Here is a 72,089-nt window from a genome sequence, read left to right as displayed (position 1 = left end):
CTGCTGCTGACAGCCTCCAGAGCCGACTGTCTCCTGGACCCTGGCCCAATCCTGTCGGCATGGGTGCACGGCACAGCAAACTGTGGTGCTCTAGGCGCTCTGCAAGGCTGATCAGCTTCTGACAGCCTCCAGAGCCCACTGTTTACCCGGACCCTCGTCGATTTCTGTTGGCATGGTTACACGGCATGGTTAAGCATGGAGGTGCAGGCTAACAGCCAGGTTGATCAGGCTCGATGAAAACTTCGGAAATCCTTCAGTGTAATAGACATCTTATCACATCAGTGACTTCCATAAGTCTCAGAATGAGTGTTTGAAATATAGGAGCCAAATAGGACAATGATTGAATTTAGACAATTCTGCAATATGAAGTCATGTTTTCTTAAATTGTTCAAAAACTTCAAAACTTCAATTGGCAGTGAGGATGATGAGAAAAATCAGGTTGGGGTTTGTTTAGTCCCTTCAGGGAGTCTGGAGGATATGAGTTTGTTTCTGGATTAGAATTTATTTAATCCTTTATTGCCAAACATATCATATTTGATACAAATGGCCTTTCAGGATTTTGAGACTTCTACTTCAGAAACTTGATTTTTTTTCTTTTCCGAAAAAGCTGATAGATACAAGGCAACAAATGCCTCTGCATTTTCCATGAATAAAATCAGGATTTTGCAAAAGTTACATAAATTAGAGCACTTATATAAATATATATATATATGTAAAAAAAAAAATGTTGGTCAAATTTGTCAGAAGGTTCCATTAATATCTTATTTTCCAAAAATTAGAGTGGTCTGACAATTGCTTCATGGTACGGGCTTTAAAGGGTTAATTAAAGGGGCTGCTGGCCCTGGCACATACATATGTGTTGAGACATACAAAAACTCATCACATAGATATCTGTTCTTCTTGCATCTTGCTAGACATTCATACGGACCACAGCTACAATGGCCCCATCCATCTCAGCGAACTCGAGTCATTTCGTCAGGTTTTATGTGAGATGTGTGGAAACTTTCTTTACATTTCTCTTTCATGTAATAGCAACACTTAGGTTAAAGTCCAACTGGGCTTTCATACCAAACATTGTGGCTTCAAAAGAAGTTCCTGTATTGAATGAGCTATAGCTCACCATCTTATTCGAGGTCGTCTGAGCCCACAGTCAAGCTGACTCCTGATGTGCGGAGAGATCTTTGGGGGTTAATAATTCGAACTTTGGACACTGAGGTAGACATAGAGTCATGAAAGTCTCCCGATACAGAGAAATAAAGTAAATGTAGACTCGCCTTCAGATGCATTGAGACACCTGCCTCGCTCGCACCTTGCCTATTTCATGTAACTACTACTACTAGTAATAATACATGTGTTGACATGAACTAGCAGATGAAGACTGTTCTTTCTTTCCTTTACAGTTTTAGCCGACTCCCTTACAACAGTCTTAAAAATTCCAAAATCCGAATGAAGGTGATTCCGTTTCCTGATCTTCCTCTTGGAGTCAAATTGCCATTCGCTCTCCTCCTCCTGTTTCCTTCTGTCTCCATCCATTTTGCTTTCGGAAGTTGTGTCCTCCCACCTTCTCATCGCTGCCTCCTCGGCGGGTGTTTGTCGTGCCCCGCTGAGCCAAACAGACGTGTGTTTACCAGTTTACTGTAGCTGGCCGGGGAGGCTTGTCGGTGTGCAGGCCAGCGCTTTGTCTCTCACACTGTGAAACACAACAGCAGTTAGACTTCTCCCTGACAGCATGCTAATCGTCTGATTTAACTCTCCCATGTTTAATCATGAGCAGAAACGAAGGGAGAGAGAGAGATTATGATAATTAGTTCAAACTTCTTTTGTGTTCGATCCCATCTGTACACTTTTAGAATGAGGTGTCAATCTAAACATGTCTGTTTCTTTTCAATGTAAACTAGCAAACATACAAATAACTGCTGCACTCACCCTTCCATGGGGCTTGAGGTTCTCTTAATTCCAAAGCTGCACATAAGGAGGGAGAAGTCTTTTAAGGTTACGGTTAAAGCAGATAACGGTGGAGTGGATTGATGTGGAAGAGCCGAGCAGGGTGTCGTCAGCAAAGCATAAAACAACGATTCTTTTGTTCACATAACATCCTATTCCCTTACAATGACTAAAGTCGGTGATCGCTATCATGCTCAGCTTGTGCTGGTGTCCTCCTGCTGGCCTTGGATGTAGCAGTTGACTGAACAAGTCAAACCTCTTGCATTATATTAGACCCCTTTTAAGTAAAGACAAACTGTATCGGGGGTTGTAACCGGCCAATGATGGTGTTTACTTTAATTGGAAGTTTAATAAAATGTGAAATTCAAAATAAAGACCAGGAAGGGAGCAAGGTGGATTCCAGAATTAAACCAGGGACTTTGCAGCCATGCAAGTCTGACAATAAAATCTGATCAGATAATTGATCTGGCTTGAATCCGGCAGAGGGTCAGGGAGCCCATGTTGTAATTACCTCGTCGGGGAGGTTATGTTTTTGCAGGCATTTATCTGTCTGCCTGTCTGCCTGTCTGTCTGTCTTTTTTTTCCCACTTAGATTTTATTTCAATTTTTTAACAGCAACAGAGCATTTAACATCAGTATTCTTATCCACATGATACATAATATAACATAGTAAGACAGCATATCCACATTAAGATTTTTAGGTTAAATTCCTATATAATGAAAAAAGAAATCTTAATTACAGTGGCGGCACACCCAGGTATACATGACCCCTTATCCTTTTGGTTAGTTTTTACATTAAGAAGCCTTCTGCTGGTCGCCATCGTTTTACGAAGATGTGTAATTGCAGTCGTAGTGAGTAAGTTATTTTTTCCATTTCGTAAAGTTCTTTCAGTTTTACTTTCCAAATGTTAAGCGACGGTGGCTCTGTCTTCATCCATGAAATTGTAATGCATTTCAGGGCTGCTGTAAAAAGGATGGATAAAAGGTAGGTTGCAGATCGTCCTAGCAGCCCTGGTGGAGTAATACCCAGAACAGCCACCGTCACATCCCTCGGTATTTCAAACTGAAGGATCCGGTTTATGGCAGTATACACCTCGTCCCAAAAATGTTGTATTTTAGGACATGACCAGAATATGTGTGTATGATTAGGCACATCCGTGCCGCAGTTTCTCCAGCATAGACTTGGTATATTCGGTGTCATTTTAGCTACAATGTCTGGAGTCCTAAAATATCTGCTGAGTATTTTCCATTTGAATTCTCTCCATGTATTTGAATTTGTAGTCTGGTGTGCCGCTATACATGCCTCTTTCCATAATTCGTCAGATATATTTTGTGACACCTCCGCCTCCCATCTCTGCCTCGCCAAAATGGGCTTGTTTTGAGTCATTGACTTAAATATTTTATATAGCTTTGTAATTACTTTTTGATCTCCTTCTCGTTTTTGAATTAGTATAAGGAATTTTTCAATGGCCGATGGTTCCAGCACTTTTTTCCAATCTGTATGAGACACTAAGAAAGATCGTATTTGCAGGTATCTAAAGAAGTCGTTTTTGTCAAGTTGGTATTTTCTGCTCAGCTGATCGAATGACAATAAACAATCCTTATCAATTAACTGGTGTATGTAAATAAGACCATGGTCAGCCCATTTTAGGAAGCCTGTGTCCATCTTGCCTGGTGTAAAGGATTTAATATAACCAATGCTAGACAGTATAGAGATGTTGGTTGGTAACTTAAAAGTAATCCTGATTCTCTTCCAAATGTCAAGAGTGAATTTAGTCCACTCTGCTAACCCCTTAGATGGAATGTCAGCAAATGGCAATGCCTGTAGTGGGTCAGTGCACATCTTCTGTTCAATGCTTAACCATCTTGTATCAGCATCATTTTTTATATATGAAATCAGTGATTTTAGTTGTGTGGCCCAGAAATAATATTTAAAGCTAGGAAGATTAAGGCCTCCCTCTTCCTTAAATCCTTGGAGAGTTTTATATTTTATTCGAGGGCGCTTTCCTTGCCATATGAATTTTGAAATTATTTTATCTAATCCTTCAAATGTTGACTTGGGTATTTCGATTGGTAGCATTTGAAATAAATATAGGAGCCTGGGTAGGACATTCATGCGGACTGATTCTATACGGCCTAAGAGGGACAGGGGTAACGCAGACCAGCGATCCAAATCACTTTTTATTATATTAATTAGTCTACCATAATTTGTGTCAAACAGATTGTCTAATGAAAGAGGAATATTAATGCCCAAGTACTTTATGCCTTTTTTAGGCCAATGAAAGCCGCTTTGCCGTTTTAAATCCGGTGGGATGTTCCCCAAAACATCCATGGCCTCAGTCTTATCGACATTGATTTTATACCCTGAGTAATATGCATACGATGTTAACTTTTCAAGTAAACATGGGACAGTCGTGGGTAGATCTGTCAGATATAAAAGGACGTCATCAGCATATAAGGATATTTTATGCAATTCATTGCCGATTAATACGCCTTTAATATTATCTTCATTTCTAATAAGTTGAGCTAACGGCTCAATACTTAGAGCAAAGAGCAAGGGTGACATTGGACAGCCTTGTCTGCAACCACGCTCTAATGTGAACCTTTCCGATCCTGTTTTTTGGGAAATACCAAGAACAGATGATCCAGAAGAGATCCTGGGTTCTGGATCACTGAAATATTATTTCAGTGATGGAGCTTCAAAATTTGTTACTCAATATCTTGTTGATTATTGACAGATCTTTGTGGAATTTGACTCAATTGTGTAGGGTGGAGTCCTCTATCTCACCACCAAATTTCATCCGGATCGGCTCAGGTTTGCGGATATTATCAGAGATTTTTCCAAAAATGGGGTTGTGTTTCGGTCTACTGTGCATTTCATATTAGGGATATAGATTTCTAAAAAGCGTCTCATAGCTGAGTCAATTCTGCATCAGAGCATGTCAACGGATTTGTTTTTAATGCCGTTTATTTGTTTGTCTGTTTGTTAGCAGCATTACAGAAAAACTGCTGGATGGATCTTGATGTAAAAAAATCTCAAGATTGGTCTCGGTCTATGTCGATACCCGTCTGGATACAAAACAAATCTGGTTTTTAGCATTTACTTATAATTGAGGCTTTTTCAAAAAAATCATATCATATAAAATATACAGTACATTCAATTCACTCACCAAAAATCACAGTCATAAAGGGGTCTATGATGTAAAATGTCTTCTGAATCTGATCCAGAATGATGTCAGACAAAAATATAAAATGCTATCATTAAAACTCCATTTGTGAGGGTTGCTATGGTGACTGTTGCTGCAGGTTGAGTTCTGCCCCTGCACAGCTGCGGAGGCATCGTTGAACTGAACGAGACGCACCTGTTACACATCTCACCTGATCAGCTCCTGCCTCTCTGGACGGTTCTCTGCCAGAACATTCTCTGTTTCCTCAGTGTTTTCAGGCTCTCCCGTTCTATGTGTCGTCTGTATTCCCTATAGTTCCATTAAATACCCGAAGAGACAGAACCAGTTGAACTCGAGGTAAAATATCACAATAAAACATAAAACAATTTTGTTTTTGGACACTTTCAATAATGTCTCTCTGATTGCCTCCACAAAGGATGTTTTGTTTCTCCTCGTCTTTACCAAGACGCTGTGGAATTAGTGGTGGACAAACTGATTTGTTGCATCTTCAAAAGCTACGGATCCAGATCCAGGAGAATACGGCATTACTGAAAGTGTTCTTTTTGTGAATAACTTCAAAACGAATAATTATATCAATGTGAATCCAATTGCTACAGGTTTGTTTTCATGGTTAAGGAATCTAAAAATATAGATAAAATAAATGTAAGAACATTATTTTTGGTGTAAAACACAATATAGGGAGACTGAGGTGCTTGGCGGAGGTTTGTGCTCTCCCAGTGCTTTTCTAGTTATTGTTTGAATTCTGTTGATTATAATCATATTAACTTCTGGTCGATGATTAATGTCAAAAATATGACCAAGTTTAAATTGAGTTCCTGTTTGCAGTTGATCTGATTCAGCAGGTAGCAGCATCATGGGAGTCAGAAGAAGGCTTGCGTCTCAGGACATGAGGCTACAGACACTACAGAGCGACGGGCCGCCACAACAATCCACTCTCTCTGTGACTCAGACAATGGTGGGACTGTTCCACCACAGACATACAAGTGTCCTGGCCATCTGTCTGCATACCCCCACAGTACAAACATTGTCTTACACACCACCCCCCAAACACACAACAATCTCACTGGCATACGTGTGTGTGCCAGCTCACACAGAACAGTCCATCCAACTGAATGATATAGATATTACAAATGTCAACACTGTAAAAGCGGTCTCCTTTTCACATTTTCAAGTTGTTGTAATCGAATTAATCACAAACACATTGTTAACCTTTTGCATTTTTGTAACACTTACTTACTTGCTGAATAAGAATGGCATTGATTGAATAGCTGTCATTGAATTCTCAGCTGTCTAAGCTGCAGACTGTTTGTTTCCATTTCTCATCTTTGTTATTGTTGTAATTTAAAATAATGACTTGGACTGTTTTTCAGACAAAGCAAGTAATTTTAATTGTATTCTTGGAATCAATTATCTTGTAAGAGCAAAAATGTTGTAAACCTGCATAATTGTAGCAAAGACTTTGATAGCTGTTTTCAATGTTTCATTAAACATCCTGGGAATAAATACTCTGAATGAATCAAATGACGCTAATACTTATCTCACACACAAAAATCAGCATTCGATTACCAAAGACGTGGCAAGAAAGAGAGTTTAAATACAAACACGTAAGGAACAAAGGGTGTGTGTTTGTGTGTGCATGCATGTATACAGTATTCCAGCAGAATTGGATCGAGTCACCATAGAGTCTCAGGAACAGCTGAGTATTGAAAAACTGCTGCAGAATAGAGACTCTGTGTCAGCTGTGTGTGTGTGTGTGTGTGTTGAGAGGTCGTTATTCAGTGTTAAACAAAGACTATGAGAGATGAAAAACACACCTGCATTTAAATTTATCTCTGTCTCTCACTCACTCACTCACTCACACACACACAGACTCACTACTATAATCCCGGAACCATCAGATACAGAGCCGTCCTTGTGTCCAGTTGGAGGTAACAGTGCAAATCACAGTGAAAGACGCAGAGACACATCGCTGTCTACCAGATGGCTCATACATGCTGCAGAGCCTGTAAACCTTCCATTATCACACCCGGACATGTGGAGGAGCAACCACTGATTCAATGCTTGTTTGTGCTATAAACAACTGGCAGAAAACATTTTCATTCAAAAGCAGAATCTTCTCTTTGCCAGCATCAAATGGAAAATAGATATTTGAAAACCAGAATAGTATTTAACTTAAAAATCAGATGTGCATTTCTGCATCTATGAATTGGCAGCTGGACTGTAGGTTATTATTATAAGATTATTACTTAGTAGTAATCATGGAGACTAATAAACATTATTTGGGACCAACATACTAGCAAGTTATTTATTCTGCAGTCAAATCATGTAGGATCTAAGATTAGAATAGAATAGAATAAAAAGCCTTTATTGTCATGGCATAGTTGCTACACAATGAGATTAGGAGTGCAGATTGTGATCTGATTCAGATTACTGGCTTCAATTTACTCATTTATCTAGGGAGGAATTGATCGACAGTGTCCCTGTGCTTCACATTTTTAAGTTTTTACGTTTTCTTTGCTGGAGGAGTGTTTTGCTGTTGTTCTGCAGAGTCTTGTCTGCTGAGAAAAAAAATATCTTAGCAGCCTTTTAGACAGAAAGGGAAACACCTGAGCAAAGTTCACAGTGTGAACGGAGTGCTGTGAAGAGTGACATGCTGCTCTGTCTGAGCGCTCATGATGATGCCGGTCAAGGAGAAAAGCGGTTTAATTCATGTTTAATGAAAATAAAAAAAGAAACCCTGACACATTGTCTTGCGTTTTAATATCACAGGGCTACTGGAAAACAAGAAGCAACTGCAGCTTTGGTTTTGTGTGGGATGGAGGTAGAGTCTACATCTGTGAAATGTTCACCTCCTACAAAATCTGCTCAGACTGAACAGTGTCACATGGACACTTGCTTCTTTTTTAGTATGTTTTTGCTTATATTGAGAAAGTCTTTGCACTGTATGCTGGGGTGCGGACCTGAACATGAGCGCGTCGTCTCCTGACATGAGATTGGTTTTACAGAAATGTTTTAGTCTGAAGTGACAGCAAGATGGGGAAGATAACAGTAAGATAACAAACAAACTTGGACTTTGATTTCAAAAGCATTTTAAGCTTAATGTGATCATCTCTGCCCTGGACACATCAGCACCTGTTCTCTAAGAGAAAGCATAAAACCACAGAGGCACTTGTCTGGATACAGTAGTTTGCAATTAGCTAGAATGGCTATCATTTCTAGAGACGGTGGGCAATATCTGAAACAACAGCCAGTGTATTCAGCAATTAGCTGCAGTTTGGCCCAATGGGAGTGGGAGTATTCTGGCAGAGAGAGAAAACATCAGGGACGGTCCTGGAGACGGGGCAGAGTAGAGTCGACTAATTTCCCTCAGGAGGACACCGAAACACACACAAGCACAAATGCATGAATTTAAAATGCAGACACAAATACAGCCATATGCACGCAGACATGCATTCAGCTGCAAACACACACATACCACATCTTTTCATTTTTGATAAATTCCCAGGGGAGTTCAGGGTGGGAGCTAGTAGCTGCTAAGTGTTGACCGGTGTGTCGTGTTCTCAGTGTGTCACGTATCTCTTGTCTAATGAGGAGGTGCCAGTCCCAACAGTTAATTTACGAGAAGACAATAGCACCAGGCTCACACTGACATTTATAGGTAATTAGGACCTGCCTGAGAAAAGTGTGTGTGTGTGTGTGTGTGTGTGTGTCTGTGCATGTTTGTGTAAGCATGTGTGGTAAGTCAACATTTTTATCAGTTCAAAACTGACACAACAATCATGAAGCTAATTGTGTTTGCATGCGTACAGTATAATGGGGAGACATTATTTTAATTGCATTCTGACTTGTAGACATTGAATTTTACAGGGATACTTATTATCTATGAATTTCACCAATGCTGACATGACCTTATTATGATGAAGTTGGCTTGTTTTTGATAAATATGAATAATATTTTATAAATACATATTCTCTTTACTAAGTTTGTATTTTATTATTTTAGTTGTATACAGTGTGTTCATTTACAAGATGATTTCATCTTTGGATATCAGAACTTTATTTTACGTTACTATGAATAATTATGAAATCAAGTGTTTTTATTGACAAACATCTCTGAAAGACCTTTAGAGACAACTTAGTGCAACACCTCCTGCCCTCAGAACAGGAGGAACAACAGAGTTCCATCTTCCAGGATGAACGGTAAAAGGTGAGTGACTAACAGAAGGAAGAGAGCGGAATTACAGTCAATCATATTTGTGTGTGATTTTTTTTTTTTCTGATAATGTGTGTGAATTACTTGTACGTGTCAGACTGTATTTAAACTGTTTGTACATAGATAATATACTGGTCTTAATGAGACTACCGGTTTAAATAAAGGATTAAACTGAAAAAAAGGACACCGCCATCCATTTTTTTTGTATGAATAAAAATGCTTGATTTTATATAGCGCTTTTCTAGGCACCCAAAGATGCTTCACATTGTGCATTATTCATTCACACCATACTTGGTGGTGGTGAAGCTACTAGCCACAGCTGCCCTGGGGCAGACTGACAGGAATGCGACACAAATCAGATTTGGATCACTTTCATTTGTGTTCTTAGAAAATATGCATGTCTGATTCATGGCCATGCAACATAAATAAATACATAAAACAGTCAGATGCCTTTTTGCATGTACTGCCGTCATCATCATGTGAACCATCAGGATAACCAATGATGAACATATCTGTGTAGATTCTCAGTCATCCTGAGTGACGGGTCAGACAAAGAGCAGTTTGAAAACCGATATGAGAGAATCAAAAACAAGGACAGTGACGTTGCCCGGCATGGCACAACTGGGCCTGGGGTCGGAGCTCATATGCGAGTGCCTGGTGGTCGGATCGCTGCCCATGGGGCTCGGCCAGGTTCAGCCCAAAAGGTTGACGCAGGCCCGACCTCCGATGGACTCAACATCCGCCGAGAGAACCATAGGGGATGGGTGCATTGTGGATAGCGTGATAGCGTCGACGACAGGGGGCTTGACAACCTGATCCCCAGACACAGAGACTAGTTCTCAGGACATGAAATGTCACCTCGTTGGGGGGGCGGAAACCGGAGCTTGTGATGGAGGTTGAGAAGTACCTCATGGAGAAGTATGGGTTCACCTTTACCCATAGCTTGGGCTCTCAAACCAAACCACTCGAAAGGGGCTGGACTCTACATTTCTCTGGCGTTGCCCACGGAGAGAGGTGGCAGGCTGGTGTGGGCTTGCTTATAGTTCCACAACTCAGCTGCTATGGGTTGGAGTTTACTCCGGTGAACGAGAGGATCGCTTCCCTGTACCTTCAGGTCAGGGTCAGGTGTCTCACTGTTGTTTTGGCCTATGGGCCGAATGGCAGTGCAGAGTACCCGGCCTTCTTGGAATCTTTGGGAAGGGTACTGGACAATGCTCCGAGCAGAGACTGCATTGTTCTTCTGGGGGATTTCAATGCTTGTGTGGGAAATGACAGTGAGACTTGAAGCAGTGGCTGGGATGAACAGTCTATTTAGGGTGTGATGATGCTGCACCACAAACAGAAGCCCAGCTGCTTCAGATTCTGCCTCAAGGGTTACCATAACCTGATGAATAAGAGTCTACAACAAATGGTTCTTAATTTGAGTCCTCAGATGAACCCATAGACCAGGCATGGGCAAACCAAGGCCCGGGGGCCAAATACGGCCCGTTGGGCCATTTAATCCGGCCCGCCGAACTTGTCCAAATGATATCATTAAATTAAATTGTATTATAATTAAATCTCATTCATTTGACCTTTTCCCTGTAATGCTACTTGTAAAAGGCCAAATCCTTTCATGTGATGGCTTTTGAATGTAATTTATATTAGTTCACACAAACACTCCATTCATCGGTTCCTGGCCCCGCCCCTCTGTCAAATTTTAGAACCCATTGTGGCCCGCAAGTCAAAAAGTTTGCCCACCTCTGCCATAGACTCTCTTACAACCTGTCAAACAGTGCAGATCGGTGTAGAATACATCATCATATATGATGTAATGCTGCTTGCATCACACATCTTCCACAGCTGATGACAGTCAGGCCTGTTTCCCCTGCCAGCACATCCCAGCTGCTATGAGGCAATGTAGTCCGCCAGGCACAATACAGAGCGTCAGCACTGAACAATGATGGGTTTGTGCTCTCTGGATGGTTTCATTGTCACAGTTTTCTTTCTTTTTTTGGAGGGAATGCTTTGTGAGTTGTTGTTGTTTATGTTATTGTTGTTATAGTTACATGCCTCTCTAGGTTAGCCAGTTATTAAGCCTTACATTGTTGACTGGGAAACAATAGATGCACAAACTGGAAGTGGGTCATGGGAAGAAGACAGGGTATGTTCCATCTAAAAATAATCTGTTTGTCTTACAACATATAAATGAAAGAGTGTATTTTTGGTGGAATGTGATTTATGTTTCGGATTTTGTTTCAAATTACATGTAAATGGTCAATATAATCAACCTGATGATGTTTTTATAATAAAGTACCTGTATGATCTTCATTCAAATGAATACTCACTTTACAACATGTTTACTGATCTGATGCCGTGCTCTCTATAACAATGGAGAGAACCCTGGCAGTGTCAGAGTCTAATAGCATATGTCTCAAACCAAGGTCCGTGGGCCTGGAGTGAATGAATAAATAATAATGAATAATGCACATACAATGTAAACCGTCTTTGAGTATCTAGAAAAGCGCTATATAAAATCATTGCATTATTATTATTATTATTATATAAAAGCCTGGTGGCTCGGTGGCGCAGTGGTGAGCACTGTTGCCTCACAACGAGATGGTCGTGGGTTCGTCCCTGACTTGTGGCCATTCTGTGAAGAGTTTGCATGTCCTCCCCGTGTCTCCGTGGGTTCTCTCCGGGTTCTCCGGCTTCCTCCCACCACCAAAAACATGCAGCCTAGGCTGATCGGTGACACTAAATTGCCCGTAGGTGTGAGTGTGAAAAAGAAAGATACACTAGGGTCACTTATTTAGACCAAACATAAGAAACATCTTTTTAGTAGAGCTGTGTTCAAATATAATAGTATTGTAACTGAACATGGGTAAATCATTCTGGCACATCCAGACGTTCCGTCTGTCTGGCCAGTGGCCACATATTTTCATCTACATCACAACGGATATCATCCCTTACAATGCAGCGAGGAAAGAATCTCCTGGAGTCGTGAATCCACCCTCTGCATGACTCTGCTGTGATGTCGCCACATGCTGCATCGAGGGCTGCGAGCAGGGACATTTGATAACTAGTGCAACTATTTTGTATGTAATGACTTGAGCAATGAAATGAAGACTATTAGTTTTTATTGGGAACGACTATTCAGCATCCATAAGTATAGTTCATTTTGACTGACATGACATATGCTGTCATAGGCCAGCACTGGTGGCTTAACCTCCATTGACACACTGAGATCCTCCCTCTTTATCTGATTATTCATATAAATATATGCCAGTAATCTCTCTCTCTCCCCTGTAGTCTTGTGCTCTCTCTCCCTGTTTGTCCCTCTTTCTGTCTCTGTCTGCAGGTCCTTCTGTCCGTGGTGCTGCAGAACCTGGACCTGTGGCCCTCAACACTGATGTCCATATCGCTGGTTGCATTAGAATTAGAATTCAATTGAGACAACCATGATTTTATCATTTTGAGTTTATTACATGTGCTAATTATATGTGCAGCAATGTATTGAGTGTTTCCAGGTTTATGTGTTTATGCACACAAATCTGCAAGGCTGTCTCCATTTATTTCTGTAAAATGCTAGACTCTCACACGTATTCTGAGCAACTCACAATTGTTGGTTGTCCTCTGTTATTCTTCCCCTCTCATCTGTGTCAAAGCATTGAACACGTCATAACGTGTTTATTCACTGAGTTAGCTTGATTGTTGATTGGTGGAGTATTGTGGATTTTTTTTAATCTGACAAACTAAAATAATTTATGTTATAATAAATTCTAATAAAATATTTTGTATCTATACAAATGAATACAAATGTAATTTGAACAAGTAATAAATAAAGAGTTATTTTACATTAAGGAGTAGTTATATTTATGTTACAATGCATTTGGTTACATTGAGAGTTACATTTATCCTGCTTTACATGTGGCCATTTCAGGGCAACCTTTATGCTGATGTGGCCCTCCGTGAAAATGAGTCTGCAACCCCTGGCATTTAGAGGCATATGAGGGTGACCCTTTAACAATGGATGAGCCCTGTTGAAGGTTCTCGTAGAAGGATTTGAATGAAATGCAGCTCAAATTACAAACAGCCTCCACATGAAGAATGCTGTACCTGAACTTTAACTGGGTTTGTAGAATATTAACTAAAAGTGCATAAGAAGAAAACCTACGTGTAATTCACTTCAAATTACAGGACTCCGAATTACATGTTTGTTTCATTTCCCTTACAGCAATAAGGGGAGTTATTTTCTGATGTTATGCCTCTGTGAGCAGGACAGCATAACTTCTATGTTAACTTCTATGCTTGTGCTTAGGTATAAACATGACAAGGTTAGGAGGTGTTTTCTGGACATTTCCTCATTGGACAGAGTTGCTCAGTGACCACCTGATGTCCTCTGCTGCTCCTGGTCAGTCATTGTGTGGCTCGTCATGTTAGTGTTGGTAATTAATGTAATAAGATGTCGTCTACCACTTGAATTTTAGGATTGACACAGACCTGGGACACGCAGCAATATCTTCAACCTCGGGCGCATTGCGTTGAGCATAGCTCAGACCCGGGGCACCTCAGAACCCAGATCAGGCCTCCTGTCATTGTCTCGCTTCTCTTTCAACCTTTTACGTATAGAGTCACAAAGCAGCTCCTGGTCTGCCCCCCCTCATAATCCCTCGTCCCCTCTCTACCTTCCATCCCACCAGGTCCCATGAGCTTCACCCGTCCTCATTAGCGGGTATTTTTCCCATGTTTGTTAATTGAGTTCTGCTTTTTTGAACCACCTGCCCCTCCCTCATCCTTAGCCTCTCTCTCTCTCCACCCCTGCTCATCTGTGCTCTCTTAACAGCCACTAATTGCCATCATAAGGATGCATTCCCTGTCACAACTGGAGAACAGACTGCAGACCGACAGTGAGCATCCTGGCACCTGTGGCCCCTGGAGGCCTCTACAGTGGTGTCTGGGGGCCCAGAGGACCTTTGTGGGTAGAATGCCTCACTCTGTAAGTGTAACTAATAAAGTCAGGAGGAGCATTTTACCTGGCTAAGAATCGGAAGAGGTGGTGTAATGGGAATAAACAGTAATGAATGGAAGCACAGATAACAGTTTGAACCACTTCACCCTCCTTCAGTGTTAACGTCGCTAAATTCTGAAATTATTCTATCAAAGTTATATGACAACAAAACTGTATTTCTAGGTTTAAAGGGTTAATTTGCAAATTAATAATAATTAATAGATCCAGTGATCATATAAACAGAACTGCCTTAGGTTCTGTCCAAGGTTTCTGCCTGTTAAAGGGAAGTTTCTTCTTGCCTCCATTGCCAAACTGCTTGCTCTTTCTCAAGTTGGGTTCTGTCTTTCCCTGCTAATCCTGGAAAGTGCCTTGAGATTACTTTCTGTTGTGATCTGGTGCTATTTACATAAAATGGAATTGAATTGAATTTACTACCTACTTATACTTTTTATTGATTCGTCCTTCGGAGGGCAATTTGGTTTACAGCGGTCACAGAGTAACTGTAGTCTGCTGCTGGTCGCCGCGTGCACAGGCGCCCAGGCAAGTGTCTTGCCTAAGGACACAACGACAGTGCACACATGTGCCTGAGCCGGGAATCAAACCGCCAACCTCTCGATCATAGGACGACCCTCTCAACCACTGCGCCACTTTGATCACAGTTCACGATTTACTGGGTGAAACATTAACACAGATTTTAATGATTCCACCTGTAGCATTACATGTTTTTTATAAACAGGAGCAAATTGTCATCCCCAAATTGTACTACTGGAAAAAAATTACAATGAAAATGAATGAGAAACCCCATTTATGCTGGACACTTCTCCAAATGTCACCCAAGCCACGTGGATCAGGGCCTTAAAGAAATCTCAGAAAAGGATCTTAGTCTTTTCTACTGTTAACGGAAGCATGTCAGAGAATCGATCAGTAACTGGGCAGACTATTTGCTCTCCATTTTCTTCTGTGTTATTCAGAAATCTTTGGCATCGTCAGTCCATTTTGAGGGCTGTCATCCCAGTAATGCGTGCCATTGGGTGACGGGACTGGACATTTAAATACAAGTGAATTCACTTCACTTCACTTTTATCTCAGCTATATTCTGATTGCCCCAGTTTTTGTGCATTTTTCCCGATTTGCAAAGCCCCACAGAATATTCTTTACTCTGACTATGCAAACCCCGAACCGACCGAATGAATGATTAACGACTTTCTAAAAAGTCTAAAAAGAGTGTGTTCCTTCCGACCATTTTCCGTTGAAGAGAGGCAGATTGTTTGGCAGTGAATGTTTGGGTTTAGACGCGAATGGTACACAAAGAGTTAAGTATTCTTTCCTTTATGTGAAGTTGATCTAAGATAACCTCATGTTTAGAATATATTGGACCTATTGTAAACTTCAGGCGATGACTGAATGCACTGCGGGTTTGTGTTTGGATCTGCGAGTTGTGTTTCAGTGTCTCCATATATGCACATCTTAGTGTATGCATTTATGTGCAAGTGGGAATTTGTGTTATGTGGCATGTGTGCCCTCAGCATGGGGCCACGGTGGGCCCTGTGCCGGCCAGCTGGAGGCTCAATCTGTTGAGGGGGTCCACTGCTCAGTGGTGAGAGGTCGGCCGGACCCATAACGACACCCCGACCATTTGCCATGGCCTCCCCTCTCACCAGGATGTGCATCTTGGCAGGCCCAGGAAGGGACTGACAGCTCTGAGGAACAGAGACTACCAGACACTCAGGGTGAGGAGGAGAAGAGGAGGAAGAAGTCCAGCGAGATACAGGAAGGGAGGGGGTGAACAACGCGGAGGTAGCAAACACTGTTCCCAGGAAGGCAGTGAAAACAGCAGCAGAGCAAATCCAGGCACACGGCCAAGACCAGAGAGGCCGATTAAGATGGAGAGAAGAAATGTGTACTCAGACACACGAAGGAGGGAGGAAGGTGAAGAGCAAATAGTGCAGAAGGAGGTGACAAGAGAAGCAGGAGAGAGGAGAGACAAACACACACACTCACACCTACAGACAATTTGGAGAGATAAATTCGTCTAAATTACATGTTTTTGGATGTGAGAGAACCACGAGAAAACCCACACAGACGTGGAGAGCATAAAAACTCTGTATAGATAGGAATCAAACCTGGAACCTTCTTGCTATGAGGCACCAGCGCTACTTACTGCGCCACCATGCCACCCTATTATTACTATTACAACCCCCTCAAAGGGCCGTGTTTTGACGCCATTTGTTTGATTGTCTGTTTGTTAGCAGGATTACAGAAAACTGCTGGATGGAACTTGATGAATAAAAATCTGAAGATGTGTCTAATTTAGATCCCATTAAATTGTGAGAGCGATCTGCATATTGTATGATGCATAAAATATGGATTTTCCCATTTACTTATAATGCAGGCTTTTTCAAAAATAATATCTTGTAAAATATGCATTCAATTCACTCACCAAAAATCACAGCCATAAAGAGGTCCGATATTCACTATGATGCAAATGTATTGGTTGGTGTAGAAAGATACCAAAAACAATTTAGAACCTTTTGATGGTGATCCAAATCATCATGTAAATCCAATTAGAAGGGAAAAAATGAGCTGCTTGGCGGAGTTTGTGCTCTCTGAGTACTTCTCTACTTAATAATAATATTATATTTTCAGGTCATGTAATAGATATAGAAGTCCTGTCTATCCCACATGTACACAACTTGTTCCATGAAATACTTTGAGAACTGTGCGTGTGTGTGTGTGTGTGTGTGTGTGTGTGCGTGTGTCACTAGACTGGCCTCCCTGACAGTTTGAAGCAGGGTGCTGGGGTTACATCGGAGGGACTGTTTTAGCGGTCACCAGTTTGCAGAGGGGATGCTGGCTGGAACCATCTGGTCACCGGTCCAACGTTTCGTTGGCACAGTCTTGGCCAATGTCCATACCTGCTTGTTCACACACACACATATGCAAACCACTTACTGCAGGTCAATCTACCCTAAGTGACAGGATGAGAGCAGATGTCCATCAGCCCTCCCAGTCCAGTTAATTAAACAGCAAAATAAACAGCCAGAAAACTCTCTCTCTCACACATACACACACCTACACACACATGCAAAAGCATACAGTACATTTGTCTGAAGGAAAAAGAAAACAAACATGGACTACCACAAGGGCAAATGTGAAACATTCTGCCAGTGAGCTGTGTTAAAGCAAAAGCTGCCCTGAGACAGAGGTGAGACTGTGCCAGAAGGAACAGACGGACGGACTGTTCTGAATGTTCTGAGTAAAACATTTGTGTATTTATATTTGTGCCCTTGTGGATTTATTTTGTTTATCCTTGTTTCTCACACTTAAAAGTTTTAGATTATCAAAATGACTTTAGTTTAGGAAGAGATTCAATGGGTGAACACAACGTGCAGTTTTAAAATGAGTCCATTCAATGGTAAAAGGTTTAAGAAAAATGTAACTGAAACCTGCAGAGGTCGACTTGTCGGTGTGCTTTTGATCACTCTCCTGCTGTCTGAGCTCAGAAACTGTTCTTTCTTTAGATCATGTTGGTTCAAACAGGTTCCATTTAGATGATCTCTTGATCAACAGGTCCAGCATCAGGAATCAGGCCCGGTTGTGGCTTGTTAGGTTTCCAAAAAGGTCAGTCACACTTAATTCAAAACTACATCACATAAGGCCATGTAGGTTTGAATACTTTTTTCCATCCATCCATCCATCTTCCGCTTATCCGGGGCCGGGTTGCGGGGGCAGCAGCCCAAGCAGGGAAGCCCAGACTTCCCTCTCCGCGGCTACTTCTTCCAGCTCTTCCGGGGGGACCCCGAGGCATTCCCAGGCCAGCCGAGAGACGGTCTCTCCAGCGTGTCCTGGGTCTTCCCCGTGCATCGAGATTTGTAGGACAAATGTCATATTGCTAATTAAAATCATAACTCTATTTTGTTTCGTAGAAATGTCCTATATCTAATAAAGAAAGCTGCCAGCATTTAGAAATAGAAATGCTGGCAGTATAGGAAAAAAGACAGAGAAAGAAAAAAAAATGACACCTGTGTTTATATTGTGACTAAAAACAGATTCTAAGAGAGAAAAAAGAAAAACAAGAAATAGAAAGCCTTTATTGTCATTGCATAGTGTTGACACAACGAGATTACAGAAATAATTTAATCCTTTGCTGCTGTTTAGAGTACTGTTAGATACATAATGCTTATTACACTGTAATAATGTCAGAGAGGTGGACTTTCTATTGAAAGTCATAAGTTAATTTACTATATAAATGAATAAATAAAATGGAAGTAGGCAGAGAATAATAGAGACCAATCACAGAGACCAACCGCACAGAAGATTAAGTTCATATAGCAACTATTATGTAAACAACAACATTCAGCACTGGATTCATCATGATCCATGCATTTAATTATATTTCTAGAGTGCATTTCATGGTCAGATTACAAAGTTGCTGAAAATAACTTTACAAACTCTAACATGCAGCTTGTTGTTGCCACATGCATCACATCTGATAACATATATGATGTCACTGATAACATATTACCTGGCATAGTAAAGGTCAGTTAGCAACATGTTATATCACTTTGTTACAAACAAAACTAATTCCCGGTAAAAGCACTTGTCTGGCGTCTGAAATGCCGGATAAAACTGATACACCTGGACACTTTGATGCAATTGCAGATCTGAAGATCTCAATTAACAGCCAAGGACATTACTGACCATACAATTTCCAGGTAAATGTACGTTTTCTCATTGTAGAGTTGTTGCGTTTGTACGAGTGCTCTTGGGTTGGTGACCTGTTGTCTGCAGCATCATACCAGGGCTGGAGAAGGGCCTCAGTGTTTCTGCTTCCATTGTCACCCCAGCAGACAGCAGGGATTGTGTGATCCATTGAAGCATGCTGTTATCAGAGCCGCTGACGTCAGACGATTCCTCGGTGTGGAACTGCATGACGCACAGCAGGTCATTGAGAAGCCTGGATTCTCTGCATCGCCCGTTAATGATGATGATGATGAATATATTTATTAGATAGAATTTAGAGTACAAGTACAGTCACACAGTAGCATGTATTACAGTACAAATAAAGTCAAACATCCTGTCTAAGAGGAGCATTTCAAAAAAGCCCTTGCGGTCTTGTTTCTGTTGAAAGTCCTTAGTACATAAATCATCGACATTTAACAATACCAATAAAAATAAAACCAATATTAAATTACTCAATTGATGCAATGTAACATTAGAAAAATAAAATGATTTTACACCACCGATGCAAACTAACAATAAATCTAAAATAAATCACACCACTGATGCAAAATGACAACGAATGGCAATAAATTACATAAATTACAATAAATTACAATAAATTACAAAGACACTTAATATGTGCAATGTTGGTGGACAAGAGGGGGTGGGGGGGGGGGGGGGGTTGATCCGGAGAGAGTCGTGATGACTATCTCCGTTTCTGTCCCCTCAAAAGATGTATTTTTAGGGCCGTTTTGAAGGAGGCCAAAGAGGTGCATGTTTTGAGGGTGGGAGTCAAACAGTTCCACCCTTGGGTGGCCGTATTATAAAAAGACGATTTGCCCATGTTAGTCCTGTAGGAGGGGGTAATCAGGTTGTTGTTTGAGCTCCCTCTAGTGTTGTGGCTGTGGGTGTCACTAAATCTTTGGAGGTGTTTATTCAGGTAGGCAGGGATTGATGGGACTGAGGGCAGAGCTGCATTGACTATTTTAAATGCAAATCCCATTTTGAGTTGTTTGATCAGTCTTCCTCTGTTGTTCATCAGGCCTAACTTTGCTGAAAAGTATTGTTTGAGTTACCAGCACCTTAAAATGCTTATTTCTTTTACTGTGATTTTCTATTTCGGAGGGCAAAGCTGTAAATCACAAATTGAAGACGCAAAGTCCCAAAAATGATTCAAGGTCAAGATACATTTGCATGAAACTGCACAAAAAACAGTGCCAGACATTCTGAATATGTTGCAATAGTGTGGTTATGAATGATAACGTTTAAATCATTTTTATTTTTAACAGTAAACTGGCTATAATAATAATAGTAACGCTTTGATTTTATATAGCACTTTTCTTGGTACTCAAAGACGCTTTACATTGTATGTGCATTATTCAATCACTCCATACTTGGTAAGGCAACAGGGGCGAGGCTGCCAATCTCAGCCATCAGTCCTCCTGACCACCACCGACATTCAATCACTCACTCATTCACAATGTGCGTGAAGTGCCTAAGGACACAACGACAGTGTACACATGTGCCCGAACCGGGAATCGCACCGCCGACCTCTCGATCACAGTACGACCCGCTCAACCACCTGCGCCACCGTCGCCCCTCATTTACAAAAAAAATGTCCTCCAATTTAAAATGTGAACATCAATAAATGTAGAAAACTTTCAACATACTTGATATGTCATTAGAAGACTTTAAGATAAATCAAGTTGTTTGATTTCAAGCAATGCATAAACCAACCTGCCATACTTGACAGCATGAATATTAGCGACTACTGGGAGTTCACATAAAGAGGAATTCACAAATCAGCCTAAAACTAAAGCTCCCTGGAGTTAAATCAAATCTCAATGTGTGCATCAGAGGAATACAATTATTTCACACCTGCACTGACTTAGTCTGATAAACGCTCTGGAGAGAAACCAAAGAAGGGCAGAGCCGATTGAGGCTTCACTGCAGAGTCAAAGTGGTTCCTGAAGTGCAACTCTTCTACCCTCTACTGGTGAAAATGAGAACAACTTGCTTGCTCTGACGTTTAGAGTGAGAATCATATTTTATATTTGTTCATTGATTGAGTAAATCAAAGTAATTGCTAAATAAGCCAATTTTTTATAATCAATACTCGGTATTCAGCAAAACAACAAATGAAAATATGTTTTCTTGTAAGCAACTCCCAGTAATGCCTCCAATAGCAGCATTTTTTTAAGTGTAATTTTTCAGATATGTATTTATGATCCAGTTTTGTTGTCAAATCTAAAGCAACAGGTTATTTTGCCTGCATGTTTGCAGCAGAAATTCCATGTTGACATCATGAATGATTTGGGAAAGCAGTTGCTATCCAGTGGCCGACGATCTTCAACTCCAGTTCCATTCTTTGTTCTGGTCTCAACGGCTCCTGATGGTAATGTTGACTCTGTCCTTGTCACACGTTCCAGTATGTGCACCAGCCAGTCCCTTTGTCTGTCTGCTGTTTGGTGCAGAGCCGGTAATGTACGGAGCATGTTGTGCTCCCTATTACAGACGTCCCTGTTCATCACAACTGTACAGGCATCAGACTTTTATACAACTCAGTGTTTTCAATTATATTAAAACTCAAGGTTGTGCATATTTTAATGCGTGGCTGCTTTAGTGTCAACCTGTCAGTAGTCTGAGAGCTTCAGCCATGCTGTAGTATCGAGAATAAATATATATATAAATGGGTGCATGTCATGTGGTGCAATATCTGGGTTTCTGAATTTCATATATATTTTTTATGTTGTGGTCTTTTGAGATACCTGCCTTGGGGTGAGTTTTTGTAATATCTGGAGTGCTTGCATCTTTTTATGTTGTTTGCTGTGACTGTGTTCTCTCTGTGCCAGAATAAGACTAAACCAATTCATAAAATTCTGTTTGGGACACTTGTAAAATCATCTTGTCAGTGTCTCCTCTTGCCAGACAAATTAGATTCAGCATTTTCTGCCGCCTCGTTACTTTATTCACAGCAACACTGGAAAAAATGAATCACAGAGTTGTACACACACACACACACACACACACACATGTATTATACCATATCCTCCTGAGACCAAGCCCACCAGTTAGCATGTCCTCTGTAGTGGACATTTGTCCATTACAGAGAACATGCTAACTGGCTGGGTCTCAGGAGGATATAATACTCTGGAGACTGAGCAAAAAGAAAATCCTTCAAAACGATGTATAACAGGTATTGGGATAGTTTAAGGTAACACTGCGGAAATACTGCCTCATTGTTTGACAGGAAGGACAGCTCAGTGGCTCGATGCAGAGGTCCTTTTGCATGATGGTGCTGTGGTGCTCAAAGTGTTACTGTGTTGTATGCGATCTTCTGCACAATTGCAATCTTCATTCAAAAATGCATCTCAATGATCACAGCCAAACATCTCCTCTGCTACTAAGTGCGGCCGAGGAAACGCCCTGGAGGTAAGAAACAGCATGAGGCTTTCGAAGCGATAGAAGTGGTGCCCCACGACCACCGTCACTCCCTCAGCATCGCACATCGACGCATGGATGTTCTTGAAGACAGAAATCGGTAGCTCTTTGCTTGCAACACGGGGGGCGGGGGAGTCCAGATCCACGTCATAGATTTTGTCACCTGGAAAACAGAAGATAGGAAAGGATGTGAAGTGGGACTGCGTAAAGGTGGGATACTCTGCAAGAGTCAGATGTCCATCCGCCAGTTATTTCCCAACACAATTGACTTTGACTCTGAGAAGACAAAATCATCATTATATCAGTTTGCTATTCTCTGTGAAACATCTTGAAATGTTATTTAAATAATGCTGAAATATTAATTATTGAATGATTATAGACATCTAAGCAAAAGCCTGATGCCATTGTACTGCTGGCATAGAGTTGTTTCTAGCTAAATGCTAACTTTATTGTGCTAATATCTTCATGTGCTGTACATTCTAATAATAGCTCGTTAGCGTAGCACACACAGTAGATCTGGGGGCTTGAGCTCATCTCAAATATAATTAATCTTGTGATTTTGGGATAAAACTCAAATATATACTTGTGCAAGGTTATGAAATTATTTTAATGACAAGCTGCTAAATCGGCATCCAGTTAGGGTTTGATTTCGATGGTTGCAGAGAGTTTTTTTGGGTCATGTGTTGGATATATTTCTTGAACAGCAGAAAGGGAGCCTTTGTATGGAATTTTCAGCCTTGGCAGAGGTTTGCGTTATCCAGACGTTTTTGTTCAACCAAGATTTAACAACCATGTTTTTTATTTTTATTAAAGGAATATTAATTTTGCTGAATGTAGGTCCTGGTCAGGTTGTTTTGAACATCCCTTCAGTCAGTAACAGAATTATTCCTACTACATGTAAATCATCATTTTCTTCTGACCTAAGTTTTTGAATCTAAATGCTCAGACTCTTTGATAGCTTTGCTTTTTCCCCCAAGCTGTCTTTACCTTTGATAACATGAACAATGTGATTGTCCTCGCAGACGAATGCAGCATCAATGGGACCATCAAGGCCCAGCTCCTCCTTCACTGTCTTGGGGTAACCTTCCTGCTTGGTGTGGGGCTCAGAAGCATTGTAAGAAAACACTTGGTTACCCTGAAGGGAAGGAATGGTGACAAAAATGTGCATTTTAGTCTTGAGCAAAAACAGAACCAACATGAGGTGTGTGTGTGTGTGTGTGTGTGTGTGTGTGTGTGCGTTACATGGATCATGTGAAGGTGATCCTGATAGGAGAAAACAGCATCCACTTCATCATCCATATCCTTGAAAACATGAGTGATTTGGTCGGCTATCAGAGTATCGTTGCCCTCAGCCTTGTGGAGGAAATAGTGGGCTGCGAGATAAGATAAACATTTAGAATGCTGTAAAAAAAAAAAAAAAAAAACACAAACTGTACACAAATTATTTTGTTTCACTTTCCAAACGTCAACCTGACACAATCAAAAATGTGTCTGAAAGGAGAAAATACTCAAGACTCGAGGTCAGTTTAGCTTAGCTCAGCTTTGGTTCTGTGCACAGTTAATCTGTGTAACAGCATGTCTGAAGCGCAGTAATTAAAGACACGTTATATCTCTTTTTTTAGGATACTTATGCTTCTCAGTGAGAAGTTCTCACCTCTGAAGGCATACATGTGGCCATGGTGGTCAGATGTGATGGCGTCCAGGTGGACATAGCTGCAGCGCTCTCTGTCTTCGTGGGCGCTCTGTTCACCATCTTTACCTGAGCAGCAAAAAAAGCACAACGCTAATGTCAAAAATGCCTGGGAAGCCTGCCCTTGCTCTGACAGTACGCCATGATGCAGCTCTGAAATGAACTTTGATAGTTGATGCATTGAGAGTGCTGTACAATTGCTTCATTCATTCTAAAACAAGCCTCAGTGAGGTTCAAGCTTACATTTTGATGGGGTAGCAGTTTAGCTGTTTCCTCATTGAACACATGATACATATAAATAAAACTTGAAGTGGATTAGTGAGATGCTGAAAATAAATGTATTCCTCACTTACCAAACTCGCATCTCATGAAGTAGCCACGGGCCTCTTTGGGATATGTGCCGGTCACCTCTCCTGTCTTTGGGTCAAACTTGGAGAACTCGTGTCCGTGGAAGCAGTAGTAGTGTTTCATGAAGCGGAAAGCAGACGTGCAGTTTGGCATGGAATGAAACTCTTTTTCATCTACAGACTTGGTTTTGATGTTGAAGTGGAAGATCTTGTGTTCTGTAGAAATAAAACCCATTTACAATTATTGTTGGGGAGCACATTTGTTGAAAATAGCCAAAATGTATTTATTTATTTTTAATCCTATCATCTTAAGATATAAAATGTTCTCGAAATGTCATTAAAATATCCTATTGAAAATGCATAAAACCCAGTCCCAGTGTTTTACAGTGTATTTATGATTCGAGGATTATTGTTTTCTTGAAGTAATGGAGGTAAAAATATTGACCCTTGAAGAAGATGACAGAGTGTTCATCACAGTCTGTCTTGGGACACTCAACAGCAGCATCCAGATGATCAGGGATTCCATGGAATACTTCGGAGATGTCCTTGGGAAAGCCAGCCTCAATCTCGTGGTCATGATAGCTGAAGACCTTGTGGTCCTGTGGAAAAAGATGGCAGCGCATTCAAAGTTAAACGCAATGCACAATCAATAAACAGAATTTTATTTGCATTTAAAATTCATTGTTCCAGAATTTTAGTATTGTTTGCATGTTGTACTAGACTGTAAATTTCTGTTTAGAACCTGCAGTTCTTTCAATGTCCTGCATTTTACAAGCCAGACTGCTCAAGATAACCTCATCATTCCTGTTCACACCCTTTTCAGACCATTATCTGTAATACCTTTGTGTCGTCACTTTTTTCAAATACAGATTAAAATAGGTATTATCTTTCATTATGAGCTGATTAATTTATAAAAAAAATTTAATAGTTGGAAAAACAAATTAGCAAAAAGTAGAATGTGAAATGACTGGAATCACCTGACAGCTGAATGAATGAATGAATAAATGAAATATAATATTTTAGAAAGGGCTGAGAACAATCACAAGGGTCACAAACTGGACTGTACCAAGAAGAAGTAAATGTGGTCATGTTCACTGCCGTCCTCAGAGTGCAAAAGGAACGCAGCATCTACATGGCCGAGGTGGTGATCGTCATCCATCTCAGCGAAGGACTGATTGGAAAACTCTGCTTTACCGTGGAAGCCTTTGAACAGGTGGTCACCTGGCCCACGTACAGAAAACACATTAAGCAACCTTTAGTAACCTTTAGATGTAACAAGGAATATTTTTTTCAACAGCTTGAGAAGTGAAAAGGTTGGACTGTAATCTCAAAGAAGCAACACTTATTGGCTGCAGTCACGCGGCAAGTGACTTTACATTGTATGAACATATTAGAATGAACATGATTGGACAATACATAGAGACTTACCCTTGAAAAAGTATGGGACTCCATCCTTTTCATTGATGGTGATGGCATCCATCTCAATGTTGCAGCGGTCAAAGGGATCTGCAAAATATAATGTTAGTTATGCGTTTTCTAATTAAGTGTTAATCATCATGATTTCTCTCCCTGATGACAAAGATGTCAATCCCTAAATGAGTTTGAAAGCCTTTCATCATATTCGGCTCACCTTCCAAATGGTGATCACATAGAGAGCTGGACAGAGAAGGAAAAACATTCTGATTATTTAGATTTTAAAAATTACTATCCATTTTGAAGAGAAGAAGCTGTTTTACATGTATAGTTTTTAGACACAAGAATACATTTGTCCCTCCAAGATCAGTGCAGGAATACTTACGATGGAACCAATGCCATGGCCAGAGCCAGACAGAGGACGTGGCTAATCATCTTCATGATGATGTGGATGCCTGTGAAGACAGCAGAGCTGGGCCCGAGCTACATTGCTTGCTGCTGCAGACCCCATTTTTATAGTATACTCATGTTTACATGAACTGTGTCACCGGGTAACAAGAGAGGAGGAGCTGATAGTGTGCAGCCAGACAGAGGTTATCAAGAACACACACAAAGGCCACAGAACTGTGTCACAGACCTCGGGCAGTCAACCCAGAACTCGGATCAGCTGCAAGTCTAGCCAGTGGGCGATCAGTGGAATTTAGAATGACATTAATGATAACATTAATCATTAGATGCATATCTGATGGCTCTTAAAAACCAAATATTTGTAGCTGTTTACGCAGTATTGATTTCCACTGTAATCCACTAACATTGACTTCAGTGCGACTGAAATACATATTCCAACACAAATTCATTTTTAAATCATGCAAAGCATTATTCAATTAAATTCAATTAAATTGTATTAATATAGTTCCAGATCACAACAGAAAGTTATCTCAAGGCACTTTACAGGTCTAGCAGGGAAAGACCTGCAGGGAAAGACAGAACCCAACTTGTCCCACAAGAGCAAGCACTTTGGCAACTGAGGCAAGGAAAAACTTCCCTTTAAAAGGCAGAAACCTTGGACAGAACCTAGGCTCATGGTGGACAGACATCTGTCTGGAAGAGAGACAGAGGGAGAGAGGAAGAGAGCGAGAGAGGGCGAGAGAGAGAGGGCAAGAGAGGGCAGGCGAGACAAGGACAGATAGGAGGCGAGTCAAAAACAAGGAGATGGATTGGGAACTGATAGAAAGACAGAGAGCAGGAGCAGACAAAAACAAAATGTAACAGAGGCTGTTGAACAAGATACTGACGAAAGAGCTGCTGTATAAAACTAGAAATGCTAATGCCAGTGATATGGACATCAGTGTTGACAGACACAGGGCCAGGTTCTGCAGCACCACGGAGAGAAGGACCTGCAGACTGAGAAACAGAGAGAGGGACAAACAGAGGGACAGAGATCACAAGACTACAGGGAAGAGAGAGAGAGATTACTGACATAACATAATGCATTGATTTTCTAGACACTCAAAGACGCTTCACATGGTGCATTATTCATTCACTCCACACTTGGTGGTGGTGAAGCTACTAGCCACAGCTGCCCTGGGGCAGACTGACAGGAGCGAGGCTGCCAATTTGCGCCATCGGCCCTCCTGACCACCACCGACATTCACTCGCTCAAAGCATTCACACAGGCGATGTGGGTGAAGTGTCTTGCCCAAGTGCCCAAGAACACATCGCTCAAGCCGTCAACCGCCTTCTACTCTTGAACATAGAGATGGTGTCTGTCTCACAAACTGAATCAGGGAGCTGATTCCACTATAAAGGAGCTTGATAACTGAAAGCTCCACCTGCCTGTCTGCTCTTGGACATTTTTGGAACCAAGACATACATAAGACCAGCATTTCGGGGCCGCAGGGTTCTCGTGGGGCAATATGGGATAATCAGTTCTGTAAGGTAAGGAGGGGCATGGCTGTTGCGGGCTTTAAAAGTGAGTAGAAGGATTTCATATTCAATTCGTGCTCTAACAGGACGCCAATGCAGAGACACCAGACCAGGGGAAATGTGTTCTTTCAGTCTGGTTCCTGTCAGAACACGAGCTGCTGCGTTCTGGATTAGCTGAAGATGTTTAATAGACCTTTTGGGGCAGCCGGACAGTAAGGAATTGCAGTAATGAAGTCTGGAAGTTACAAAAGCATGGACAACTTTTTCTACATCTTTTCGGGTTAATAGGTGCCTGATTTTTGAAATATTGCAACGCCCCGGGTCCTGGAGACATACAGGTCGTGGAGAAATGGCAGCTTACAACCGATCACCTTCTCCGCAGCACGTACAAGCTGCCGCAGGAAGAACATCCTCTCCTGAGCCTTCTTGGTGCTGTTTGGACTTTGGCACACATGGAAGTGGGAGGAAACTGGAGGGAACCCACGCGGTCATGGGGAGAACATACAAACTCTGCATGGGTCTCAAACCCCATACCTTCTTGCTGTGAGGCGACAGTGCTAACCACTATGCCGCCCTCTGCTACTGTCCTCCCTTTATTTTGATTTTGTTTAATTAAATTAGGCTATTTTTTTCTAAACAATCAAAAAGCTAATCTGGTGTCTTAGCTTTGGACGAGGCAGCTTCTCTTTGTTTAGTAGAAAAGATTAATTAAATTAATGTTTGTTTTTCCACGAATTATTTTGGGGTTGTGTTTTTCACATATTGGGAATAACATGTATTTAAAATAATCCCAGGCCAAATTACCATCAGCCTTTTGAGCAGGTTGCCATCAGGAAATTGGAAAATGGATTTAGTCATTGCTAGATTAACCCTTCAGCTTTGTTTTTACTTCTTTAATTTTTGGTGTGCTCGCTACCCTTTGTTTCCTCGTTTATGTTTTCCGAATGGGTGCAGTGGATGGCGTGTTCACCAAACAAGGCATTTCTGGGTTCAAATCCAGACCAGGCACCCATCCTCTCCAACTGAAGGTTAAAATCCCTCAGCAGAGTGATTGTTTTTCTGTGTCAGTCTTGGTGACATCGGTGTATTCTCTCGTCTCATGCCAGCAGCAAGAGGCTCAAGCATACCACCAAATTACTTTGCGCAAAATAAGCAGCTACCAAGTGAAATTGTCACGGACCAAGGCAGAGAACCCAAATGCACGACAGTAGATGGGGAAATCAGGCAGGGGTCACAAATCGGGTAATCCGAATAGACAGGCAGACGGATCCCAAGGGGCAGGCAAAGAGACAGAATGCAGGAATCAGGCAAGGTCGAAACACAGGTGGTCAGTCTGGAATGCTTGAGAGCAGGAATCGTCACTGACAATCTGGCAGGGGTGTGTTGGCTGAGCTGAGTATATTGAGGGACAGGTCTGATGAGTGATTAGCTGCAGGTGATGACAGGAGCACAGGTGACAGGAATGAACTGATTGCAGGAGGTGGATCTGAGAAGACAGGGGAAGTTGGTGTGGAAAGGACAGGCCCACCTCACGCTGCGATGGAGTCTTCATTCACATGCATCATGATTTCAGGTCAAATTTGAAGGTTGTATCTTCAGAAGATACTGAGCTCGATCCTGAAAAAATGCAACACTGGTGGAATTTAATTCCATCCAAATATTTATCAAATCAATAGAGAGATGGCCTCCAGAGAGGAAACAAATCAAACAAGCCTATGTGCACATCACAGCAAATATGCACTTTTGTGTCATTCAACTTGCAATCAATAGTTCCATGATAGTTTGACCCTAGCATGAGCCAGGCTTTATGTACTGCAGGGTCTTGCATCTTTATGTAAAGCTACAGTGTGTACTGTGGATTATTCCAAATAAAGGACAGTGCAATGAAATGTTGCATTTGATTTTAACTTTTTCATTCAATGTAACATTTATTTTAATGAGCTGGTGCCAGCAATTCAGGCATTAACAGGTATTTCAACGCTTAGACACAAAAATCTCAAGATACCCGCTGGATATTTTGATTGAGATTAAACATGTAATTTTGGTAGCCTGGCCCTTTATCATGTTCTTTGTTTGTGTCTGGTCTCTCTCAAGAAGCACAGTCAGCAGCTTCTTCTTTCATTTTCAGTTATCCTTTCTTTCATGCATTGTGATGACCTCCATGAAGGTTGTGCTCAAATGTTTGTAGTAGTAAACGGGTGTACTTTTACAAGTTTAAATTAAAAGCATCTATTGTACAGCTGTAAAAGACTTTCTCTATGCATGCCAGTGTCCTACTGTTGAGCAATAGCAACCCTACATGCTGTGGTAATACTGTGGAAGTAGTACTTTGACTGGTCCGCAGAGTCAACTCTGTCACGCTGTGCACATTTATAGCAAATAGAAATACAGTCTTGTTTGTTTTGTTAATATTGTATAAGTTACAGCAGAACACATGTGGACCTTCAGTATGACTGTTCATTCACTGAGTTATTACCATCGCCAGCAGACAAATCCGGATAGGGGCAGGCAATCAGGCAGAAATCAGGTAGAGTTCATAAACCACGTAACCAGAACAAACAGGCAGACAGATCCAAAAGAGGAGGCAAAAAAACAGAGTCCAAGGGCCAGGCAGGGTCAAAACATGGGGGGGTCAATTCAGAACGCTGGAAGGTCGGAATCATCGCCAACGATCTGGCAAGGGTGTACATTCTGAGCTGAGTATATGTAGAGTCAGGGCTGATGAGAGATGCAGGTGAGCCTGGGAGCACAGGTGACCAGAACGAGCTGATTGCAGGAGGCGGCTCTGGAAGACAGGAGAAGTTAATGCATGGAAAAGCACAGGCCCGCATCAAGCTATGACACTTTATCATTAACCTATTTATGCTGCATCATTTATTACTTAAAGATCCCATATTATACCCTTTTTCCATAAGTTAACGCAGTTCCCATACAATTATATGAAATATATGTGACAGTCTTTGGTCAAAATAACGAACAGATGCTGCAGGACAGCGTCCATCATTTCTGCCTCAAACGGCTCTGTCAGAAAAGTCACTGAAAGCGAAAAGGAAACTGCAATGAATGTGCATGCATGTGCACACACATCTTGTGCACACAATTGTACTGTGACTTCACAGTAAAAGAGATTTCTTCCAGAAGTGTTTCTGTACTTGATTACAGAACAACGCAGGATTGACAGGATGGTTTATTTAGCTGTTTTTGGGTTGATAATGATCCAAACCCTCCATAATAGTGCACCATTAATGAAATGTTATGAGAAAGAACTTTGACTTAATTATTAGTGTTGTTTGAGGATCACAGTTGATTGGTAATGTAGTTCTTGTGTGGTTGTAAATGTTTATGCATTTCTCTTTCAAATAATGACGGCTGTAGAGTACATACAGATAATATACTTTTCTACAAACATGAGTTTTTATACAAATAGAAGAACACGGAGAGAACAAAATACAAAGTTCAAAAGGCTTTAGAAACGATGAAGTCAATGTACAATGCTGGCTTTGAATGCCTAAATTAAATAGTATATCTCCTTTATGCCAAAATCATTGAACATTGTCTCATCTACAGTTGCTTAGCCGGATTAAGGATCAGGGGTCTGCTGGAGCCTATCCCAGCTGACTATGGGTGAGAGGCGGGGTCCACCTCGGATGAGATGCTAGCTACTGTGGGGCCACACAAAAGACAAACAAATGCACACACTCTCACACACACGGACAATTTGGAGCGACCAGTTCACCTATGCTGCATGTTCTTGGAGGTGGGAGGACAGATATGAATCAAACGTGGAAACTTCTTACTGATGCAGCAACAGTGCAATCAACTGCGCCACCGCACTTACCCTGTCAATCAAAATATGAAAATATTTCCGTGACCATTTGAACTCGTCATCCATGTTTTTTTTACCATTGACACTTGACAGTGATGAACGAGCAAAAGTATGTGAATCATCTTTCCCTGTATGTTCAAAATAGAGAGCCTCACGAGATTCCATGTGCTGATCCAGTATCAGTTGAATGATGACCAAAAAGGCATTTCAAACGCTATAGATCATACTGTAAAATGTCAAAAACATATGGATGAAGTATCTATTAAACAAAAAAGAAGAGTGCAACAATGAGGAAGGGAGCACTGTACTTTTTGTGGCTCGAAATGTAAGTCACTTTAGCAGCAGGTAACAGAAAGTCAGAGCAGATTTACAGCTGGCAGGTTCCTAACAGAGCAGAGAAAAGCTCTGCATCTGGCTGCTGTAGGGAGACAGATAGAACATTTAGGTCTGCCAAATACGCAAAAAAATGCTGAAGCTCAAATTTACTTTGACTGAGTTAAGAAAGAAAGAAACTCCCTCATCTGTGCAAATAGTGAAACAAGTTACATGTGTAAGAGGACAGGATCGCATATTTCAAAGCATGACATGTTGATTTTATTTTATTTGCCTGCTTTTGGTAGTTTGCTCTTGATAAGCAAAATTATGTAATCGGAAAAGAGCACTTTGAGAATGTGACCGGCTCCCTTTTTGTCTAAATAGAACTGCTATGACGTCTGAAGGGAGCTGACGAAATACTTACTCACTGTTAAGCGTGCTTTTAAACATCATGAGTCTCTTGTGCTTCGATTTTGGACTGACTTCTCTGCTTTTTTTTTTTTTCCACTTAAATTTTATTTGTTTTTTTTTTACAGCAACAGAGCATTTAATACTAATATTATTTTCCACATGATACAAAATACAACACAGCATAAAGACCTCAGGTCCACTCTTCCTGTACAATGAAAAACAAATCTTAACCACAGTGGCGGTACACCCAGGTATACATGACCCTATTATCCTTTTGATTAGCCTCAAAAAGCCCTCTGCTGGTCGCCATCGCCCCATAAAAATGTGTAACTGCAGTCGTAGTGAGTAAGTTATCTTTTCCATTTCGTAAAGTTCTTTCAGTTTTACTTTCCAAACATTAAGCGAAGGTGGTTCTGTCTTCATCCATGAGATTGTGATGCATTTCAGGGCTGCTGTAAAAAGTATGGATAAAAGGTAGTTTGCAGATCGTCCTTGCAGTCCTGGTGGAGTAATACCCAGAACAGCCACCGTCACATCCCTTGCTATTTCTAACTGAAAGATCCGGTTTATGGCAGTATACACCTCGTCCCAAAAATGTTGTATTTTAGGACATGACCAGAATATGTGTGTATGATTAGGCACATCCGTGCCGCAGTTTCTCCAGCATAGACTTGGTATATTCGGTGTCATTTTAGCTACAATGTCTGGAGTCCTAAAATATCTGTATTTTCCATTTGAATTCTCTCCATGTATTTGAATTTGTAGTCTGGTGTGCCGGTATACATGCCTCTTTCCATAGTTTGTCAGATATATTTTGTGACACCTCCGCCTCCCATCTCTGCCTTGCCAAAATGGGCTTGTTTTGAGTCATTGACTTGAATATTTTATATAGCTTTGTAATTACTTTTTGATCTCCTTCTCGTTTTTGAATTAGTATAAGGAATTTTTCAATGGCCGATGGTTCCAGCACTTTTTTCCAATCTGTATGAGACCCTAAGAAAGATCGTATTTGCAGGTATCTAAAGAAGTCGTTTTTATTAAGTTGGTATTTTCTTCTCAGCTGATCGAATGACAATAAACAATCATTATCAATTAACTGGTGTATGTAAATAAGACCATGGTCAGCCCATTTTAGGAAGCCTGTGTCCATCTTGCCTGGTATAAAGGATTTAATATAACCAATGCTAGACAGTATAGAGATATTGGTTGGTAACTTGAAAGTAATCCTGATTCTCTTCCAAATGTCAAATTAAATTTAGTCCACTCTGCTAACCCCTTAGATGGAATATCAGCAAATGGCAATGCCTGTAGTTGGTCAGTGCACATCTTCTGTTCAATGCTTAACCATCTTGTATCAGCATCATTTTTTATATATGAAATCAATGATTTTAATTGTGCGGCCCAGAAATAATATTTAAAGTTAGGAAGATTAAGGCCTCCCTCTTCCTTAAATCCTTGGAGAGTTTTATATTTTATTCGAGGGCGCTTTCCTTGCCATATGAATTTTGAAATTATTTTATCTAATCCTTCAAATGTTGACTTGGGTATTTCAATATGTAGCATTTGAAATAAATATAGGAGCCTGGGTAGGACATTCATGCGGACTGATTCTATGCGGCCTAAGAGGAAAAGAGGCAGCGCAGACCAGCGATCCAAATCACTTTTTATTATATTAATTAGTCTACCATAATTTGTATCAAACAGATTGTCTAGTGAGAGAGGGATATTAATGCCCAAGTAGTTTATGCCTTTTTTAGGCCAATGAAAACCACTTTGCCGTTTTAAATCCGGTGAGATATTCCCTAAAACATCCATGGCCTCCGTCTTATCGACATTGATTTTATACCCTGCATACGATGTTAACTTTTCAAGTAAGCATGGGACAGTCGTGGGTAGATCTGTCAGATATAAAAGGACGTCATCAGCATATAAGGATATTTTATGCGATTCATTGCCGATTGATACGCCTTTAATATTATCCTCATCTCTGATAAGTTGCGCTAACGGCTCGATACCTAGAGCAAAGAGCAAGGGTGACATTGGACAGCCTTGTCTGCAACCACGCTCCAACGTAAACCTTTCCGATCGGAACCCATTAACTCTAACAGCTGCCTGGGGTGAAACTTCTCTGCTTTTAACAGCATCCAACCTCACATGTTTAGCAGGCAGATTAACGACATTGTTTATTGTAATTTATGTAATTTATTGACATTCATTGTCATTTTGCATCTGTGGGGTGATTTATTTAAAATTTATTGTTAGTCTGCATCTGTGGTGTAAAATTATTTTTAGTTTTCTAATGTTATTCTGCATCAATTGAGTAATTTAATAGCCAGTATAGCCAGCATTAATTGAGTGAGCAAAACAAAAAGTCTCCATATGAAATATGTAACAGTCATTAACTAGATCTGTCGTAGAACATGAAGCACGTTACAAAGTTTTTACTAAAATGCATTATTCTGTGGGAAGTTTTGAAATGTGACGTGGCTGGGAATCATCTTGATGCAACAGGAGCCTGTCATTACCGCAGATCTCCACTAGATGTCGCCCGTGTAAAAACAATAGAAGACAGATTTAGCACATTGAAATAACATCATTGATTAAAAACTAATTTAAGAATATAATATTTACTTAAGAAGAAGTCACAAAGTATGTAAACATTTTCACAGACATTTGACACAACTCATCGTGTAAATTATGTTTTCATGAGAGACTCTTTAAGAGAGGAGATCTGTGGCATTTCTCAACAATCAATCAATCAATCAAATCTTTATTGCAGACACAATGGTCCAATTAAAAAACACACATAACATTTACAACATTTACAACGTTTACACAGTAAACACAGTAATCCTATAATAACATTAGGTACCAATGACACCAAATACCTGAGTTAAACTTCACAGCACTTAGGCTTGGCTGAGTCAGTGTTCTGATGATGTCATTCCCTGAGTCATGCAGCCGACATATAAACCTGTATGACAGGTGCCTCAGCTGAGCATTAAGGCTGTTAACCCCGACACCACAGAACATCTCACTGGCGCTGGACCATCTTGGCTTCCTGAGAATTATCCGCATGCAGTCATTGTATGCCACCCTCAACTTCTGCATGCTGGCCTGTTTGTACTTGATCCACAAGGGGGCAGTATAGAGTGGCGTACAAAAGGCCCTGAAGAGGGTGACTTTGACCGCTTCAGAGCAAAAACTAAATTTCTTCTTCAGCATGTTGGCCTGTGCATACAGCATCCGCCGCTGTCTATACATGTCATCATCATCTCCCAGCTGGTCATTGATGATGTGGCCCAGATATTTAGTTCTGCTGCAGACAGACAGCACTTGCCCTGACAGATAAAAGTTTGGGAAGTCCAAACCCTACGAGAAAGTGTTAGAATGTAGCGAACTGGTCGCTTTTCGCTTCACTGTGAGCTCAGTTGTGTTTCTGACAGTTTGGGGACTGAGTTAGCATCAAGCAAAGTTATTTTGTTTGAACAAAACACATCATGTCTCCATGTCACTGTGGAATAAGAACAAAGGCATCTCGCTCTGGCAATTCAGGAAAAAACTCATGTTCTCTACAGACAAATCACATTTAAATGTTTCTTGGTCAGCAGATGTTTATGATTCTTGAGTGTGGCCTGTATAGAGGCCCACTGGAGCTGGAGACTGACCACAAGTCACCAAAAATAAAAAAATAAATTAAAAGTAAGATATTTTGGTGGTGAGCTTTTGGCGGCCAGAGTCCTTCCAGATCAGCCTCCCAGAAAACCTTCCTCCCGGGGTCGTTCACGCCTCTCGGGCCTCTGATCCAGACCGCGGGGAAAATGGAACTATACATTACTCCATATTAGGTGAGGAACCGGCGCGTTCCAACGTAGGTGGACAAAGGGGGGGGGGGGAATGATCCGGAGAGAGTTGTGATGACTATCTCCGTTTCTGTCCCCCTGAAAGGTGTATTTTTAGGGCCGTTGTGAAGGAGGCCAAAGAGGTGCATGTTTTGAGGGCAGGAGTCAAGCAGTTCCACCCTTGGGTGGCCGTACTGTAAAACCTTGCTGCTTAAATACTTTTTAGTAACTGCAGCAGATGTTTCTGTGTTTTATTATATTAATGCACCAAACGAGAGAATCGTTAAAATGAAAGGAAGGATTTTAGCATCGCATCAAAGTGTTTGTTTGTTGCTCTGATCCCAGATCAGATCAGAGCCGGTTTCAGGCAGAGAGACGGTGCTGCAGCTGGGGGGCACAAGACTTTACAACCCACCAGTGTTGCTCCCCCTTGATCAGGAGTGAGGCCTTAAACACCTCCTGCAGACATGAAACATCTGGCAGGAGGTTGGTGGCAGCTGCATCCTCCGCCGGAGCAACAGCCCGTCCCCGTCCCCGTCCACGTCCCACTGAAACTTCCTCTCTCAGGACTCGGGTTGGAGTTTTAATTTGTGACCTGTTCAGTTTGTAGAACTTTATTTCTAACTTCTTGTCCAGATGAGTCTGGATGTGGAGCCTCCAGAGGTGAGAAGATCTCAGGTGCAGCGGCGGCGTCGAACCGACAACCGTCGCCATTATTCTTTGGGTAGCATTATCCTCCATTTAGCCTGATTCACACCTCCCTGCCAACAAACGACGTCCTTCGGGAAGGTTGCTGAACTGTATTGTGTTATGACGCGCTAGTGCTTCGCCTGTCGCGCTGTTGTTGTTTGTCCCTGTGGAGTTGCCGTAGGGCAGAGTAAATAAAGAAAACAAAACAAAGAAAAATTAAAATGGGTTAATTTAGACAGAAGAATTTCATGATTTACATTTTACAGTGTCAAATGCTTTTCTCAGACCCAGAAATACTGCACCAATGCAGGGATAAGGTGTCCAACATGCGTTTAATATTTTCTATAAACAGACAGTCTGCAAACTCTGTTGAATGATTTTCACGGAAACCAAATTGCATTGGATGCAAAGGAGAGTGGTCTTTATTTAAATGTTCATTTGTAATATTTGCTACCCATCTCTCAGCAACTTTAGATATCACAGGGAGGATACTGATTGGCCGATAGTTGGCTATGTTTGAACTGTTACCCGATTTTAAGATTGGGATGACTGCAGCCATTTTCCAAGATGATGGGACAACTTCTTGTTTAAAGGACGAGTTGACCATGGTAGTCAAAATTTTATTGAAATATATTATATTGTATATATTAAATATAGCTTATTAAATATTTAGTAATCCATCCTATATATAGATGTTTCTTAATTGTGGGTTTTTTTCCATTGTTTTTTTTCATTATTAGTATTCCAACAGATATGAAATATTAGTTGTATTATGGGGGTGTGATTTAATAAGTTTTCTTCTTCTCCTTTTCAAGCATGTATTATTTGCTTTTTTTGTGTACATGACCCTTTGGTGGTTGTTTTGGACATATTTATTGGGTTTTTGTTTCTTTGGTCAAAATATTGTTTATTGTACACGAAAAGGTATTATTTATTTTTATTCTGCTTGAAATAACTTAAACTAAATTAAACTAAACCATATATGTTATTGGTGAGAGTCGGGATTCTTTGCATAATTTGAGAACATTTGTATCCAGCCCGGACATCCTTGGCTTTAGAGTACTTTAGTGAGCCAATGATGTTTGAAACTTCCAGCTCTGTTATCTGTCGTAGAGAAAAAACAGGCTGTGCAGGATTAATTGGTCTGGAAGTAAGAATAGAAGGTGAAAACATTTCTGATCTCCCTGACTGAGTTAAACGTATTAGCTAGGACAGTTGGACTAGTTACCATTGCATTGTTCATTTTAAGATCAATACATTTGTTTGAGTCTTTAATGTCTTTGCTATGTAATTTATTCAGATTTTGCCAGATCATTTTTGCATTCCCCTTTGCTTCCACAATGATATCCATGAAGAATTTTGCTTTAGCCTTTCGCAGACTTTGAGTTACTTTATTTCTTAAAAATGTAACGTTTTGTCTTTCTGCAGTGAGACCAGTTTTAAATGATTTTTTAAGTTGTTCATCTCTGTCCTTCATTATTTTCCTGCATTCATCGTTTAACCAAGGCAACGAATTCCCCTTTATGTTATTGCAGCTCCGGTGCCCCCCCCCCCCCCCCCCCCTTCAAGGGTTTTATGAGTGAACATGTGTTTTCTCCTCCTTCTCCAGGGGACCAAGCCGGAGTCCAATCCAGCAGCGACTCCGGCTCTCCGCTGGTGGTGGCGGCGGCATCGGCGACCGAAAATCCCTCCCATGGTGACCCCAGCTGAGGCCACTGACACCCCGGCTGTAATCTATTTCTCTCCATCTATAAATATAATAATAATAATATCAACAATATTATATTGTAAACAATATTTTCTTTTTTATTTTATATTTTCTCAAAAGCGTCGGCTGTCTGACGACAGCAGCCTTGTATCCATAGCAACATCTCCTGGCTAGCGGATCAAATAGGCTTCAGAAACGTTAAATATCTGTATCACCTACAAAGTAATAGAATGTATGAAATGTTGTTGCATATTACACCCTGACAATTGTTATGTAGTCGTTATACGCGCTTTGTATACTGTATGCTATTCGTTTTGAAATAAAACTTTATTAAAAAAAGAAAACAAATATGTCCTGGCTGGCCTTTATGTGATGTAACAGGTTGAAAATGTCCGGCACCGAGCGACATCGTACGATCGTCTCCTTTCTTCCCACCTTGTTTATTTGATAAGTATTAGACGTAGCTATCTGTCTTACATTTAGAACAATAATATTTTAATGGTTTAATACATTTATTATGAACATACGTTGTTTTCTGTTCGATGCTGCTACTACTGAATACCTCGAAGGCAGTGAAGTACGGAAAGCTCAAGCTAACGGGTACGCAGCCGAACGGCGCCGCAGTTTCAAGCTCGCAGCGGGAATTATTCCGTGCCGTTCCGTGGCGTCTAAACATTCGACCTGCGTGAAATTCCGTCCAAACGCATTTTGCGGTCGTTATGGGTGTCCACGCCCTGTGGTCCATTATCGAACCGGCTCGCGAGTCGGTTCCGCTCTTCGGTTTGAGCGGACAGACGCTGGCGTTGGACCTGAGTCTGTGGGTGTGCGAGGCCCAGCACGTCCAGGCCATGATGGGGAGGGTCACCAAACCCCACCTGAGGTGACATCACGCACGAAGCAACTGCTTGGGACGCGAGCGTCGCTTCTGATGACGCTGCTTCCTGTCCAGGAACTTGTTTTTCAAGGTGTTGTCCATAACGCTGATGGGAGTAAAGCTCGTGTTCGTGATTGAAGGAGACTGAAGGCAGAAACCATGAAGAAGAGGACAACCGCCAGATACGGGGGGTGCACGAAGGGCTCTGCTCCAACGAGCACCAGCAGGGGGCGCTTCAAGGCCGTCCTGAGGGAGGTCCGTGTCCTGTCTGTCCCTTCTGCTAGGCCTCATGGGTTTCTGTCTTATTCTAAAAGTCTTGTCCTAGTTGTCCTCGTTGTCCTCGTCCATGCTGGACTGCCTGGGCGTCCCCTGGGTGACCGCCGCTGGGGAGGCCGAGGCCTTGTGCGCCTACCTGGACGCCCGCGGCCTGGTGGACGGCTGCATCACCAACGGTGGAGACGCCTTTCTGTACGGAGCCCGGACCGTGTACAGGAACTTCAACATGAACAGTAAAGTACGTTAGCGACAGCCCGGCTGAGCCCTCCGACACCCCGTCTCCCATCTCAGAGGTGAGATAATCGATCATTCATTTGTCTTGTGTTGTTACCCTCGCCGAAGGGGAGGCGGGGGTATTGCAATTGGGTCTGTTTGTTTGTTTGTCTGTTTGTCTGTCCACGCGCATAACTCAAAAACTATTAATCCAATCGATTTGAAATTATTACACAAGCAAGGTTCTGTCCGTGGCTCGGTCCAGAATGGCGTTCATCCGGATCCGGATCCAGATTCTAGAATTTTTTAAAGGGTTCTTTAACATTGCGAGATAGGGCACTTTTTGACATTTTTCTTAATTTCTTCAAAACATATGGCGGTATGGATCTAAAAAAAATCATGCATAAGTACTGCCAAACCATCTACCGCCGCGTTGCCCTGCGCACGGCTAGCTGAAAAACTCAGGGCACTTGGCGCTGAGCTTAGCTGCCGATTTGCCGTCTTTGATGTCCAGAAATGCAACCTTGAACTGCTCAGCAATCCCTTTGCAGTTGATGTGGAAAACGCACCAAACAACCTCCTAATGGATCCGATTGAACTCCTGTGGAGTGACACGCTGAAGTCAAAGAAGTCAAGGCATGGGCTTGAATGGTGGATTGATTTATTGTCATTTTATTTTTACATTTATTAGCCTGTGGAAAAAGAGATGTTTTGATATTTAAATCAAAAGGCTGCAAATAAAAATATGATTTTTATTTAAATTGTATTTAAAAAAGAGATGAATGACATTGATGCGGGTTTTTTTACATTTGAAATTCAATTTTGCCTGTCTGCAATATAAAATTATGTATTGTATTGAAATAGGCGTTCCTTAATATGGACACAAAACTTGTTTGGGTCCATATTAAAAGGTTCATTTGTTCAATGTTGGCCTGCGACTTTGTTGAAGTTTTAAACTCTGTATTTGAGTTTGACACCTCTGAATCAGCCCCGTGGCTGAACCTTGACCCCAGGTAACCCCTCCCACCTTTAAAGCGCTCCCTCACTTCAGTCTTCCCTCTTCCCTCCCCTCTCCACTCTGACTGCCCACCTGTGCATGTCTTGACATGCCGAGACACACCGAGGGAGGGGAGGAGACCAAAACAAGAAAAACCAGAGTGTATGAGACAGCTATGAAGAGTGCGAAGGAGGCGTGAGGTATGAAGGGAGGTTGTACGGAGCTACGGGCGTGAGGAAGGAAAAGGGAATTTCACGCTGCAGCTGCAGTTTGAGATCAGTGGAAGAGTTGAGAGAAGGGAAACAGAATCTTAGAGGAGCCAAGGCTGCAGCTGTGGAAGACGGGGAACATCTCGCTCATGTAGGGGTGAGATAGTGTCATATCTGTGAAAAACATGCTGTCATTTCCTCTCTCGTCTCATTCGTGTTCCCTCTTTCTGATTTGTGCCTAAACAGCTCCCCGATGTCCAGGAGAAGCAGGATGAATGGATCCTCTTTGGCTCTGGCATTTAAAACCCGGCACTGAAAAAGCATGACACTTCCAGCTTTATGCCTCAAGATCAAGGGAAGGACAACCACTGCGAATAATGCCGAGAGTTACTCCCAGGAACTGACCGTGTAGGAAAGCTACCCAGAGGGTCACGAATCCATCGACCCTAAAGAGGAGCATGGGAGCTGGGCTTCAGTTTTCCCCAGGATATCAGACCCCCAGGGAGAAATGAGTGGCAGTGGATTTGGGAGCAGCCCCAGCTTGCTCCAGGGCCGCCGTTTCTACTGCCGGGAATGGGCCCTAGACAAGCTGCGTTGCTGCCTGGACACCTGCTCCATGCCGGGTCAGCCACCAGGGGTTCTGGTGACGGGTGGCCCCGGTGCGGGGAAGACAGCCCTGTGCACTGAGATGGTGTGGCCCACCTCACAGACAGGCCTGGCGGTCGGGTTGGCACCCCGCTGCCTTGCTTACCACTTCTGCCAAAGGGAGGACCCCAGGAGTCCGGTGCTGTGGAGCTTTGTCCTGGGCCTGGTGGAACAGCTGAAGGCCTCAGCGCTGCTATCTCCCGCGTACAGAGAGATCCTCAACAGCCCGTCTGTCGCCTCGGCTCTGGAGCCTCTCGCATGCCAAAGAGACCCTGTTGAAACCTTCAAGAGGTTTGTCCAATTGTCCACTTTATTTACTCAACTCACTTCTACTTTCTGTTGTTATATGTGACATTACATACTGCGAATACTAACTAATATTGCTGCTAATTATATTCAATTCAATTCAATTCAGTTTTATTTATATAGCGCCAGATCACAACATAAAGTCATCTCAAGGCACTTTACAGGATTAGCAGGGAAAGACCTGCAGGGAAACACAGAACCCAACTTGACCCACAAGAGCAACGGAGGCAAGGAAAAACTTCCCTTTAACGGGCAGAAACCTTGGACAGAACCTAGGCTCATGGTGGACGGCCATCTGTCTGGCCGGCTGGGTTGAGAGAGAGAGAGAGAGAGATTCAGAGAGTGTCAGCAGAAAAAGGCTTTATCTGATTCAGACATTGGTGAGAACAGCCCTGTGGGAACCGGCCCGGCCAGTTCCTTTTGTTTTCTATGACAAGTTTCAACATTTGATTGTGATGACCAGAAACATTTCATGTTTGTCGACACTACATGCCAAGTCATGAGGGCCTAATCTAGTCTGTTTCCACTTTTAACATGAGACAGGATCACATTGGAGATGGTGCTCCGTAATGTAAAAGCATGCCTTTTACATTACAATTGCATAGAACTCTAACAGTGGCTGACTTTATGCACGTTGTCACTGTTGAGCACAAATGCAGACAAGGTATAGAAAAAAAAACGAAAAAACAAAAGCATGCCTGTTTTTTGTATTTTATTTTTGCAGTTCTAACGAGTGTTAGATTAAATTTTTCCCAGATACAAATCACTGTACAGGACTGGAGAATGTAAAGATACATACACTTATGCTAATATGACATTTCATCATTATTATGTGAAATGTACATATTTACATGGAGCAAGAAAAGAAACAAATTACGGTACTGTCATGTTATTTTATCCATAATAATGTTATATTTCCTGCTGCTCATCTAGATATTGTTAAATGTGTTATAGAACAAATATTACAAACTATTATACAGTACATACAGAAACAAACAGTGCTCAATAAGGAGTTATGTTTCATCATTATGTTCTTTTCCCATACACTCCTTAAGACAACGTATTAAATTGTCATGATGAAGTAGACAGTTATAACAAATTTCATTCATTTTCCAACCGCTTTGTCCATTTATTGGGTCGCAGGCCTCAGCTGGCGAGGACCCAGGACAGATCATCACAGGGCAACACAGAGACAGACAGTCAGCCACACACACTCACACACGTCACCAATCCGCCTAAGCTGCATGTTTTTGGTGGTGGGAGGAAGCCGGAGAACCCGGAGAGAACCCACGCAGACACGGGGAGAATATGCAAACTCCTCATAGAAAGGCCACAAGCCGGATTTGACCTCCTTGCTGTGAGGCAACAGCGCTTACCACTGCGCTACCGGGCCGCATAACGACGTCCATAACGAAGTTATTTATTACAATATTGACTTTAATGAAATTTACTATTTTAATATTGGGGTGGGATAAGTCGGCCATTACTCTGCCTCTGGAAAAGAGGCAATGAGTCAATTGAACCAACTTCTTTCTGCTCACGATGTGGGAAGAATGAGATCCATGAAGTTTTCAGGTTGCACCTCTTGGTTTCTAACGAGTTGCTGCAGATGATTCGACTATTAACGGACAAACAGCAAAGTTGTAACCCTGTGAATGGGAAAGCCATGTGGCCATCACTGGAGCAAAGAGAAGCCAAGACAGTGGCAGGAAAAAGACGGCAGGGGCTATTCATCCTCGTCTGATATTTATTTCTCCTCTCATAATGCAGCCCATTCACTGCATGGACAATGGGCCTCCAGTGTGAATGAATGCAACTGTGTTATTTACGACACAACATCCTTCGAACAGGAGAAAAAAAGAACAAAGAAGTGAAAAATGCCGAACCCAAGTGACCGTTTCTGCAGCAGCCAGCAAGGTTCTATCCAGGGCTTTTTACTCTCTCTCTCGGTGTGTTTGCTCTGAGTGCTTTTACACTCCTGCTGTTTGCTTACCTCTGGTGGGAAGCACCGAGACGGAGTCGTCATCCCCCCCCCGACTGGCTCACAGCCAGCCCTGTTTGTGTTTGTGGCTCTTGCAAGACAAAGTGGCTGCAGACGAAACTGGTGAGGACGAACTTAGACAAACTGGTGAAGCATGGGCTTGAATTGACGGTGACGGGGTAATGTCCTAAACCAACGGATTCCTGGCTGTTGTTAGCGAGACATCAACTCCTCCTGAAACTGATGTTATGCTGCTTCATAGAGGGGAAGTTCACTGAGTTTGTCTGCTTTGGTTTGCTTGCTTGTCTGTTAGTTCTGGTCCATCTGATGCTCACTTTATCTTAGCAGCAATAACCATAAGTCCATCAGTGACAAGGAAATGACAGAGCGGGAGAGACAGAGACAAGGACAGGCAGAGGGAGAGACAAAAGAGAGGAGAGAAGAGGAGAAGACAAGAAAATAATGAATCTACAATAACAGCAGTGTTTCCCAACATGTAGATTAAGCTGCTGAGCAAACCGCTGACTAGAGAGCAGGAAATACTGAAACTAAAACTTTAAATACTAATGGAAGGAGTGATGGCAACGGTTGGACATTCACAGGTCCAGGTTCTGCAGCGCCATGGACAGAAGGAAGAGCAGAGAGCAACAACTACAGGGAAGAAAGAGGAATTGGTGACATATATTTATAAAATGTGAATAACCAGATGGAGAGATAGGAGCTCAGTGTGTCATAGGAGGTTATGTAACCAGCGTTGGCATCATATTGGTTATTGTATTGATTAACTATAAGCTTTGTTAAAAGGAAAGTCTTTAGTCTACTCTTGAACATAGAGATGGTGTCTGTCTCACAAACCAATCAGGAAGCTGATTCCACAATAAATGAGCTTGATAACTGAAAGCTCTGCCTGCCTGTCTGCTCTTGGAAATGTTTGGAACCAACTGCAGGGTTCTATTGGGGAAATATGGCATAATAAGCTCTGTAAGTTAAGGAGGGGCATGGCTGTTGAGGGCTTTAAAAGTGAGTAGAACAGGAAGCCAATGCAGAGACGCCAGACCAGGGGAAATGTGTTCTCTCGTCTGGTTCCTGTCAGAACACGAGCTGCTGCGTTCTGGATTAGCTGAAGATGTTTTAATAGAGCTGTTGGGCCAACCGGACAGTAATGCATTGCAGTAATCAAGTCTGGAAGTTACAAAAGCACGGACTACCTTTTCTGCACCTTCTCTGGTTAATATGTTCCTGAGTTTTCAAAAATTGAGAAGGTGAAATAATGCAGTCCTGTCTGTGCCTCTGTGCCATGCCTGACTGAAAAACCTCAACATTTATTGTTGAGGTTTCCCACTGACTGGCAACTGCTTTCTCTAAAATCTTGGACAGAAATGGAAGGTTCTAAATTGGCCTATAGTTAGCTAATACACCAGGAATATATTTAATGACTATATATAACAATAGTATAACAACATTTTACACAATGGGTAGTATTACAATGAGAAAAGCAGAGCACAGACCTCCACCAAGCAGCTCATTCCCCTCATAGTTGGAGAGGATGAAGGGAAAGGTCTACAAGACAGTGGTGAGGACAGCCATGATGGACGGCTTAGAGACAGTGGATCTGAAGAAAAGACAGGAGGCGGAGCTAGAAGTGGAGGAGATGAAGATGCTGAGGTTCTCCGTGGGAGTGACCAGGTTGGATAGAAATGAGGCAATAAGATGGACAGCAAAGGTTAGACATTTTGGAGACAAGGTCAGAGAGGACAGACTTTGATGGTTTGGACATGTCCAGAGGAGAGACAGGGACGTCCTCCCCAACACCGGTGGCTGGTGTTGGGGAGGACGATGCAAAGGACAAGGTGAAGTGGAGAACATTGATTTGCTGTGGCGACCGCTCACGGGACAAGCTGAAAGTACAGCAGTAGTAGTAGTAGATGCTTGAGACCCGCGTGCCTTACACTTGTTGGGCTGATAGCTCCACTGGACATGGGAACTGCCACAAACGGCAGTTTGGTTGTTTGCCCATAGGCAGGAATAGCTTTAGAACTACACTACAGCTGCTGTTATAAACTTGTAGATTGTCACATCATTAATTATTTTATCCATGTTAAAGCTACTATTTGTTGTCAAAGTAGATTTTTCTTGGCAAAAGAGTCACATGAAGCCTTGACTAACCGGAAGTGTGAAAAAAAGAAGTCAGCTAGAGTGGGCAAACCTTTTGACTCGCGGGCCACAATGGGTACTAAAATTTGACAGAGGGGCCGGACAAGGAACAGATGGATGGAATGTTCGGCGGGGCCGATTAAAAAGCCCAATGGGCCGTATATGGCCCGCGGGCCGTAGATTGCCCATGCCTGTGCTAGACAAACACCAGCTGAGGTCAGCATCGTTACTTGTATGCAAATCGAATTAAGTGATTTCCGCACAGGGTCTTAGTTGAACGCCTTTTGACACGGAGTGTGATTGTGACAGTACAAGTCCAGCTGAAACTCAGGGTCAAAAGGTCAGCCAGAAACTTGAGTCCAGGACTGGGCCAAAGTGTAATAGAAAGCCTTAAGTAGTGCTAAGAGATTTCACTTCCTCTGCAGGGAAGTGTGTAGATCAGGAAGTTTCTTTAATCAGATGACAAAAGTACACAAAGATAAGATAAGATTTGTGGAGCCCAGCTGTAGTTGTCATCATCAGGGCAGGGTTGAATTCTGCTTGTCATTCTCCAATGAGATATGTTAATGTAAAGTGCAGTTTATTTAACCATTGCATTATTTTTTATTTTTTAGTTATTTTATTTTTTTATTTATTATGTTTGTATTGTATGGTCTTAAACTGAATTGCCCCTTGGGATAAATAAAGTTGTCTGAATCTGAATCTGAATCTGAAGCATGTGGATTCCTTATGTCCAGTAGCAGCCAAACACTTTAAAATAATATCCTCCTCATGTGATGACAACTGCATTCATTTGCAGCAGAAATGCATAATACTTTGATAGCAGGTTGTTGGATGCATCGGTTTCCACAGGTTTATCACACAAATGACTTCATTTCGGAGAGATTTCACACTTCAACTCGGAGGTGTCGGTTAATCCTGAGTCTGATACTTCAGCGATTGATCTTATCGGGCTTAAAAAATAACCCCGTTGCTTGTAGGTACATTTAATTTTAACAGTTTTGTGTGGCCAATTCTCTGAGCTTTAGCAGACTAAAGAGACAATTACATCCACTGCTGACACAGCACATCTATTTATGACCTCCTAGTGTTGCGTTAACACTTCGGGAGGTATTTGTATAGCAGCAGCGTCTGCTTTTATATAATTGGAAGCCCGCTTTACTGTTAATGGCACAAAAACACACAACAAAAACTTGGAAAAAGGTGTAAGGGTTTCTTTTCTGGACATGACTATTCAAAGACCTTTCTTAAAGTCTGGTCAAAGGGAAGCCTGACTGGACCTTCTGGTCATTGTTAAGCACAGACATTAACACTAATAACAGCACACACACACACACACACACACCCTGTGTTTATTGAAGGGGAACTGACTGGAGTTCAGCCCCGGCTGACCCATTATCAGAATGATGTCATGGGTTAAACACTGTTTGTCACCTGAATGACAGGACTCCTGTCTTTATGTCTCTAACATGGAATTAAACCGACATGTATGTTTACTACATTTATTCATGTCAAAATGTATTTTCTGGATTTTAAAATTAGCGATTCATTAAATTGCTCTCCTTTTATTTGGTCTTGGAATTATTATATATTTCTGATGACATGAAGCAATGACTCATTTTTTATATATATATATTCAGACACTGGAATTTCACTAATATGAAAAGTATTATATATTATTTTATATATATATATATATATATATGCTAGAAAGGGGAATACTTTGCATATTAGTGAAATTCCAGTGTCAGACCACAAAAGTAAAAGTCAAAAGGCATCAGCAGACTGAATGAATAATTCTCAGGCTAAAGTTAGCAAGAATGTTCATCTGGAGCCAAGGTCAAACCAAACCAAACAAAATTACATTTTCAGTAACACGAGTCAAACGTCTCCAGCCCTCTAGTACTACTACTATTGTACTTTTCGGCTTGTCTTGTGAGGGGTCGCCACAGCAAAGCAACTTTCCTATCTAAATGTTTCTCATATCTTAATAAAAAATGCTTTAGGATTAAGACCCTGGAGGTTTATTTGAGGTCCAAAAGACCTTTCATATCTGCGTGCCGATGCTGCATTCAGCTACGTGGATATTTGCAGCTCTGTGCGCTCTGAAGTATTACATATAATATGTATATATTTTTTGCATTGATTACTTACTTTGAGGTTTGTGAACCCTTGGTGGTTACATCTGAGTGTACATTTCTTATATTAGTAACATTGTTTTCTGTTTAATAGTTTTCATGAAATGGAATTAGAGACATATTTCAACAAGGATTTAGTAAATCATAAATGGACTGCACTTATATAGCGCCTTTTCCACCTTTTGCAGTGCTCAAAGAGCTTTGCAATTAAGCCTTACATTCACCCATTCACACACACATTCACACTCCAGTGGGCGACCGCTGCCAGACCCACTGGGAGCAATCTGGGGAAGCTGATTGTATCAGAATAGAAAATCACTCAAAGCGCAGACCTCCGGCAAGCAGCTCATTCCCCTCCTAATTGGATTTGCACCAACCACATGGTGATCTGGATCTGGATCTGGATCATCATCAAAAGGCTCTAAATAGAGGTGCACCGATTGCAATTGTCTGGCCGATCACCAATCACCGATCTTTAAAAAGTCCTGACCTGCCGATCCCGATTTTTTTAAATAACTCACAGCAACATCTTCAATGTTCCAATCTCATTTTAATGAACCCAATCAAAATGTGTGCAACAGGTTACACTACAGACCTGTTTTGAGCTTCTCACCAAAAATAAAGTGCACAGCAGTATTTTGCTTTTACAAATCAAAGGAAATGACAAGGCTTGAGGTCATTAATAAACGAACTGTCTACAGGACAAACTAACAAAACAACCTAAACCAGCAATAAGGTGACCTTAGTTTTAGGTTTTCTTTCTTGTAGGGCAAGAAAGAAAAAAATGCCCAAATGCAGCAATTTTGTGACGATTTCAATGTAAAATTGTCAATCTAAAAATAACATGCACCACTTACAGGACAAAAGCTCCTAAAAGTCAAACATTCTGCAAAAACGAGTGCAGCATAGAATAGAATAGAAAGCCTTTATTGTCTTTGCATAGTGGCTATGCAAAGAGATTAGGATTAGATTAGATTTAACATGTTCATAAGTCAACGGGTAACTAATAACAAGAATTAACATGGCACAGGTCATTTCTGTTTTTTCACCAGACAGGAAAAGTCTTTTCTCATCTACTAAATGTCCAGCCAAGCTAAACAGGCGCTCGCTTTCAATGCAGCAGGGGGCGGAGCCATAGGCTCGGGCAGGTAGGCAGGCCTGTTAGTGATTTAATGGCAGAGCAGGAGACAGTGGCTGACTTTCAGACCTTTGCGGAGGTTGATCAGTTTCATATGTATGAATTGGCTGATCGATCGGTGCACCCCCAGTTCTAAATTGTTCTTGGTATCTTTATACACCAACCATGAAAAGTAAAAGTGAATCAGAGTTGAATTGTATTTGTAATTGATTATTGAATCCGTTAATTTTTACTGACTGCATTCTGGATCCGATCCAGTGAGTGGTGGTGGTGAGATCGAGGTCTCCCACCCTACATGACTGTCTCAAATTCCATAAACGTCCGTCAACAATCAACCGAGATACTAAGGAACAAATCTTGAAGCTTTATTGACTGCAATGTTAACAAAAATGTTAAAGTGATCTAGAATCCAAGATCTCTTTTGTGTCGTCACCAAAATGTAATTATATGTTCCTGGTAATATCCCCAACCTTTCCTGAACATTTCATCCAGATCCGTCCAGAACGTTATCTTGCTAACAAATTACATAACCTCCGCCTTGCCTCGGCAGAGGTACAAATTAATAGTCACTGAAAAGATCTCAAGGCAAGCTAGACAGGCATGCTAGGTTTGTGCACACATGTGCACACACACACACACACATCAGCCCATGTGGGTGTGTATCTGGAATTGCTTGTGTGTATATGTGCATGCGTGTGGGCACATGTGCTCAGGGTGGAGCAGGAAATTTTGGACGTTCCAGCAGCCTGAATCACTCTCTGATCACAGCAGGGTGTGGGTGCTGACTGAGCTTTTGAAACAGCTGTTTAACACAGCGGTTTATTTCGTATTTGCCATTCACACCTTTATTACCTTGTGACTGATTTATGGTAGATGGTTAATAATACATAGTGTATTGAGGAAACAATAAGGTGCAACATTTGAGCTGTTCCACGAGTCTGATACGCAGTAGAATAAGAATAAAGCATTCAAATGTTCTTTTGTCCATGTGCCGGGGGAAATCTGCACAAAGCACCGATATCACTTATTGACTCAGAAGAAGTTCATCAAGTATTCAAATGACTGAAAATGTGTTGGTGCATGTGGGTAACCCTCGCTCGCAGTCATAGACGTAGGAGGGCTGCACCTAGAATCTGCAGCCTGTTGCTCTAGATTGAATCTAGAGTTACAGTACAGAACTAATATTCAGATTGATCGTCTTGCGTGTTTGCCAGTGAGATGAGCGTGAAGTAGGGTGGTCCATCAGCGCTGGGTCTGCACGCACAACATGATTGACAGTGCATGGGGCTTAAATTGTGAAATAGGGAGGGAATAAAATTCAACAAAACATTTTCCTCTGTGACGTGGGTTTGCCTGGAGTCAGGCGTTGATTTCGTGTGGTGGATTTCTATGTAAAAGCGTTTGACCTGTCGTGTTGATCTGTGATGCATTTGCACTGCTGTCAGAGTGAAGTCAAGCCCTTGACCTGCCCGTGACTCATACAGTTTTCGACAGGACTTTAATTTAATTTCATTCTTTGTGTGTCTGTCTCTTTCTTACATGTATTCAGAGCAGTGTTAGGACCACTGTTGGACATTCCTCCACCTGTCCAGACTCTGATGATGGTGGTCGATGCCCTGGATGTGGTATATGATGCAGATGCAGTAGGTGGGAAAAGCAACTCTATTGCAGAACTCCTGGCCCACAATCAACACCTACTGCCTGGCTGGCTGCTGCTGATCTGCTCTGTCCGTCGCCAAAACAAGGCTGTGTGCAAATTATTCTCAGGTAAAAAGGAACATGCACTTAGATGATATTATATCTGTAAATTCAAGCCTCTAATCTCATTCAATGATGTTTGGCAAATAATGGCAAACTTATTATTGTGGGTGATCTTAACACCCACATTAGTAATACATCCAATGGCTGAGTAACGACAAGTTAAATGCAGTTTTTCTTATCATTGGCTGTAAATCAAACCATTTATTGCAGTGGCTTTAATAAGATCTTCATTACACCCAAGTTAGACATTTAAATCCAAGTGTATCAGACTGTATGCCTTCGTATCAAATTTGATACACTTGGATATCAGAATTGTAAAACTCCTACGTCATACGTTTTTCTTGAAAAACCTGGTGTCTACAATCAGACACATGGATCTGCAATGTGCACTTTATGTAAGTAGTTGATGCTGAAATCATGCAGTTGAGCATTTATATTTTGTTGTCATGCCATTGGTCACATTTAAAGACGTCGCCTCTATCGTAAACCTAGGGGGAAAATATAAGGTTAATCAGTATGTCCTTGTTAATAAGTAGATCCTGGTTAAAAACTAATTGCCCATCAGAGTCCCAAAATTGCATTATATGGAAAGTTTGAAGTCTATATGGTAGTGAAATACAAAATATAGGGAATAAAACGAATGGCTTTATCTCTTTCTGTGTTGTAGGTTTTTGTAGGCTCTGTCTGGATGATTTGCGGAAGCCCTCCCCAGTTCACGATGTGCAACAGTACATCCTCTCCCGGCTCGATGAGGACGCTGCACTTCGTCGCCAGCTCACCCCTGACACAGCTGACATGCTGAATCTGCTCCACATTAAGAGCAGCGGATGCTTCCTCTTCCTGGAGCGTGTGCTGGATGGTGTGGCCGGTGCACTGGTGGGTCTCAGGGAGATCCGGGACATCCCTGGGACCCTCAGTGGTCTCTACCTCTGGCTATGCCAGAGGCTGTTCCCTCAAGGACTGTATGCCTTCGTCAGACCTCTCTTGAACGTACTCTTGGCTGCCCCAAGGCCCCTCACTCGCCAGCAGCTGTTCACAGCAGTCTGGTCTCATGACTCCTTAATCAGTTTGGAGGACTTTAGAAACAAGTTCCAAACCCTCGCTCCTCTGCTAAATGATGGCCCTGGCGGAACCAAACTGCTTTTTCATGCCAGCTTTGCTGAGTGGCTGACTGATGTCAAGTATTGCACACAGAAGTACCTGTGTAGCAGAGCGGAGGGTCACAGTATGCTTGCCATGGCTCTGTCTTTGCAGGGACCGTACCTGGACATTGAGGACACTTGTCAGCTAGCCACACATTTGGTTTGCTCAGGTCACCATAAGAACAGCCCATCATTATTGCCACTTTGGATGCTGTGGATAGGTGTGCCTGCGTTTACCCCTGGTAGCAGTGGTGCCCTCACTTTGTCCTTAACTCAGCTTCCTGTTCTGGTTAGTCAGGACGTTCTACAGCTTTTAATGAGGAGTGGACTCATCTCTGCAGACATTTTTACATGTGCTGAATTAAGCATTGGAGTGAATTGTGCAAGTGAGAAGGAAAATATTTTGCAACATGCATTTGAAATGGAGGTGTCTGTAAAGAAGATGCTAGAAAGTGGGGTGTCAGTGAAGCACCCCGGTTCTATAGATGGACAGACTTTGCTGGCCAGTGCAGCTCACCAGGGTTTGGCACATGTAGTCAAACTTCTCCTAACTCATGGACTTGATCCAATGAATAGTGACCATCAGGGTCAAACCCCACTGACTTTGGCTTCCAAGCAGGGCCATATCAATGTGTTGAAGGTGCTGCTGGAATGGGCCAAGAGCCACGAGCCACAAACAATGCAAATGATGGAGCACATTGACAAAGACGGCTGGACAGCATTACGCTCTGCATCTTGGGGAGGACACAGTGAGGCTGTCCGACTTTTGCTGGATGCAGGAGCAGATGTGGATGGATGTGATGGCGATGGCCGTACTGCTCTTAGAGCTGCTGCCTGGGGGGGCCATGAGGAAATTGTCCTGACTCTGCTGAACTATGGGGCCCAGGTCGACAAAGCTGACAACAATGGCCGCACACCACTTATTGCTGCCGCTTATATGGGACATCATGAAGCTGTTGAAGTGCTACTGGCGCACAATGCAGAAGTTGACTTGGCAGATGGGGATGGGCGCACTGCTCTCTCAGTGGCTGCCCTCTGTGTCCCTACAGCAGCTGGGGTCAAAGGTTACGGCGAGGCAGTGAGTCTGCTGCTGGAACGCGGAGCAGATCCGGGACACAGAGACCACGACGGAATGACGCCATTGCTTCTTGCAGCCTATGAGGGCCATGACGACATCATTGAACTTTTGCTAGAAGCTGGTGCTGATGTAGATGAGACTGCCGGCACTGATGGCAACGTCGCTGCTGCAGCTGCAGCTACGCCTTTGCTGGCAGCTGCAGCAATGGGCCGCATGAAGACGGTGTCACGGCTCCTTGTCTGGGGAGCAGCTGTAGATGCCATTGATTGTGAAGGTAGAACAGCACTCTGCCTAGCAGCGGCAAGAGGCAGTGTCGGAGTTGTCCGCGCCCTGCTGGACCGAGGTCTGGATGAGAACCACAAGGATGATCTCGGTTGGACTCCGCTGCATGCGGCTGCCTGTGATGGTCATCGAGCTGTGTGTGCTGCTTTGACAGAGCAAGGCAGCATGGCACGTGTTGGAGAGATGGACATCGAAGGGCGCATCCCTCTTATATTGGCTGCCCAGGAAGGCCACTTGAGCACGGTCAAGTTGTTGTTGGACAGACATTCCCCTATTGATCACAGAGCATATGATGGACATTCAGCCTTGAGTGCTGCCCTCCTGGAGGGCCATGCTGAGGCTGCTGAGCTGCTCATGAGAAGAGGAGCAGACACAGACGTCCGGGATGCAGAGGGAAGGCCTCTGCTTTACATTCTGGTCTTAGAGGGTTTTCTTGAAATGGCTACTCTCCTCATAGAGAAAGGGGGTGTGCCCTTGGAATCCAAAGACTCTGAGGGTCGTGCAGCGCTTCATGTGGCCTCCTGGCAGGGATCTGTGGCGCTTGTAGACCTCCTTTTAAAGCACGGGGCTGACCCCAATGAACAAGATACAGAGGGGAGACCACCACTACATTCCATGGCTTGGACAGGACATGGTAAGGTAGGACATTGTCTCCTGGAAGCCAATGGTATCAAAATAGACCTTTCTTGCTTCCAAGGGGCAACGGCTCTGAGCATCGCTGCCCAGGAGGGACATGCTAATATTGTTGCAATGCTTCTGGAAAGGGGTGCAAGTCCTGATCACGTGGACAAATATGGTCGGACTCCTGTCAAAGTGGCTGGGAAACATGGGCACTTTAATATAGTCAGGCTTTTGGAGAGTTATGGAGCCAAGGCATATGTGGGACTCTTGTCTACCTCAGGTGCTTTCTCACCTGTCAAACCCATCAAGATTCTCTCCTCAATCATCACAGAGAGAAATGGAGGCGACGTCGCAGCCACTACCTCCTCCTCCTCTTCAATGTCCTCTCCCAGCTCCACTGCAGAACGATTCTACTCCACGCAGAGCTCCCAAGCGTCATCTACTTGTCATTCCCTGGCCACAGTGCAGACGGTGCCAGCGGACAGCCTCAGCTTCATTCAGCAAATCCAACAGCACTCGCTTCCCCGCAGTCGTAGCCGACCCTCCACCCTCCCCCCACCAGGGAGCTCAGGCAGGGGTAGCGTCCATGGGAGCAGCCAGAGGTATCCCAAAAGCAGTCCTCCCATTGAGTGCACAGTCACTGCTCTTGTGCACAACTGTGAGCTGCCTAAGAAAGGCTTGTCATCTGGACCTGAATGTCATGACAAAATGAATAAGCAAAACCCAAAACTGTTGAGAGGAGACAGAAACACTTCTGGTGGTAAATGGTACTCAGTCATGGCTTCCCTTGGTATCAGGCCAGGTCAAGAGGCCCCCGCATTAAATTATAAAACCAGGGAGAGTCCTCCTCTAGGTTACCCACATAGGCTACAGAACTCCAGTCAAGGTGAAGCTTGGGATTCTCTAACCCAGAAGGAGATTTTGTCAGATGCTTCCTACGGTCTTACCCCAGTCCCACCATGTAGTGCCTTGCCAAACGATGCCATGGTCACTATGACAACCACAGATCCACAGCTTAACCTGAAACGGGCCATCAAACTGCAGTTTGAAGGTCCCACCAGTGCAGCCTTATATAAGAGAGAGACGCCCCTGTGATCGGGGCTCCAGTATGAGACCATGATTGAATTGTCTTCAGGAACCTTTTTCTTTCACTGAGCTACAGGATGTGGGTTATTTCTGAAAATGTATTAACACAAAACTGAGTAATTTGATGACTGCATCTCTAATGTGAGAAAAAGAAAATTATTTATTTTGCATCAATAATTAATTAATATAAGGGTTTATTCATTTAGTTTGAGTAAATAATTGTAAATGGACTTATTCAGAAAAATCGAATCAATTTTTTTTTTTATCATCGTTTTTTTAGTTGTGCATTCCAGGAAGTCTGTTTTTTATAATGTACGAAAGCGTTCTGGGTTCAGGGGTAGACAGGAAGTGATTCCTTTCTTCACCCCTCTTCAGAAATCCAGGGGGAAATGAACTTAATGGCGTTCCTGCCTTTCTGTCGGCTGTTAAAGTGTGTTGAACAGAAAAGGGGATACTGATTCATTTAAAACATTACTGGTTTGGTTTTTCAAATCTGATCTTGTTTTTCCTTTTTACTGGAGACTGTATTACACCCACAGTGACTAACCCTTCCTCTTCGAGACGGAACGTGTCTATGTTGGGTTATGTTTAAATCACGTGTGCTTGTAATTGTCCCTTCTAAGCAGTAAACAACCTTGTTTGAAGAGGTTTAAACTTGTGGCCTTGATCTTTATCGAAATCTTTTCTATTTTCGAGGAAAAAGCCTTTCATACCTCAGGTCGATTACTAGCAACAAGGAATGGCTTGTAGGGCAACAGGCTACAAGAGCCAGACAGTGCAAGATTAATGATACACACTGTAAAAGACCGCCAAGTGTGCTGAACTGGCTTGAGCAGGCAGGAAGAACAGTGATAGTTGACCATAAAAACTGGGGGTATATTTGGAAGGTTTTTTTTATTCCAAGGCCTAAACAAATGTATCGTTTCTCATTTTTTTATTGAATTAATATTTAAGTGAATTTTTTAATTAAAATTGGAAATGGTGCCATAACATTGTCTACCTCTTGTTTATTTGTGAATGAGTGTGTGTTTAAAGTTTGTTTCGTGCACTTTACCTGCCACAGACAACTTCTGGCGATGAAAGTCGGCAGCGAGCTGATCGTGGCCACCTGGAATTCTAAAATGGAATTATATGTTGTATCTGTGAAACACGTTGGGATTTTACTGAATTTGATGCCATTACATTGTATGTGTGTGTGTTTTGTTTTTGTTTTTCATTCAGGTGTAGTTCCTAAAGAAAACCTTATTACCTACTAAAAACAAAATCCTACTCTTAGTCACTGCCATGAAAAAGTTTTCCACGGATTTACCCTGAATATAAAACACATTTATTTGCTAAATGGCTCTCAGAAATGTATAAGTGTGTGCATCTGCCACACGAAGCCATGACTACTAATATGGTGATGCCATCAGCTGCCTTAGTAGAGCTCATTTCATTGTTTTAGGATGATTTGGAAAAGAAATATCCAGGATTCATGCTATCATCCAGAGAAGGGCTAAAATCAAACAAATGCTTTCCCTCCCAAGTTTCCACCTTTTCAAAAATTAAAATGTTGAAATCCGTTCAAAACTAGTTATTCTGTGTGCGAATGCACCACCAATCATGTCCTCTTGCCTCTCACTGGCAGACGTAAATAATAAGGGTTTATTGTATTTCACATAGATTCACTTATTCTTGCTTTTTAATGCCTGCTACATAAATAAATTAAATTATAAAAGGATCAGCGCTGTGTTTTTGAGTGTCAGCATGCCACAAGTTCTAATATACTTTGTACGCCACTGTTTATAGAAATTAATAGAATCCTCCAGGCCAAGATAGACATATAGCTATAAATACATTCAAGACAAGTAATTATTGTCTCAAACCAGTTAGCGTGTCAGCAGATTTTGAGAGCCAATTTATGCACTGGATATGGTTTAGAATGATCCCTCCACCATGAAGGTTCTGTTTTTGACGGTGTTTGTTTGTCAAAAACTGCTGGATGGATCTTGATGAATAAAATCTGAAGATGGGTAATGGTCTAATTTAGAACCCATTAATTTTTAAGTGATCCATATACCCGTCTGGATACCAAAATAAATACATTTGAATGTTCCCATTGTACATGGAGGCATTTAAAAAATATATATAATATCTTGTAAAATATGCATTCATTCATCTTCTGGACTGCTTAGTCCGTTCTCAGCAGCAAACAGGCATTCAATTCACTCATCAAAAATCACAGTCATAAAGAGGTCATATATCACTATCATGCAAAATGTCTTCTGGATCTGATCCACAATGAGGTCAGGAAAAATTATTACATTTTAACAAACTCATTTATGGATTCAAAGATCAGTTAGAAATATACAACGCTAATTGACTTAATTTTCATGGTTGGTGTATAAAGATACCAAGAACAATCCAGAACCTTTTGATGATCCAGATCGCCATGTGGATGGTGTAAATCCAATTATGAGGGGAACGAGCAGCTTGGCGGAGGTCTACGCTCTCTCAGTGCTTTTCTAGTTTACCTTTGATTTAAGCTTTTGACAGTACTCTGTGTTAAATACGAGAGCATGTTGATGCTTGGTGTTTACTGTGCGTCACCTAAAGCTGAGACGATTTCCAGTGCAGCTGGTTTGTCAGAGATGGTAAAGTGTAGCTTCATCTGTTTGGACCTGGTAAATAAAATCAAGAGCTGGCTGCTTACTTTGGGAAGTGAAAAGATGATGAAAGGGCTGGTGGAGTAGTAAATCTGAATGGCAGGATGAGCAGCTGCTAGGAAACACAAATGCTTGCTGACTGGAGAACAATGGAAAAACAGGAAACGCATGGCGCTGAAAACAGGAAGATGCAGCTTTAGAGTGAGTTACAAATTGCTGATGTCATATCCCAGGCAACAAACCAGGGATTTGAATCCACTGGAGTCACAAGAGGAGGCATCATTTGTAGCATCATCTAGTGGCAGTGACCAAAAATACGACTACAAAAATGTCCTCAGGAAGATAATTGTTTTTTGATTTGACTCCTGAGAGAAATTGGATGATGCATGTCAGAATGTCTTGAACAGTCTGAACAACAGAAATTGTTCATTGAATTTCCGGCTCTACAATCAGACTCCGGTAAGGTGGGTTGAGTTGGTAATATCTTATGAAGTATACCTGAAGAATAGTCAACATTTCATGTATTTGATTTTCCACATCTGATACGATCAGAATATTGTTTGCCGTTTTAAAATATTTGAGAGAGATGTTTTGGCTTTACAACGGCAGCACATGGACAGAGCTGGATCATTCAGAAACAAGCTGATGGACAAGCTGCTTGTGTCCAGGGTTTGAAAGCGATACCCGGACAGTGGTCTGCATCACTCAGCAACACCTGATCGGTCCTGCGCAGATGTGGTTTGCAGATGTTTCTTAGGAAGCAAAGTCAAGATGGCAAAAAACAAAACAAATATATGTTTTGTTTTGTTCAGCGACGTATTTCCCCTGATAATGTTTCTGTGTCTACAAAGTTAATGTCAGCAGGTCACATAATAAAATGTTTGTTTCTTGATAACTAGTTTGGTGCTCTTGGTAAAAATTGAATTTCTATTCTAGCTGATTTGCATTCTATAACTAGAAAACGACAATCAGAGATTGCAGACCCTCGCCTCCAATAGACTATTGGATCTTGTGAGACAGTAAACGGGGCTTCCGGATCAGAGGGGCCAAACCTGCTCTAGCTTGCTGCTCCGGAATGTACTACAAGAGTCCTTCTGGACTCTTTTTCCCATCATGCCATTCGTGCCCCTCCCTCTTAAAGTGGCAGTTTACAGCACAGGCACGATTCCAGATGTAAAAATAATTCTAGAATCTGGATCCAGATCCAGATCAACGTCATTCTCGTGGAGGACCGAGCCACGGACAGAACCTTGCTTGTGTAAAAATTTCAAGTCGATTGGGTTACTAGTTATTGGGTTATGCGCTCGAACAGACAAACAAGCAAACAAACAAACAGATAGACAGACAAACGCACCCAATTGCAATACCCTCGCCTCCTCTTCGGTGAGGGTAATAATACATGCAGCATTCCTATCACCTACTGTGGGGCTTTGTCTTTTTATCAGCTCCAGTTCTCTTAATGCATTTGAGTGTCTGATGCAGATTTAACTCTGGATCATCAACAAAAGGTCAGGGTCAGAAAAGATTGGTTCATTCATTTGTTGACGTACTATGACATGCAGCCATTTACCTCACTGCTTGCAAAGATGCAAAGAGAGAACAAGTAAATAACCCAGAAGCTCTCAAGCTTATACCGGCAGACTCCAGTTTAAATGAAATGGCTTATTACCAAAGAAGTCTTGTTCCTGTAGGTTCAACTACATATTTTGACAGCGGACAAGTCTCGAGTACTCTGGGCCTCATTAGTCAGAGACTGTGTGGTACTCATTGAACTCCTACAGTTATAGCACTGCATGAGTCCAAATCCTAAAGGCACAAATGTGGGTGATTAGAGATCAATAGTTTGCACAAACGGTTTGATCTGCGAAGAGGCTGACGTGAATTGCATTATCAAATTGACTCTGAAAGCAAACAAAGCTCTTATTGCATGTCTCGCTTGGCAACAGATATGAGTGAGTGGGCATTAAACCCATGAGATTCTCCTTCGTCTTTTTGTGTGCAAGTTCTTTTTCTTTTTGTGGTTTTCATCAAAATAGTCCAACTTTGTTTGACATGCTGCGGAATTGAACTCGAAATGTTCTGCCAGTGCAATAGATGGAAGGCACGTTGTCTCCATAAGAGACAAAATACTTTAAATAATGGGTAGAAAATAATTCAACATTTACAAAGAAACTTTGACATAAAAGTGGAATGGATGATATCATTTATCAAATAATAGTCAGATTCTCAAAGACACATATTGACTAATACATTTATTCCAAAAGGTATTTAGACATCTGTTCAAAAGTGACTTATATTGTGTATTTCTCAAACAAAGCAGAAGACAAAGAGAAAGATCCAATTCTTTATTTAATGTTTGCGTTCGTACTGCAGTCAAAAGTACAAATATTACAAGAGATGAATGCAGTTTGTCTTCTTATTGCTCGCACAGAATGCTTCACCCAAAATGTCAAGTCTGTCTTGATATGTAATGGATTAATATAGAAGAGCACTGTGACATTAATTATAATATGTTGTAGGAGTATAATGTAGAAGTATTACACATTATGTATTCCTGGTGAGAGAGATGTGTCTGCTTATTTAAAAATATGACAATGGAATGGAAGACAATCTCTTTTACATGGAAAGTTGTATGTGAAAAAAAATATTAAAGGAGGATTCGGAGCGGTATTAGGATAGATAAGCATTGTGTTTTTTATTGTGTTTGAATAACTGATGCACACAACAGCTTTTCCATTTCTTATTTTGCTATTGTTGGGACATTTACCTACAGCAATATGCTATAATGTTGGTGCAAAAAACCTGATATATTCACAGCTCTGATCTATCAGAGGGCACGGGGCTAAAATTGATTTGGTAATGTCGGAAATAATTTAATGAATTCAAAAAAAGGGTGAAAATAAAAGTTATTTCCCTACCCAACAACATGGTTTCTAGTTTAGTGAGATAGATTTAATAGTAATGGTACGTAAAATTTCTGCCGAGTGGTAGTGGAGTAAAGAAAAAAGTAAAAAAAAATAATCTAACCCAGCATACATACCGTAATTGCTGAACTATTATGCGCACCTGTGAAAAAGCCGCACCCACTGAATTAAAAAATATATATATTTTGTACTAAAATAAGCCGCACATATTCGTAAGCCGCAAGTGCATTGAGACAAATGATATTTAACGGAACACGGCTCGTAACGATATCCGCAGCAGGTCTCCAAGGTGAACAGCCTCTGGCATGTTAGAATAAGGGAAGTCGGCAAATCAGATCCGTAACTTCGGGATAAGGATTGGCTCTAAGGGCTGGGTCGGTCGGGCTGGGGTGCGAAGCGGGGCTGGGCTCGAGCCGCGGCTGGGGGAGCAATCGCCCCGTCGCCCTCCCCTCTCCGCCCGCCGGAGGCTGCGCGGCGCGCGCGCGCGCCTGGCGGGGTGTCCCCGTCCCCCTTGCCCCCGTGCCCCTCATCCTCCGTCCGCGGGAGCGTGGTGCGGCAGGGGTGGGGACGCCCGGGAGGTCGAGGGGGTGGGTTCCTTCCCCGCTACGCGGCGTCGGACGCGATGGCGGACAGGCGGCGGGGACCGGGTACGGCGGTCCGGCGGCGGCGACTCTGGACGAGCGCCGGGCCCTTCTCGCGGATCTCCCCAGCTACCGCAAGCGGGGCTTTCCCTCCGGGCGGGCGGGCGTTAATTTTGTAACGAAAATAAATAGGCTTTAACGAAACACGGCTCGTAAAGAAAGTGGGAAAATATACGTAAATTTGCCGCGTCGTTGCATAAACCGCAAGGTTCAAAATATTGGAAAAAAGTAGCGGCTTGTACACCGGGAATTACGGTACATATAAATGTGAAAAATTATGTTAAGTGTACATTTGATTACCCATGCATCTGCGTAGCACGAGGGAAACTAGAAAAGTGAATATGGTTGAAGTGGAACAGTGGAATTTAATTACCCTGATTCCACAAATATTTCATTATACTTTAGTAGCATTACTGCCAGTCTACTATTATCGTGTGAGTGTAGCCTGATTGTAACGCTACACGCCTCCCTCTTCCCAGACCAGCAACAGTCCTTTTAGAGAGACCTCTGCTTTGCAGAAGAGAAAATGGATGAGTGTGGTTTTGACTGAGTGTACGAGTGTACACCCTCCGCTGCCTGGCAGCAGAATATCCACACATTACTACACAGAATCCATCAAAAAAAAAAGGGGGGGGATGTGTATATGACAGGAACTGCTGCTGAAATAAGGGCGTGGGAGGGAAATGAAGAGTTAACAGGAATTACTGAAGCCACTCTTTGAAAGATGGCAATGAAACATTAAAACTATCATATTAACAAAATATAACTGGAAACCAAGGTAGTCGCTTGTGCAAACTCAAGAAGAGCACAAAAAGATGAGTTAGATTTGCTCGAAGACGTTTCACCTCTCATCCAAGAGGCTTCTTCAGTTCTAACTGACTGCAAGAGAGTTTAGATACTCAAACTCCAGATGGAGCAGAAAACAAAGGATTGAAACCACCAGGACAATAAGGCTCCTTGGAGATTTACCTCCACCTGGACGGCTGAGAACCTGAACACACTTATGGAAACATTGTTAAACATGTGATAGTGGATAGTGGACATATATATATATAGCTCATTTTTTGCTCACAATTCAGCTAGAACAAATATTAATCTAAATGCATTTGGGATCTACAAGTGACGTTTACAGAAATAACACAGGAGCTGCATCTGAGCAGTAAAATCATACTCGTTATGAATAAATAAATGCAACATCTCAGGTGTCATTGATTTGCTCTGCAGCACTCTTCCTAGTCCTGGATAGATTTGTACTGGTATATTTTTATACAATGGTGCATGCTGTCAGACACCACTAGGTGGCCATCGGGTAGCAGGGTCAAGCCACGTGGACTACTTAAGCCCTGGGTCACTATGGGCCATCCCAATCCCTGTGCTGAGTATAACAAGACCCTGTGCTGCTCCCCCCAGTCTGTTACCAGCACATTACCATCTGAATCTATGCAGATGCCCCAGGGGCAGGATAGCACGGGTCCCATGCCAGCACATACACCCAGAACTCTTATTGTGTTCCAGCCGGGTTCCAGCACCTTGATGCAGGGCAAGCAACCTGTTTCATTGCCCCTTTCAGACACTGCTACTCTACCTGAGCTCAGGCAACCTGCAACCAAGTAGGGCCGGTGGAATCCAGTTACCACCGTGCGCTCAAGACGGGAGCCTGTCTTGGGATCAAGCTTCAGTGCAATGAGGGTCCCTTTCCGAATATCAGCTACCAAGAACTCATCCAGCCTGGTCACGGTCACACCCCTGGGTGCCTCAAGATCGTCTTTGGCGGATCCAAACCCTGTCCCTCCAAAGGTCTGAAGCAGGCGACCATGTCGGCTGAACACGAGCAGGGCTTTCTCAGCTGCACAGCTGAGCGCAATCAAGCCCTTCGCATTCACAGCGAGGTCAAAGTAGTTCCGACATCGTCTGTCAGATCCATCAGACTTTAAGGAGGTCACTTGCTGGAGGACGTTGCCCTGAGGATCAGTTACCTGTTTCAAAGTCAAATTTTAGATTTAACAATGGCGCCAATTATACTTTACATACTGTATATATGACTAAAAGGCATTTAAGTAAACATACCTGAACGCGTGCATTTCCACAGTCAACTATAAAGAGAAGGCCCTGTGGTGTGGCGTGGATACCACTTGGCAGGGTAAGGTCTGCCCGACCTGAACCCTGCTTCCCAAACTGCCTGATTAGATTACCCCCTCTGGGGTTGAAGACTGTCACTGGCTGGTCTTCCTCCTCCTCCAACTCAACAAGGCTAGGTTCTGCTCTCTCTCCCCCATCTCTTTTCAGGTCTTGAGAGGAACCATCAATGACAGAATTGGATAAAGTCCTAGATCCCATGGATTGTTTGGTGCCAGGTAAAGCCATTATTTGCTGTGGCTGTTGAAAGATATTGTGAATTCTATATGTAGAGCAGGGAAGATTCTGTCCCCTGTCAGAGACCCTACGGCCTCTATCAAAAGCTGGTGACATGGAAGTGGAGTTTGACAAAGAGTTGACGTGGCCACATTTCAGTCTCAGCATTCCTGCATGCTCATTCGTCCCACCACTTACCAACGGCTCTGCCTTGTGTGTTAAGTCCACGGCAGACTTTGACCGATGACATTTATAGTTCAAAGAGCCTTTGTTCACATTGTGGTCATGGCTAATAATAAAAGTATAGCTGGAGTCAAGGCTGTCTGTTGGGGACGGTGCTCGGCCCGAGTCGCCGTGTGTCCCCAGGGAGTGTTCATCAGACGACTGGCTGAGGCAAGAGTGTGTGTGGCTCCTGGAGGTTAGGTCAACACAACTCCGGCTGGTCAGTGACTCTCTCAAAATCATCCTGGGCAATGTCATCTCATTGCTGCCATACCTCGGAAATCTTTGATTGGAATCATGACTCACTTTTTCTTTGCATCCATCCTGAGTATCCAAACTCAAATTCAGCTTAGAAGATTCCCACCTTCGCTCAGGTGAAGGGGATAGCTTTCTACCAGAGGCCACAGTAAATGACATCCTTTGACTCCTTTGTTTTCCATTACAAATAATGTTCTTCATCTGGTCCTTATCTCCAGTAGCCATGCTTTTCATTTTTGTGGGTACAGCCAGAAATGCCTCGTCCCCTTGTGACACACAGGAAGCTGATTCCATCTCATCATCGTGGGGGGGCTCGCAGTCAGTCCTTTCACACTTCGGGAGCCAGTGCGATATCTTTGTGGAAGAGATCTTCTGTTCCTCTGATTCTTGATTGCTCTGGGCTGAAAGGTTGATCTGTCTGACAAATCTGCCTGTTGGTGAGATCCACCGCTGTCCAGAGGTACTTCTTTCTCCCCCAGCAACTTGATGGTTTGTGTCTTCACACTGCATCTCAGGTGAATGGAGAGCACACAACTGCCCCTGTGGCCCACAACCCCCAACACACAGGGACAAGCTTTGCTCTTGCACACGTATGTCTCCAAATGCAATAGCATTAGGTTGGGAGCTTGGTTTGAAGTTCAATTTCTTTAGGGACAGTGAGATTTCCCAAGGATGTAAGAATTCTGCTACCTCCATCAGCAGGTTCTGGTCTGGCCCGTGTTCACACAGACCTGCCTGTTGACCCACCTCTGTTATCTGCTGTTGAAGCTGAGCCAGTTTGTGGAATCTTTGGTCCAGCAAAGACTGGCTTACTCTGACTGCAGCCATGTTGTCCCTCTTGACCTGCTCCAGGTGCTGTTGAGCATCCCGATGGTCCTGTTCCACCCTTTCGAGTAGGCGGCGCTCTTCACTACGTGTCCCCAGCATGACCCGCTCTACTCCTCTCTTCACAGAGTCAGTCTCAATGGCAAGACGCTCTTGCAGGCAACGCAGCTCCGCCTCTGCCTGGGAAAGGTCATACTGTGCCTTTGCTGCCCAGCATAAAGGAGACTGAGGCAGGAGAGCTGGGGAAGGACTGGGCGTGTGATCTGGCAGAGGAGAGGTCGGATTGCTTCCCAAAATTGTTCCCTCAAACATTATGATGGGTGGATCAATCTTGACTTAATGTTTTGGATTTCAATTTAAGTTCCTGATGAAAGACACAATAAAGAAAAAGAGAGATAAATGCAGAGATAAACAGCAAAGTCGTGATCAGAATACGTTCATAATGAACCATGTCAGGAATTTCAGTTTCGTTTTGGGGAAAAAATAAACAAATACTGAACTACAGATAAAAGTCAAATGTTTCTTTTCCACAATGTTACAGTGGAAATAAATTATAGTCCTGTCCTTTTACTTTGAGTCCAAACCAAACGTGAATGGGGTCTATTCTATCCTCAGAGCCATACTCCCCCCAAAAATCCTAGAAATCCACTCAGGATTTTACAGTAATCCTGTTGAGAATCACACAAAGAGTGAAAACATACCGGTAAATGTTTTTGGAGGTAATAATTGTACATTTCCATCCTCAAAGGGAAACAATGGGCTTGTAATCCAGTGCTACAGACAGGGTGAGAGACTATTGTTTTTTTTATACAATTCACTGACACCATCATAAATTAGTTGCAGCGATGTTTGATGATAAGAGTGTAAGAATAATGATTACAACAAATCAGCTAGAATCTGTGTGGGTGATGTTTTTTGCACGCTTGGTGAAACGAATATATTCCTTGACAGGTCCTAGTGTTAATAAGTTACCAGGATTAGATCATTTAACAGTAATAACATATTAATAGATCATGTTATACATTTCCATTCATCAAAAATGCATTAAAAAAATTAACTACAATTATCATAATTTTATAGTATACTATGTTCGTTATACCATGTTTAAAAGATTCATTTTGTTAGTCCGCTTCTGACTTCTGAAAACTTTTTCCCTATTGCTTTAGCTTTAACGCCGTTGCTGAAAACATCACATCAGTGTGTTTTTATTTTGGGGAGAGAACGGACAGTTTCTCCCATCCATAGTTCTCGTGTAGTTATTTATGATGGTAATAAGTGCCAGGTGTATCAGGGGCACTGAGCCAATCTCACCCGTTCGTGTCACAGACAGGGCCTCCACTTACATTACCAAACTACATTATAGATGAGCGCGGACCAGTTCCTCATCTTCAGCTGAGGGGTAACTGGGCCACATTAGAAACAGGCAGTGAGCAAGAGTTTAAAAAAAACCCAAACAAATAAACGAATGAAAACTGTCATGAATCACCTGTAAAATAGCATTTTTAATAACCTTTCAAATGACTCCATCAAACACCTTTCATGTTTATGCATGCATATAAAATAAGAATGAAATGTAGAAAGCTCAATGTTCTTAAAAAATATTAACATCTGGCTTTGTAATGTGACCGAAAACACAAATCCTTCTCCAAGTCTTACCTGTATTCACAACTCGGCACCGCTACGACCGCACGGCCCGCTCTTCTCCATCACATCCCCGTGCACGCTATCACCCTCCGGCCTCTAATTGTGCCACCTTTCCTCCTGTTGGCTGTTGCTAGGAAACAGAAAAGCCAGCTCCAGTTTCCTCAGTGTGGAAACTTAAACTGCGCTTCCACAATTACCATTTTCCTACATCTTCAAGCTGGGCACTTTGTGTTTTTGACAGAGTACATGCGTGTCATTAATGCAAAGCAAGGAGGACATTCTTTAATAATCCCTATCACATTGATATGGGAGGAATCCGCAGCCCTTTTAATCTGTGCCGCTACCAGTGTTTGTCGAGATATTCTACATCTCTGCTGGAATTAAATATTGATTTCTGGGGTCTGTTAATGGTAGTTTGGCTTTCAGCACATATGTCACTCTGGGATTAACATTCTTTCTGCAGTCCCTGCTAGGTCTTTGGAAACTGCCGATTAGGGTTGCAACAAAAAAATATTGACATTTTCAGTTAATCCACGATTTTTGTGATGGATAACTGCTTCATCTATAAAACACCGGAACATTCCTGCAATACATCTCCATCAGTATTAAAGCCAATAAGACTGGACTTAATTAGGTTTGTGGCCACTGCTACGTTCACCATGCATTGATCCATCACATTAAGATAGGAAACTCTGTTAAGGGGTCTCATGGCATAGAATGTTTCTGCAAAAATAAAACCCGTGGACTTCTGCAGGTTTCTGAAACCACAAACCGTTCTCCTAAAATAAACATGAAACTGAGCTGCCGGTGTGCCCCGCCTTCTGACCGATCAATAATAAATGAGCACTGTATTTCAGTGAGGACATTATCATGCATGATTCATTCAGTGCGTTTTCCGATCCGTATCAGGCAGTAAGCAGCGGAAACCTCTCACTCAGGCTCTTGTGCTTATGCGTTATAAATAGTCTACTTTTCAAGTTGTCCTTTTTCTTGTTAAAAACTGGAGTCTGACCTTTTCAGGCTGGAAAATGAAAGTTCACGGAGAAAAATCCCTCCTAAGATTCTTAAAATCATACATGATCTTTGATGAGGGGTCAAGAAAAAAACAAAAGCGATTCATACATTGAAGTAAGATGAACTTTCTCCCTTCATGCAGAGCTGTTTTTATCAGGTCAAAAGACAAAGGACACAGGACAAAGGTGATATTGCTAGGCAAATTTATAAATTAATAAAAACATTCCCTTTGTAGTGTTCAGACACCTTTTCCCTCACTTGTGGTTTTGTCCTTTTTCTAATGATTTTAAAATATAGAAAAATATTTTTGACAACATTCATCTTGACATTGATTTTTTAGCATGTTTCATTCCGTCCTGTTGGCTGTTAAACACAAACCTATTGCCTTTTTACAGCATGTACACATTAAATTCACATCATCTTTCAGCCTCAAAGGGGGACACTAGCATATGTTTTGCATAGATCACAGGGGAGGGAGCCAGAATAACACATGATATGACATGATGGGCATTATGAGTCATCAAGTGGACAATCCAAGTCAAACAAAGCGTGTTGAGAAATCAAATTCCAAGCATCAACTGAGTCATGCAGATGAAACCTAAACAACTTGAACCCTTCCATTTATATTCATTTCAAATTCGACAGCAGAAATCAGTCGAGTTGACACATTTTAAATGGAAGCCCCATTTTAAATAATAAAACGACGTGACAGGGAGTTTCCGCAGTGTTAAGCAACCTTGAATATTTGAAACACAGAAACTTAAAACATAAACTTCTCAATCTGACCACGAAATGGAAATTGTAGTGTTCAAGCATTTGAAACATAAAATCGGTCACATGACAACAGTGTGATGATCTAAGCTTTGGGTATAGTACAAACAACCATCATTGCCAGTTAACAGAGATGTAAAATCAAACTTTGATCAAGAATATAACCAAATAGAGGTGAAACTAAAAAGCAGAAGTCGCCCCAGAGGAGTTGGCCGTTTATCATTTCTGGATTTCCACTGGATTTCTCTGTGAGGTGCGAACTAACGGCAATAGTTCAGATACACAGACATGCACACTTTATTCTTGCAGTAAGATGTGTTTTGTTGACTGTTTCTGGTTAAAGAAGGTATTTGGAGACATTTCTGTCCTGATCCGTCCTGACCAAGTGTGATCGAATGAATGAAGTTACTGTGGCTATCTGTGTGTCCTTAAAGAGGTCGTCTCCTGTAACCATTGAACAAGCATCCCTTCTCATAAAGTCAAGTCGTAATTGAAACCTAGAGACAGAACTGTTGTCTGTATTTCTTTGTATGCTGCACTGCATTTATGCAGTGACGGAAATCCCTTATAAAAACACCCCATAACAACTTTTACAGTATCCGTCTTTAAATTTTTACAAAAGACAATAATAATAAAAATATATAAATACACAGTAAGCAGTGTGAAATGATTGTGGGTAGTGTATAAGGTGTAATGAGCTTTCAATTCCATCCAAAGAAAACCAAACCAAACAGAAAAACAAATCTAAATCTTTTGAATCACATTTCACAACATACCTTCCCGAGGGTCGTTCAGGTCTACACTGGCGATATGCGATGTTTCAGCACCAATACTCACTCAAAGGCCTTTTCATCATTCACGTTCTAATACATTTCCTGTGCTGTATTTGGCCACTCTTGCTCTGAACCGTTGTCAACTGGCACCTTTTATTGTGACGTCTGACAGCACTTCCAGCGACTGCAATAAAAAGATGCATTACAGTGTGCAGATTGTGCAGCATTTAACGGTCTACGACGGCTGGAGAGATTATCTTTGGCGTCCATGAATGCATCGCGGGAATAAAGAAATTACTGCTAATTTACAATGCGACTAAGCCGCTGTGTGGCAGCACTCAGATGTCGAATATTTACCACAACACAATCTCTCTCTCTTTCTCTCTTTCTAAGAGATCCATTTGTACAAATTGTTGAGACACAATCTGAAGTGTAAAAATAGCCTGGCGAGGCATGGCACCATCTTTTTCTGTTAGGTGAACATGAACATGTACAGCAGGCCGGGATGGATCGATGCCAGCAGGTAGAATTTAGGCGGGCTTTCTCTGCTAACACGTGAGTGAACGATGTCGCCATCGCCAATCTCTGCGGGCACGAGACGCTCAACCCGAAGAAAATGTATTCTAAAATACTACCTAGTTATTATTTAATTAGAAACCTAGCCTTAATTAACATGCAAAAACTCTTAACTAATGCTATTTAGAAAACTGTGGAGTGTTAAGAAATGTATATAAAAAATGTGATAGATATCTGAGTAATGAAGAACGACACTCAAGTTATGGCTCTGACAAGTTGACCCGACAGATCAAACAGGATGTGTTCGATTTAAAAGGTTAAGACAGGGTGGCAGGAGCCTTGCAGAAAAACAAAGCTGCATGAAGTCTGAAAGTTTCTAACAATCTTCTCTTAACTTACTTTCTTTATAGACAAGAAACAGAAAGAAATTGCAGACCTGTCAAACACAAGGAACAAACTAAAATAAGATGGCAACAATTTGAAACCTAAAATCTTCGCTCCATGCCGAGAGGAAAAGGAAGAGCATCGTGTCTTGGAAAAAAGCTGTCAACACTGTGGCAGTAACTTCATTCATGCTCAGACACAATGGAATAAACTAAAACCCAATCACAGGACATGGACTCCTCCACATCCTCTCACACGTTCATACTTGGTACCAAACAGTGAAGCAAAGACACAGGAGCTGTTACACTGACTAAATAGCAGCGCATGAAATTCCATGTTGAACAAGCTGCGTGTTCGGTTGGGCCTGTTTCGAGCTTTAGAGGCTTGGAAGCTGAACAGAATATGGAGATTGCTTCGTCTTCAGCTGACCTAAGCTCACAGAAATCCGATAAAAGGAAAGTCAGTGAATGCCTCACAAGGACTTTTTTTTAAAATGACGTTCCAAGTAAATGAAAACCGTGCAAATGCTCAATAGAAATAAAAATCCTTTTTAAAAAAGTTTTTAAAAAAGCATTCCCCCACAAAGCGTACGACATGTAAGCACAGCTGCCGTTAAACCCCGAGGGCAACAGGTGAAATGGCCTGAAGAGCCTGAGTCACCTGCCATCATTTGTTCAAATGAACTCATTCACAAACAGACGCAGCAACACGAGATCCGGTCCATTAATGGTGGAGCTGCTGAGAGAGCCTCCAGGTTTCCTCTCATCTGATTTCAGACTGTTCTTCGCAGCAGCGAGGAGAACGTGATGCTCTTCAGTGCTCCGTCCTCATCGATGGAGGGACCGACTGGATCGCTGCGTTGTTCGCTGAGCAGACTTAAACTCTCACTGTTTTCCTGACAAGTCATTTTTGGTTTTTGTCATAATTTCCTTCACCGTGCGACAAAAACCTTTCAACAAATCAAATGGAGTATTTACTAGCACCAGTATGTGCAACTATTTCTTTTATCTGTGGCTTTACTGTGTATCCCATCACATGGCACGATTCTGTACACGTTTCCACAGATTTTCTCTGTATAGAATCTAAATATAATACATGATATGCACAATACCACAAGTTTACAGATGAGGAAGATTCTTCCAGTCCTATAAGTTTGTCATGATTTTGGCAAAACGAGAAACCCCCCAAATGCAACACCATTATAGTCGCCTTGTCAGTGTGGATGATCCATGACAGAAGCCTCAGTGCTCCAGTCTGTCCTCGAGTGTTGGGAGAATCACCCAGATTAGAAGAAATGGTGGGTCCGCGTTAATCTGAGGAGTTTGCCATCTACTCCTCGGCTTCCTGGCTGTGAGGGAAGGGCAGAGTGACCGCGTGCTCTTGAGCCAGGGCTGCCAGCTCCTTGAGGAACTCGCAGAAGATGACAGCACAGTAGACGGCATTCTTCACTCTCAGTGCCTCGGCCTGCTTCTCCAGGCTGGCGGGCCCGCCTCCGGCGCCTCTGAACAGAGCGCTGTGCAGCGATTGGCCGCTGTCTTTTACGTGTGCGAAGGC

The 72,089-nt window shown here is 42.2% G+C and overlaps 3 protein-coding genes and 1 pseudogene across 3 annotated transcripts in view; 2 read left to right on the top strand and 2 right to left on the bottom strand.

Annotated features, from left to right (window-relative positions):
* Nucleotides 1–22,427: 22,427 nt before the first annotated feature.
* hpxa (hemopexin a) lies at nt 22,428–26,388 on the bottom strand. Its single transcript, XM_068746795.1, is given in 9 exon segments — nt 22,428–22,660; nt 23,485–23,632; nt 23,740–23,870; nt 24,152–24,250; nt 24,541–24,750; nt 24,980–25,133; nt 25,601–25,755; nt 25,963–26,054; nt 26,327–26,388. Coding segments are annotated over 9 exon segments (1,284 nt in total).
* A 12,996-nt stretch (nt 26,389–39,384) lies between these two features.
* On the top strand, nt 39,385–41,537 carry LOC137902404 (flap endonuclease GEN homolog 1-like; annotated as a pseudogene).
* Nucleotides 41,538–41,742: 205 nt separating this feature from the next.
* ankrd50l (ankyrin repeat domain 50-like) lies at nt 41,743–56,608 on the top strand. Its single transcript, XM_068746216.1, has 3 exons — nt 41,743–42,170; nt 51,146–51,363; nt 52,025–56,608. Exons 1-3 carry the CDS (start codon nt 41,743–41,745, stop codon nt 55,573–55,575), a joined length of 4,197 nt encoding a protein of 1,398 aa, XP_068602317.1. The 3' UTR covers nt 55,576–56,608.
* A 15,256-nt stretch (nt 56,609–71,864) lies between these two features.
* Nucleotides 71,865–72,089, bottom strand: part of fhip1b (FHF complex subunit HOOK interacting protein 1B) — a 12,309-nt gene continuing 12,084 nt past the window's right edge. The window contains exon 11 of the mRNA XM_068746007.1: nt 71,865–72,089. This exon is cut by the window's right edge and continues 83 nt beyond it. Within this exon, the coding sequence (XP_068602108.1) occupies nt 71,865–72,089 (225 nt within the window).

The sequence above is a fragment of the Brachionichthys hirsutus genome, chromosome 12, assembly GCF_040956055.1.
Source record: "Brachionichthys hirsutus isolate HB-005 chromosome 12, CSIRO-AGI_Bhir_v1, whole genome shotgun sequence".
Classification (NCBI taxonomy): Eukaryota; Metazoa; Chordata; class Actinopteri; order Lophiiformes; family Brachionichthyidae; genus Brachionichthys; species Brachionichthys hirsutus.
This window is presented reverse-complemented; position numbering and strand designations above follow the sequence as displayed.

Bases quoted from the DNA above. Each gene is read 5' to 3' on its own strand.
- ankrd50l (XM_068746216.1), top strand. From the start codon at position 41,743: ATGAGTGGCAGTGGATTTGGGAGCAGCCCCAGCTTGCTCCAGGGCCGC. The intron at 42,171-51,145 runs GTTTGTCCAATT...ACATGTATTCAG, and splicing joins CCTGTTGAAACCTTCAAGAG to AGCAGTGTTAGGACCACTGT. The intron at 51,364-52,024 runs GTAAAAAGGAAC...TCTGTGTTGTAG, and splicing joins TGTGTGCAAATTATTCTCAG to GTTTTTGTAGGCTCTGTCTG.